General features: G+C 39.3%; 2 protein-coding genes across 2 annotated transcripts; one reads left to right on the top strand and one right to left on the bottom strand.

Moving 5' to 3' along the window:
* Positions 1–7682: 7682 nt before the first annotated feature.
* On the bottom strand, positions 7683–16643 carry alg2 (ALG2 alpha-1,3/1,6-mannosyltransferase). The gene is made up of 5 exons (XM_047361100.1): positions 16468–16643; positions 15747–15918; positions 13652–13789; positions 13291–13458; positions 7683–9594 (listed from the first exon to the last, which is right to left on the bottom strand). The coding sequence occupies exons 1-5, from the start codon at positions 16506–16508 to the stop codon at positions 8854–8856; spliced, it is 1260 nt and encodes a 419-aa protein (XP_047217056.1). The 5' UTR covers positions 16509–16643; the 3' UTR covers positions 7683–8853.
* A 236-nt stretch (positions 16644–16879) lies between these two features.
* On the top strand, positions 16880–22606 carry sec61b (SEC61 translocon subunit beta). The gene is made up of 4 exons (XM_047361101.1): positions 16880–17037; positions 17849–17946; positions 21299–21403; positions 22109–22606. The coding sequence occupies exons 1-4, from the start codon at positions 17035–17037 to the stop codon at positions 22194–22196; spliced, it is 294 nt and encodes a 97-aa protein (XP_047217057.1). The 5' UTR covers positions 16880–17034; the 3' UTR covers positions 22197–22606.
* The last annotated feature ends 38342 nt before the right edge of the window (positions 22607–60948 follow it).

Below are 60948 nucleotides of genomic sequence, written 5' to 3'. Positions count from 1 at the left end.
TCCTCTCATTATCTGCTTCGTTTAGCCTATGATTAACTCACAATCACAAGGCGTGATTAAAAGTCATGGTAAAAATATTCTGTACATGTTTAATTTTCCACTAACAAGGAGGTTAGCTCCTAAACTGCCAACAAAACAGATATATGACTATAACACGCGCACACACACATACACACACACACACGCGCAAGCACACACACCCGCTCGCACACACACACACACACACACACACTTCCATATACATCTGTTCTTTGCCTGAAAACCCAGACCTAAACTCTTCATATCTCCCCACCACACCTCGTGCTGCGTGGAATTAGAAAACCATCCCTGCAGTCTCATTAATTAATTAAACACCATGTGCCAGTGGCACCTGGGTGCCGGTTATCACTGCCACTCAGGCACACTGTGATCTTAATAACCACCTCACCACAGGGCAGTCAGAGTGGAGGAAGGGCTAAAGAGACGGTCAACAACTTTAATGTAAAGATGTCTTTAGAGCGTGAGGAAACAACTTCAGACCACATCTTTATGTCTCATAGGTAAAGCAAAACACATAGTGAGTGATACCTGGTTAATGCTGTGTGTTTTTATTTGTGTATCCCCCTTGTTGTTATGAGTTCCTCGCATATGGCCTCCATTAGCACCCTAAGTCACTGCAGCACTGCTTTCCTCATGATTTGTTCCAAGTACCTCCATACCCACAGACACACAGCAAGAACATGCACACATATGGGCTTTATATACTGACCAATAAGCATCTTGCATTATTAACATCAGTTTACATTAATATAATTTTAATGCATCCTTGTTTACTAAATTATGTCAGCATTTGTAATTCAAACAGTGCTTTAAAAACGCATTAAGATAAAACATTTGTGAGAGAAAATATTCTCCAGGTAGCTTCATGGTAAACATCCTCTTTGATGGCGATGGTTATTAAACGCACAAAAAAAAATTTTTGATTTAGATTTTTGTTTTTATAGTCTAATCCCCTCATGCTCTATAAAAATACAAATCATCCACTATTCCCCCCATACTGCTTGTCTGCAGCTTTTCAAATATGCCTAACTGTTTTTCCTTAGGTCTCTATTATTATGAACCACTGAGCTGAGGTCTAAAAAGTTGGGATGTGGTCTATAACATTTTGTGATCTACACTAAGAGAAAAACAGTCAGTTTTTGATCAAGGCTGAGGCAAAAAGTGAAGCATTTGCTAAATGTTTTGCAAAGGGATGGCGTTATATAAGATGCTTAATGTCTGATTTGACTCTTTCTTTGAACCTTTATCATACGTTCTCCTGTTACAGTACATAACTACTTTATGCTACAGTCATGTAATTATTATTAAAATTATCCTTATTTAGTGTTGGAATCTGATATCTTTGCAGAGATAGCTATTCTCAGAAAGGTCTGAAAACTGTAATACTATAATTACATCACAATTCATAATTTATTGCTATATTCATAATTTTTTCCATTTCTAGTAGCTGACCTCTGGGAAAAAATACAGAAAGACAATTAAACTGACAAGAAGTAAAAGGTAATGCATGGAAGGTAAACCTTCACTCCAGTTTCAAGTCTTTTTTTAAAGTTTCATGGTTTTCTTCCAAGATAATACTGTATTTAGCTCTATCAATCTCACAAAGCATCCCCACAGCACAATGCTGCCATCTCCAAGTTTTAAAGTGGCAAGTGTGCCCAGGGTCATATGCAGTATTAGTTTTGCATGTTTGGTTATATTTGAATATAGGGCTTTCTTCCACGTTTAATATTTGACAAACTGAAAGCCTCCTGAGTTACCGTGGGGCTCTTGGTCGTTTCATTGATTAATGTTTTCCTTGCTCAGGGTAGGGGCACATTGGTGTCTTGGTAGCTTTGCAATTGGGTCATACTCTTTCCTTTTTTACTTATGGACTTGCAGTGCTTTATGAAAGCCCTGAAAAGAAAAGATAATAGAATTATAGACTCTTTTTATAAGTCTGACAAAATTATATTTTATTCATGGCTTTAGAAGTTAGCTGCAGGTTAAAAATAATCAACATGTTTAAAAAAAAAAAATCAAAGTTGAAGGATTGGTTTCCCAGAATCAGTGTTTCATTTTTTAAATGAGATTGTTGTTGAGTAAAATAAAATACAGTAAAAGCACATAATAGTGTATTTTTGACCATGTTATGTTGTTATCATACCAAGTTTGTATATTCATGTGCAATATAGAATCAACTGCAGTATTGATCATATTTGTACGACAAATGACAATTGCCCACCATGACTGCTCTTTCTTGGGACCAAGACTGTATCTTGCATATTGCCTCAAAACTTCCTGTCAGTACATGCTTATAATAACCTGTCACAATAAATTCAAAAGGGGTTTTCATAATTTACCAGGCAAAAACTAAAGTATTGAACCCTTTAATGATTCCTATATGTATTAATTTGTTTATTTATTCATATTTTAGTGACGACAGCTGAATAAAAACTCATTGGGAAATGTTTTTTTTTTTCTACCTCAATCAGCAGAGTGGGGAAAAAAAAATCTTTATTTATTTTTTCAAGTCTTTTTTTCTCAACACTCCTCAAAAGGGGCTTTGAACAATAAACCAAGATTTCTTTGGTGAAGCCAGGTTTGATAATAACAATACGCTATTGCTGAATGCACTATTCATAAAGCTATAGCTGCAGAATAGTCTCAAATCCCAATTCCAGACTATTGAAGTTTAAACAGATATTTTTTTTAAATCACCATAAATGAAAGTTAAACACTTAAAAACATATTTTTGTTATTTTTGGAAACACCACTTAAAAAAGCTCACATTTTTTTCTTTTTTTATGAGGAGCTCAACATCAACTTTATTTTTAATGAGGCTCATGATGTACTACTTCGTTTTAATAGAAATTGTTTATTAACTTTACATTTTCCTAATAACCATAATATCCTATTACCTGAATGATTACCAGATAGTATCAGTCTAACTATCCTTGAACCAAATATTGGGGTGTAAAAGTTGTATTTGTACTTTCTTAGAACAAACCTCTGCTGATTATTAAATCAGAAAAACATTTCCCATATTAGCAATCAGCACCTGCCAGGCTCATATAAATTAATTGATCTGAAATATTCCGCATGGTGGATTTTGGTATTTATTTTAAATTAAACCATAGTCAGCAGTACTAATTGGACCAACAGGGACTAATAATACCTGTAGCTGTGAAAAACAAGTGGTAACACTGTTGGTTTCTTTCCTCCTCAGCTTTTGAAATTGACTGTGAAGAAACATCTAAATCAATGAAAGGACTGAAAACCTAAAGCACAACCAGTGAGACCAACAACAGACAGATATTTCTACATGCTGGTTGCTGTGGCTCACTGTGTCAGCCTCATGAAATTAATAACCACAAACAAAGCCCATTGTTATCAATAAGTAAATTATTAGACTCACTGTTACGCTTAAACATGCACAGTTAAGGCTGTCTGGTGTTAATGAAGACATTTCAGATAATACACAACTCACTCAGGTCCACAATAACTGGCAAATGCATGTCAGTCGACCAATTAGTTTCAAACCAGTAGATTGCCCAACACAACGGGTGAGATATTTTTTAATGTGCAAACTTTAATAACAATACTGCTTTGTACACCATGCATCCAGTATAAGAGGAAGCATTGTTTTAATGGCTACAATTTTAGAGGCAGAAGCTGAATAAAGTTGATTTAATGTTATTGTAGGAGTAATGTGCAACAAAATAATGCATTTGTTAAACTTTTTTCTGTTTAAATCAGTCAGAGTGTGTCAATTCAATTCATTCAATTCAAAAATACTTTATTAATCCCTAAGGAAAATAAAATGTTGTTGTAGCTCATTTTCTGCAGGTTTCTTCAAAGAGCCGTTGTAGATGCTGATGGCTGTGGGCGGGAAGGATCTCCTGTAGCAGTCTGTCTTACAGTAGATCTGAAGAAGCCTCTGACTGAAGACACTCTGTTGTTGTAGGACAGTCCCATGGAGAGGATGCTCAGGGTTCTCCATAATGTTCTTTATTTTATGAAGAATCCTTTGTTGCCCAATGATCTCCAGAGGTTCCAGAGGAGTGCCCGGAGAGGAGAGAAGTCCCTCGCTTTGATGCTGTTTCCCCAGCAGATGATGGCAGAAGAGACCACACTCTCCACAACAGACTTACAGGGGTTGGACAATGAAACTGAAACGCCTGGTTTTAGACCACAATAATTTATTAGTATGGTGTAGGGCCTCCTTTTGCAGCCAATACAGCGTCGATTCGTCTTGGGAATGACATGTACAAGTTGTTAGATAAATGTACATACATTATTCAGTTTTCATTCTACATTACTCATTTACTATCTAGATGTGCTGTTTATATTACTGATTGAGAATGGTTGTTATCTCCTTATATGCATAGAGGAATATGATGTTGCAACATGAGCACAGGATGTGAGAACAGTCTGTTTTCACATTAAGATAAACTCCCTCAGCAGTTGAAACCTCATGTAACTATGGCGTTCCTTTTCTAATAAAAGCATGAAGAGCGGAGACTGTCTTCAGAGTGTGTTTGGAGGATTGTAACTGAGACAGTCTCCGGGACACTCTCCTTGCAAGTTAAAACAAACTAACTTCTCTGTGTCTTTCTTTGTGCAGATGTTGTAATGAGTGTTGAGGTTTAAACCTAACATTTAAATGGTCCTTCGAGAGCCGGATTCCAAGATACCTGACGATCCCAGCGGGTGAGAGAGATCCAGGTAAAACTCCGTGGCCATGGTAAAAAGACCTTTTCCGGGACTGGTTCTCCCTGGCAAGCTGGGATCCAAGAGTTGACGGAACTCCAAAGATGCAGAGAAGTGTGAGTAAATCTTATGATTAAAAAGAGGGATGAATGACAAAAGAATAAAATAGTAAAACCCTGACAATTCTAGACACTATCAGGTACAAGAGAAGAATACAGTTAAATTCCGCAGGAGGGTAGACTCCCTTAGTTGAAATAGACTAATTAAATTCTACGTTAAGGACGGCGGAGTCCTCTGTTAGGAAACTAAGAAGAATACAGTTAAATTCTGCAGGATTGTGTGCACAGCAGGATTTTAATCCATGGTGGCGGAGTGTGTTACTAATGGTCTTCTTTGAGACTGTGGTCCCAACTCTCTGCAGGTCATTGACTAGGTCCTGCCGTGTTCTGGACTGATCCCTCACCTTCTTCATGATCACTGATGCCCCACGAGGTGAGATCTTGCATGGAGCCCCGGACTGAGGGAGATTGGCCGTCATCTTGAACTGCTTCCATTTTTTTTATAATTGCACCAACAGTTGTTGCCTTCTCATCAAGATGCTTGGCTATTTTCCTGCAGCCCATTCCAGCCTTGTGTAGGTCTACTATTTTATCCCTGATGGGCATTGTGGAGAGGTTGAAGCTTGTTTGATTGTGTGTGGACAGGTGACTTTTTATACAGATAACGAGTTAAACAGGTGCAGTTAATACAGGTCATGAGTGGAGAACAGGAGGGCTTTTTAAAGAAGAACTAACAGGCCTGTGAGAGCTGGGATTCTTACTGGTTGTTAGGTGATCAAAAATGTATGCAATAAAATGCAAATTAAGTACTTAAAAATCATACAATGGGATTTTCTGGATTTTGGTTTTGAAATTGAAGAGCCCCTATGATAAAAATCAAAAGACTTCACCATTCTGTGCAAGTGGGTAAACCTGCAAAATCAGCAGTGAAACAAATACCTCTTCTCCCAACTGTGGGTAAATGGACATTTTAAAAGGTTTTACAAATGCTTAAGAAAAATTAACTTTTTTTACTTCTTTTTTAGTTTTGACAACTACGTAAAAATCACAGGAAAGTGACATAAATTTCATTAAAAAAAATATACTAAAATACAGGTCCTTCTCAAAATATTAGCATATTGTGATAAAGTTCATTATTTTCCATAATGTAATGATGAAAATTTAACATTCATATATTTTAGATTCATTGCACACTAACTGAAATATTTCAGGTCTTTTATTGTCTTAATACAGATGATTTTGGCATACAGCTCATGAAAACCCAAAATTCATATCTCACACAATTAGCATATCATTAAAAGGGTCTCTAAACGAGCTATGAACCTAATCATCTGAATCTACGAGTTAACTCTAAACACCTGCAAAAGATTCCTGGGGACTTTAAAACTCCCAGCCTGTTTCATCACTCAAAACCCCAATTATGGGTAAGACTGCCGACCTGACTGCTGTCCAGAAGGCCACTATTGACACCCTCAAGCAAGAGGGTAAGACACAGAAAGACATTTCTGAATGAATAGGCTGTTCCCAGAGTGTTGTATCAAGGCACCTCAGTGGGAAGTCTGTGGGAAGGAAAAAGTGTAGCAGAAAACGCTGCACAACGAGAAGAGGCGACCGGACCCTGAGGAAGATTGTGGAGAAGGGCCGATTCCAGACCTTGGGGGACCTGCGGAAGCAGTGGACTGAGTCTGGAGTAGAAACATCCAGAGCCACCGTGCACAGGCTTGTGCAGGAAATGGGCTACAGGTGCCGCATTCCCCAGGTCAAGCCACTTTTGAACCAGAAACAGCGGCAGAAGCGCCTGACCTGGGCTACAGAGAAGCAGCACTGGACTGTTGCTCAGTGGTCCAAAGTACTTTTTTCGGATGAAAGCAAATTCTGCATGTCATTTGGAAATCAAGGTGCCAGAGTCTGGAGGAAGACTGGGGAGAAGGAAATGTCAAAATGCCAGAAGTCCAGTATCAAGTACCCACAGTCAGTGATGGTCTGGGGTGCCGTGTCAGCTGCTGGTGTTGGTCCACTGTGTTTTATCAAGGGCAGGGTCAATGCAGCTAGCTATCAGGAGATTTTGGAGCACTTCATGCTTCCATCTGCTGAAAAGCTTTATGGAGATGAAGATTTCATTTTTCAGCACGATCTGGCACCTGCTCACAGTGCCAAAATCACTGGTAAATGGTTTACTGACCATGGTAGCACTGTGCTCAACTGGCCTGCCAACTCTCCTGACCTGAACCCCATAGAGAATCTGTGGGATATTGTGAAGAGAACGTTGAGAGACTCAAGACCCAACACTCTGGATGAGCTAAAGGCCGCTATCGAAGCATCCTGGGCCTCCATAAGACCTCAGCAGTGCCACAGGCTGATTGCCTCCATGCCACGCTGCATTGAAGCAGTCATTTCTGCAAAAGGATTCCCGACCAAGTATTGAGTGCATAACTGTACATGATTATTTGAAGGTTGACGTTTTTTGTATTAAAAACACTTTTCTTTTATTGGTCGGATGAAATATGCTAATTTTGTGAGATAGGAATTTTGGGTTTTCATGAGCTGTATGCCACAATCATCCGTATTAATACAATAAAAGACCTGAAATATTTCAGTTAGTGTGCAATGAATCTAAAATATATGAATGTTAAATTTTCATCATTACATTATAGAAAATAATGAACTTTATCACAATATGCTAATTTTTTGAGAAGGACCTGTACATCTCAAATTTATTGTTTTTTCTTTGAATTCCCTTCAAAAATATGAATGAAGCGCATTCAGACACATCTCAGACTCTCCAGATGATAATCCAACAACGAATGGAAACACAAAGTTAAGAACTTCTGTGTTTTGTTGCATCTGTCCCTCGGCCATTACCAAATTGCAAAATAAAACTTTTTAGCAGGATTTTTCTTGGAATATTTTATTTACAGCAATAACAATGTATCTGAGCTTCATCGCCCACAAAATCCTTACACAAGTCAATTAAAGGCCAACAAACGCACCAGCAAAAGTGGGACTCATAAGAGATGGGGCGAAACAATGTGTCTTCTTGTTTATTAAGACTCAAGAATGTCAATAGGAGCCTTTCTATACAGTAGGAAGCCAGAGGAGGTCATTGCAGAGACACAATGACCTTCTGCTATTCTCCTCATTGATAATGACCCAGACACAGTGCCCATCAACCAGACCTCTAATAAAGCCAAACGCTCCATTTGCTAATAACCCTTTACGTAGCTGCAGGAAGGGGAACAAAGCTTTGGACGGACAGGATGGGGCAGAAAACATCCACCTTATCGATCTGAGATTGTGCACTGCCTGATGGCATGTGGTGATGACTGCGTTCCTCTTCTTCATCGTCATAAAGACACAAAAACAAAATGTGCTGTAGAAGACAAAAAAAACATACACACACACAGTGCAAAACATTTCCCGCTAACAATCAATCCTCGTTGGAGACTCATTTTCTGGGCTCTTGGTTGCCACGTTGCAGCACTTTTTCACAGTTCCAGACGTGCTTAGAGGTGGTATTTTTCCAGCAACAGGACAGGTAAACTAATTTCTCATTTCCTAATTGGTACAGGAATTCCATCCTTTTCTCGCCTCACAGCAACCTCTCATGGGGAGGGCTGATTAATTAGTACTAATAATACACACCAAGCCCAGTACTGCCCAAAAGTTTCAAACCACTCTTTAGATTTAGTTTCCAATGAGGCAGACCTTGTAATCTTCTGAACTGGTCTTGACCCATAGTTCTTCATCTTTATAAAAAGGTCTTTCACTGTTGTTTTTTTTGGACTTGTTGCATTTGTTGTTGTTGCTGTTTTTAATGCTCATTTTCTATCCCCTCATGGCCATGACACACATATTGTGTTAAGTGTTTTAACAATCAAGGATTCAATGACAGGGCAGAAAATGAGTGCAATGCTTTAAATAACACTCATCAAAAACATCATTCAGATCTGTGAAAAAAAACTCTGGCTCCTGGAAATTAAAACAAAACACAAGACTTTTGCACAGTAATACAGCTAGCAGTTGTTCAGTTTCACATTTCCACTGTTTTCCTCCTCCCGTTGCATCACTTGCTCAGCTGGACAATGTACCCATACAGCTGGTCTGAGAAGGCCTGAAGAGAGAACCTCTCCTCCACCCTCCTCTTCCCAGCTTGTCCCATGTCCCTGCGGAGGCGTGTGTCCCTGATAAGCCTCTCCATGGCCTTGGAGAAGGCTTCCGCCGTGGGCTCGCACAGGAAGCCCGTCTCCCCGTCTGCCACGCTCTCAAGGGGCCCGCCTGAGTTCACAGCGATAACTGGACAGCTGCAAAACATGGCTTCTACAGGAACTATCCCAAAATGTTCTCTGCTGGGGGTGTAAAGCACTGCAGTGGATGTTTGCAGCAGGACCACCTTCAGAGAATCAGAAGGAGAACGCATAAAGGTGACGCAGTCCTCCAGGTGGAGCTGCTCTGCCAGTTCATTCAGCTCGATGTAGTGTTGAACGTTCTCAGTAACGCGGTCGTCGTAGCCCCCAGCGATTACCAGGTGAACACCTGCTCTCTGACCCGGGATGAGGCTGCATCTTAGGACTGCCAGAGCCTCCAGAGCCAGGCCCAGGTTCTTCTTTCTCTCATATCGGTTCAGAGACAGAAACAGGTGAGATATTCCTTCAGGAAGCAGCCCCTGGAGGCCCTGTGCTTTCGTAGACAACTGATTAAAGGTATTAGTGTTGAGGGACGGATAGAGGACATCTGTGTGGACTTGGTTTAGACTGCAGAAGGTCTCTCTGAAGATGGCTGCAGTGAACTGGCTGTTCACCAAAATCTAAGTAAAGAGAAATTACAGGAAAATTAATTTCACATCTGAGTTCACTTTGACTTTGGTAGCAGTTTAGGGACTATCACCTTTCATTTTAAAGGCCTTGAACAGGTTCCTGAGCTAATAAAACAGCTTGAATATGTACAGGTCCTTCTCAAAATATTAGCATATTGTGATAAAGTTCATTATTTTCCATAATGTCATGATGAAAATTTAACATTCATATATTTTAGATTCATTGCACACTAACTGAAATATTTCAGGTCTTTTATTGTCTTAATACGGATGATTGTGGCATACAGCTCATGAAAACCCAAAATTCCTATCTCACAAAATTAGCATACTTCATCCGACCAATAAAAGAAAAGTGTTTTTAATACAAAAAACGTCAACCTTCAAATAATCATGTACAGTTATGCACTCAATACTTGGTCAGGAATCCTTTGGCAGAAATGACTGCTTCAATGCGGCGTGGCATGGAGGCAATCAGCCTGTGGCACTGCTGAGGTCTTATGGAGGCCCAGGATGCTTCGATAGCGGCCTTTAGCTCATCCAGAGTGTTGGGTCTTGAGTCTCTCAACAATCTCCTCACAATATCCCACAGATTCTCTATGGGGTTCAGGTCAGGAGAGTTGGCAGGCCAATTGAGCACAGTGATACCATGGTCAGTAAACCATTTACCAGTGGTTTTGGCACTGTGAGCAGGTGCCAGGTCGTGCTGAAAAATGAAATCTTCATCTCCATAAAGCTTTTCAGCAGATGGAAGCATGAAGTGCTCCAAAATCTCCTGATAGCTAGCTGCATTGACCCTGCCCTTGATAAAACACAGTGGACCAACACCAGCAGCTGACACGGCACCCCAGACCATCACTGACTGTCGGTACTTGACACTGGACTTCTGGCATTTTGGCATTTCCTTCTCCCCAGTCTTCCTCCAGACTCTGGCACCTTGATTTCCGAATGACATGCAGAATTTGCTTTCATCCAAAAAAAGTACTTTGGACCACTGAGCAACAGTCCAGTGCTGCTTCTCTGTAGCCCAGGTCAGGCGCTTCTGCCGCTGTTTCTGGTTCAAAAGTGGCTTGACCTGGGGAATGCGGCACCTGTAGCCCATTTCCTGCACACGCCTGTGCACGGTGGCTCTGGATGTTTCTACTCCAGACTCAGTCCACTGCTTCCGCAGGTCCCCCAAGGATCTGGAATCGGCCCTTCTCCACAATCTTCCTCAGGGTCCGGTCACCTCTTCTCGTTGTGCAGCGTTTTCTGCCACACTTTTTCCTTCCCACAGACTTCCCACTGAGGTGCCTTGATACAGCACTCTGGGAACAGCCTATTCGTTCAGAAATGTCTTTCTGTGTCTTACCCTCTTGCTTGAGGGTGTCAATAGTGGCCTTCTGGACAGCAGTCAGGTCGGCAGTCCTACCCATGATTGGGGTTTTGAGTGATGAACCAGGCTGGGAGTTTTAAAGGCCTCAGGAATCTTTTGCAGGTGTTTAGAGTTAACTCGTTGATTCAGATGATTAGGTTCATAGCTCGTTTAGAGACCCTTTTAATGATATGCTAATTTTGTGAGATAGGAATTTTGGGTTTTCATGAGCTGTATGCCAAAATCATCCGTATTAAGACAATAAAAGACATGAAATATTTCAGTTAGTGTGCAATGAATCTAAAATATATTAATGTTAAATTTTCATCATTACATTATGGAAAATAATGAACTTTATCACAATATGCTAATATTTTGAGAAGGACCTGTAGATCATCTTAAACTATACTGAACATAATCCACAAACTCTGTGGCTTTACCTGGATTTTATGTGAGAAGCCAAGGCAGTACAGAACTTTATTGTGAAGTGGAAGGAAAATTATATTGTTTTTACAGATAAAAAGTCTCATGATTGCTCTGCATTTGTGTTCACTCCCCTTCCATATTGATACTCCTAAATAATATCAAGTACAACCATTTAATTTCAGAAGTCACGCACTTAGTGAAAGAAGTCTTTGTGTTAATTACTGTCAGAATAAATCCAGCTGCTCTGTGAAGACCTCAGAGACAATTAGATAACAAACAGCATTGTGGAGACCAAGGAACACAGCAGACAGCTCAGGGAGAAAGCTGTGGACAAGTTTAAAGCCTGTCAGACACTTCTTGCCAAACAGGCTGGACTTACTCAAAGGAGCAGCCAAGAGACCAATAGTAACTCAGGAGGAGCTGGAGAGATCCACAGCTCAGGTGGAGAAAATGTCAATTTATGGAGAATTTGCAAGAAGAAAGTCATTGTTAAAAGAAAGCTATACAAGGTCTGGGTAGTTGTCTGCCATAAGCCATGCAGATGACACAGCACAGATGTAGAAGAAGGTGCTCTGGTCAAAGGAGCTTTTGACCTATATGCAAAATACTTTACAATACATGACTCTAAACACACTATCTCCCGGGTAAAACACGGGGGTGATGGTGGTGGTGGTATGCTGTGAGGTTGGGGTTGTATTCCAGCAGGGACGGGAATGCTGCTTAGAGTTCATGAAAACAAGGATGGAGCTAAATACAGTTTAAGAAACCGGGAGAAAACTTGTTCATGGCTGCAAAAGACTTGAGACAGGGGCGGAGGCTCACCTTCCCACAGAACAACGTCCCAAAAATAACAGCTAAAGCTGCAATAGATCGATTTAGATAAAAACATTCAGGTGTTAAAATGGCCCAGTCAAAGTCCAGACCTTAATCTAATGGAGAATTTGTGGCAAGACATAAAAAAAACCTGCTTTTTAGAGATCAGCTCCATGCAATCTGACTGAGTGTCAGCTTTTTTAAAAGTAGAATAAACATAGCAGGTTCTAGACTTGCTGCTATAAGTGCAGTAAAAGATATTACGAGGTAATCACTCAGAACAGCTGAACATAAATGTAGGACACCCTTTTCAGATTTTCTTAAATCTTTAGAACTTGAAAACAATCACTAATTTGCTTTCCACTTCATAAATTTGCACTACTTTGTTTTGGTATATGAAATAAAATCCCATTAAAATACACTGAGGTTTGTGGTGGTAATGTAACATGTACAAAAAGGTCAAGGGATAAGAATATAAAAAAACACACACACACACACACATCAGCTAATAAACTAAAGGTGTAAGAGTTATAACATTTCAAAATTGTCATGAAGAAACTATTTCTTTCTCATAAAAACATGTCAGTAACTCTTTAATCACTTCTGTGTACTCAATGCTGAAGACACAGGAAATACACACACTTTTTTTTGATGAAAATCTTTCTTTTTTATCTTTAAGAGAACAACCTTTTCCTTTACCTGGTAAATCATCCTGATGTTCTATTAGGCAGCAGCTTTGATAAAATGAACAGTTTTCTTGGTCTTGCATTTAGTTTGTGGCTGCAATCTCTTTATCAAATGAAGCCTCCTACTAGAAACCTTTAGGTGTCTTCTTGCAGTCTTTTTCAGCTTTGTTGGATTAGGGGATTCCAGAAATGATTGTTTGTGAGACAAAGTTTGAGAAGGAAACCATGGCTGGAACCTTCTATAGCCGAGATTAGTTTATGGGTTGTGCCTGACTATCCTAAACAGTATTTTATTAAGATTAGATCAAAAGATTGTGATAACGAACACCTTGTGTGTTTAACCAGGAGTGTTTCCAAAGGTTTCTCAGGAGTCTAAATCATTTTATTTTTGAGTTGTAGACTCTTAATTACCAGATCAGCCATGCCAGTGGTGCGTTCTTCCAACCAGTCAATAGGAGCTCTATAGAGCTTCTTTAGGGCTGATTTCCTCTGGGTCAGCAGCTGGTCCGGAAAGTGACAGTAGAACAAGACTTTCTTCCTCCGCCGGGACAACCGCAGCACCGGTATACAAACCGATACCTAGGGTCAAAAGAAACTCAATAACTAGACAATTTGTTCCAGAAAAAGTAGATAAATGTCCACTTATGTAAGGTGAAGCCGCAATGATTTGATGCAAAACAGAAGACTTCTCTGTTTTTAGCAATAAAAGGATCCCTAGAAACCTCTGAGCGAATGATCAGGCACTGATGGCTTACTCAGATTATTTACTCACCTGATCACAGAAGATGACATCATACTCTACACTGCTGAGAAAGACCAGGTAGAAGGCCACATAGATCATCCGAAGGTACGCACAAAGAGCGTGTAGGCAGCCAAACACACTGGTGGGTAACCAGTCGCCAACACATACCTTTAAGAAAATAACATTTACAGAACAATTTATGAAACGGTCTTAGACTGTCAGTGTCTTGAATGTTATTCTTCACATGTATTTTCTAGCATTTTCTTGTCATGTCGGTCAGAGGTTTACATACACCTTTCATTGCCATGAATGTCATTCCTTTTGGGTTTTTAATTATTTATTTAATCTGTTATTTTTTGATTTACAATTTTAGTGACATTTAGAAACACCATTAAAAACATCACTGTTAATATTTGATTAAATGTCCATAGATTTTTGTAGAGAAACCACTAATAATCAACAAGCTTTTGTCACAATTAAGACCAAATATTTGACCGTTCCCTTTTTTAAATCAGAAATGGTAAAGTTCAGTTAAATCGGTTGACTTCTAGGCACTACCTTTAACTTTTAGGCATAGTCCAAACATTTTAAAAGGGTTGAGAACTAGGCCAGTCCAGAAGGTTACCGTTTGTCTGCTTAATCCATTCCAAACTCAGTTGTGATGCGTTTTTGGAATCACTGTCCAGCTGGAAAACCCAACGGAGTCCAGGTTTCAACTATCGCACATTTGATCTGAGGTAAAGTAGCCTTTTTTCTTCATTATTCCACTTTGCGCAATGCTCCAGTAACAACGGCAGCTAAACAAACACCACATCATGATGCTGTCACTACCATGTTGGACGGTTCATAAAGTGGTGTTAGGTTTGACAACCTCACCTTGACTCCTTCACACATGCTTCTTGTTTCTGTGACCAGAGAGCTCAACTTCTCTCTTGTCTGAACATAAAACCTCTCCATAAGACACTTTTTAGTTGTGCTTGAAGGTGTCAAATTTGAAGCAAGTGCTTCTTTTTTGGTGAGCATTCTGTCCGTCTCTTCCAGGTAATAGCAGACCTCAGAGTTGTGCCTCTTTTCCATTCACGATTCCACCATCGCACGGCTCCACTCTACTCAACCATTGATGGCTGGAGGTGGAGCTTGAAGCCCCAACTCCAGCCATCAGCGTCATGTGCTGGGCAAAGTAAAATAAATACACGTCTTTTTTCGCACATCATGTCCTCTTAAAACAGTTAGGTTGCGGAGTCCAGATCACCCTCCCGTCCACAGCTCGCATGACGATGGCCAAAAATGCCATCAATGATTTCAAACCACCGGCATGGTTTGACCCACTCTGGCCATTGTGGTCCTTAATAATTTAAGTCACTCTTCAGTTTTTTTTTTAGCTTTTCCCAGCGATGTGGTGTGCTGTAAAATCAGTGGATTGTCATTTTCTCCGCTACTTCAGCGAACACTTTCTCATGCCGCTGAAATACGGCTGACCCCGCTCCTGGCCCATCAGTGAACAGCAGTCTGTTCAAGTCACATCTCGGCCCTACTCAGCCCTGATGGGACCTGCAATCAAATGAGGGTCAGATGATTAAAAACTTGGCCACAATCATGTGTTGGAACAGAACAATGATCCCAAACACACACCAAAACTGGTTTGGAGTAGATGAAGCAGGCTAACATTAAACTTTTGGAATGGGTCTGACCTAAACACCATTGAAAAAGTATTACCTAACTGAAAATCCAAGTAAAACAAGAACATTACCAATTCCTCCACATAGAGAGGTTAAATATTCAGCCAGAATTATTCAAGAAGCTTGTTGATGGCTACAAGAAGTGTGTGGCTGAGGTTTAACTTGCAAGGGTACATTTAACCAAACATTAATGAGAATGTATACCTAGATTTTAACATGAATGTGGAATTTTTACCATGTGTGGATTAGAGAAAATCTGTGTTAAATTTTAACCAATGTGTTTTTAAAGTGAAATGCAAGTGGTGGATTTATTTCATTCTTCCACTTTGGGAACAAAAAAAAAAAAAAAAGTAAAAAGCTCAAAAATGAACAATATTCATGTCAATGACGGGTATGAAAAGCTAACCAGCATTGTACAATACACTGTATGATGTGTTTTAACACACCACAGGAAGATCTGGGTCCCGGGTCTCAGAGAAGCAGTGTTTTGGATCATAATGGGCCGTCCAGATCTGAACACTGCATCCTTGAGACTTCAAGGCAACAGCTGCATCAACCACTAACCGCTCTGCACCTCCAATACCAAGATCTGGATGGAGAAACACCACCCGAGGCATCCTGCACATAATAACATATAAAGTGAATTTAAAGTATGCATTACATTAAAATACTGTTTCACAGTCAAAGTTTTCATTTGTACTTGCTAAAGAAATGAAAGCCCACTGTCATGGAAAATGACAACAGTCTGTTACAACTGTGTAATCAGAAGAGCAATGTACTAAATAATGATCTAAAAGGAAACCCATAAATAAAACATCAGAACATACATTGCATTCATTAAAACCAAGCCAGGAAGTCAAGAAGTAAACTTTTTACTGTCACATTGCTAAGGCTAAGTTACATCGACAACGTTTACCCACTCTACCCGGTCTGCAAACGTCTTTTATCGGTACTTTAAATAAGCTGATATTTAATTATAGGTGAAAGCAAGAGTACACACTGGCCGACAAAAAGGTTGTTTCAGTCAAAGTTGGACGTTTAAATTCTAAGCGTTGATATTGGCACTAGATCGAAACCCTTTTCTCAAACTCAAATAATATGACGAGAACTGTTACAACTAAAAGTCCAAACCACATCTAGTTAAACGTAAAATACGGCTATGTTTACCTTTCAATCTCTCCACTACCTTCTTCAGGTTTGGAAACCATCGATTGAGCTGGCTTGATCAGTAACTGCTATCACGAAGAACTGACTCCGGGCTGCCATTTTGGTTCTGACCCACGGTTTCTTTAAACCCAATCGAGGTTCCTGTTTGAGCCGCAATGGCGTTTGTTTCCTTCACTACACCATCGTAAGACACGTCTCTCTCGGAGTCAAGGCGAATCGGTCATTTGCCTTTCATAAATCAATAGCTTAACATTATACATGCTTTTTAAAAAAATAAGAAAATGATGTGTTAATGTTTTTCACCCAAAATAATAAACATTAAACTGTTTAAGTGACAGTTTTTTCTTTTTGTATCGGATCCATTTTAGTCACTCAGTCAGGCGTCTACTCGGTCCCCCTCAAAGGTCCTGAATTTAGCATTCGTGTCCCCTATTTAGACGAACGTCAGCTTTGTGGGCTCTCTTCTGAAGTTTTGATCATTATACTACAGTCTGCCTTTATTTCTGACGTGGACATCAGGTTTAAGGGAGGCTCTGGCTTTAGACCGCCATTAAAAAACATAACAAAATGGTAATTTTCTCATTTTCATCTAAAAATTTCTTTTTTCAGCTAGCTAGCCTAGTTACATTCATTTGGGGCCAGTAACCGTTTTGCATTTAGCCTGTTAGCTGTGGACGTGGCCATTCCTCTGAGATTGATACATTTTTTACTGTTACATTATTTAATTTTATTATTTACTCTAAGTATGTATAAAATCAATAATATAAGACTACGATTGCTGTTGAGAGCTACATTGTAACTACGTTTGCCACGGCCTGTGCCTAAAACTAATCTGTACCTTGTATTCTAAATGTTATGTATGCAGGTGGATGGGAATTTTCATTCTAAATAAAGACAAAAACTTGTTATCAACAACTACTATATTATCAGAACTATGCCATCTCACAAATATTGGATATCTGGAATTATTCAATTTATAATGTAGCATATAGACTTCAAAATGGTTAGGGTATAATTTATCCAGTATTTCTGTTTCAATATACATATAATCTGCCTCTGTAATAGCGTTCTGAATATTTTTTTATATTGGGACCAAATCAAATTTTTGTAAGCCTTGTTGGGGTTCATGTTTTACCTTGAATGGTTTCTAATAGGTCTGTATTATTGCTCTTCCTTTGTTTTATTCTTTTCTTAAAAAACTAATGCAATCCTGTCTTTTTAAAGTAATATTTCAAGTGGTTGTTATACACCATTTGTAACTTCCAGAGCTGTTGTCAAAAGTTATGGGCTTGTCTTTGAGTTTGTAAGACTATAATGGACAAAATAAATGGTTAGAAAGAGAATTTATTTCACCTGAATCGTGTTTGTATTTTTGTTTTAGCCTGGACCAGCAGCAAGTGCAACTAATGTTGGGGCATCTAGCCGTTCCCCCAGTAAAACGGTGGCTCCTCGGGCTGCAGGCTCTACAGTCAGGCAAAGGTACATAATCTAAACTTCAACTTGTCCTAACATTATACATTCACAGTTATAACATTCATGTCATTAATGAGTTTTCATGCAAAAAAAAAAAGAAAAAAATAGATGATTCTTTCCTTCTCTTTGTTGGAATTGGGATAATTTTAACAAAGGCTGGTATAAGGTACAATAATGCAGGTATATATTGAAAATAAAGCCATTCATTGTTGTTTAACTCTTGGTTTAAAAAAAAAAACATCTTTTGTTTGTAGACTTTGTAAGTAAAAACGGTTGAGGATGCAAATTTGTTAGTCTTGAATTTAAACAGAAGAATCACTTTTGTTATTATGTCAATATTTTCAACAGAAAACAGAAAAGCAACAATTACTCTTAATGCTGCTAAAGTAATATATTGTTTTATACAGGTATAATAGTCTTATTTAAAATGCTTAATTATTCTTACTTTTATTTTGATGCATATACAAATTTATAGAATGAACACCAACTAATAAAGAATATTGTACCTTGTGGCTTTTCTGGTCTTGATAAGAGTTAGAAAAGTAGAGCGAAATCAAGCTATCTGCAAACTCCACTCACTCAAGCGCTTTCTCTGGCACAACCCTCAAACATAGGTAGAGCTTGATACCAATGGCTAAGTCCACATTTGCCATATTGGGTGTTAAATTTATCTGTGCTTCCAGATAAAAGCTGAAGTAGAAGCTCTGAATCCCACGTTTCTTTTTGCCGCAAAGCTTCCAAGTTACTGGCTCTGATTTTAAGTTTACATTGATGGTAAATTTTATGGAGTTGCTCATTGTAGTGCAGTTGTCAAAAACAGGGCTGCATGATGCCCTATATAATCATTGGTGAGTGATTGTGATGCAGCACAGGATTGTGGGGTGTGTAAATGAAGCAGGGAAGCAATGTCAGCTCTGTAGCTATGTTTTCTATAGTGTTGAAAGGGTACCTTCGTGGCATAGATTCAACAAGGTACTGGAAACATTCCTCAGAGAGTTTGGTCCTTATTGACATGATAGCATCACACAGATGCTGCACATTTGTCGGCTGCACATCCATGATGCGAATCTCCCGTTTCACCACATCCCAAAGGTGCTCTATTGGGTTGAGATCTGGTGGCCATTTGAATACAGTGAACTCATTGTCATGTTCAAGAAACCAGTCTGAGATGGTTTGTGCTTTACGACATGGCGCGTTCTCCTGCTGGAAGTAACCATCAGAAGATGGGTACACTGTGGTCATAAAGGGATGGACATGGTCAGCAACAATACTCAGGTAGGCTGTGGCGTTGACACGATGCTCAGTTGATACTACAGTTGGGGCTCAAAGTGTGCCAAGAAAATATCCCCCACACCATTACACTTCCACCACCAGCCTGAACCGTTGACACAAGGCAGGATGGATGCATACTTTTATGTTGTTGACGCCAAATTCTGACCCTACCATCCGAATGTCACAGCAGAAATTGAGACTCGTCAGACCAGGCAACGTTTTTCCAATCTACTATTGTCCAATTTTGGTGAACCTGTGCGAATTATAGCCTCAGTTTCCTGTTCTTAGCTGATAGGAGTGGCACCCGGTGTGGTCTTCTGCTGCTGTAGCCCATCTGCCTCAAGGTTCAATGTGTTGTGTGTTCAGAGATGCTCTTCTGCATGCTGTGGTTGTAACAAGTGGTTACTTGAGTTACTGTTGCCTTTCTATCAGCTCGAACCAGTCTGGCCATTCTCCTCTGACCTCTGGCATCAACAAGGCATTTGCTCCCACAGAACTGCCGCTCACTGGATATTTTATCTTTTTCGGACCATTCTCTGTAAACCCTAGAGATGGTAGTGCATGAAAATCCCAGTAGATCAGCAGTTTCTGAAATACTCAGACCAGCCTGTCTGGCACCAACAACCATGCCACGTTTAAAGTCACTTAAATCACCTTTCTTCCCCATTCTGATGCTCGGTTTGAACTGCAGCAGATCGTCTTGACCATGTGTATATGTCTAAATGCATTGAGTTGCTGCCATGTGATTGGATGATTAGAAATTTGCGTTAATGAACAGTTGGACAGGTGTACCTAATGAAGTGGCCAGTGAGTGTATATGTAAATATTGGTTATATCTTGCCATATGCATAGCTTCCAACACTCTTTGTGACTTTTGTTATATTGGACTCAACCATCTGTGTCTGGTGTGGGCATCCAATGCAGTGATTCTTCATCCAACTGGCTGAATATATTATTACTGTGTACAACATAAATTCATGCCATGTGGAATATGATTTCCAGCAAATGTCCTATCCCAAACAGTCCTTCATTATATTAATATTGTGCACACTGATGTTTATTTTATTTATATATCGCCAGTTTACGACCGATCTCTTCAAGGCCCTTGATAAGACATATGGGTCCAATTTATGTCCAAGTGCATAGAAGTAGATATTGTGGTCATTGGTCAAATGGTGAAAAACATGGGAGCCTCATTATTTGAAAAGAATTGAACTATTATTGTTAGATTCATCCTACTCTTTTGAAACAAATTACGTTTTATATTTTCTCTTTGTGGAAATTAGAAAATTGTTTAGAGTCAAATTTGGGATTTGGGACAGTTGTCACAGTCCTGAAGCGTAGACATGTATTTGAATGTTTTGGATAATTTAACAAAGTTTTCCACCCATAACTAATTTTCAATTTGTTGGACAGTTATCTTTAGTATCATCATCATATTACACTAGGGGACTTTATTTCTTTGGAAGATACATAGACGTGTTGGTACTTTAAATTCTTATTGATCACATTTCCATATTGATTCTCGTTTTTTTTTGCAATAAAAACTGTAAGTTAAAAATTAGCATTTATTTACTTTCCAGATAATCCCCACTGACTGTGTTTTCTTAGATGCTGTAAAAAATTAGCGGGTTTTAGGTAGTTGGTTCTTGTGTCCACCCTCTCATCGATTAGAGTAGATGGATGTTGTCGCGTGGACCTAATCAGTGTGTAATCATAAGGCTCACTGTAGCTTCTCTCTCATTATTACCCATTACCACCAATCCTTTTTATTACCTCATTAACCTCTGTTTAATCTGTCCACAAGCAAAGCAGTCATGGATCAGTCTGCTTCCTAGATGTATTAAGATTAAATTTTGAATATAGTGTTTAACATGTTTTTTTTTACTGTAATGGTTTTTAAATGCCAATGATAGTAGGAGTATAATTAATATAAATAACATTTTGGTTTAGGATCAGTATTTCACAGATTTGGTTTTGTTCTCTTTTTAACTCTGGATTTCTTTCTGCCCTGAAAATGTGCTTTGAATGTTTTTAATAGTCAGTGGAATAAAGTTGTGTTTTTTTTTTATTTATGTTTCAAAAGAAAAGCTACCAGCAGCAGTACACGCAGCGGTGGCAGGACCACACAATCTGCTGGTACCGGCGGCATGTGGCGCTTCTACACTGAAGACTCACCAGGCCTCAAAGTGTGAGTACCGCTTCTAAACAGCACCCTCCATAGAAGAGTTGCACCTATGAACTCTCTGACATCTTCACATGCTTCACTTAGAGTGGATAATCTTCAGAATTTCCGACTCTTGGGATGATAAATAACAGGAAATTGGGCAGACGTGACTCTCTGCTGAAACATATGATGCTTTTGAGCTTGGGATCATGTACACATAGTTTTTTGTTCGCCCAGTGAATGCTGGGAGAACTCTAATCGTCAAACTTATGCTGATATTAGCAAAGGCATCCTGTCTCCTGGCTATAAACAGTCACGGGTGATCAATGGTGCCGTGGTTGTTATTGAGTGGGTCTCTTCAGCAGTCGAAGGAGGGCAGCTTCGCCATACAGTGGTGTATATCGAGTGCGTGTTTGTTCTTGCGTTAGACGCCAGCCCCAAAGCTTCATTAAAGGATCCACTCTGAAAGGTCAACTCAATTACAGCCTTCTGACAGGGGGGAAGGAGGCGCGGTGCAAAAAAGGGTTGGCATGGCAATGCCGCTACTTAGCAGTGCACCCCATGGCCCACCCCTCCTTGCTCTCAGAGCCTCCTTCAGAGATGAGACCACCTCCTCATTTCCAAATCTAATCAATAAAATTAGAGATGCTCACTCTGGTTCAGGCTACTGCAAGTGATGGGATTTGTGTGTTAATCTGGTTATTAATTAGTTTCTCCTTGTTTTTACAGCGGCCCTGTTCCTGTGCTGGTGATGAGCCTCTTGTTTATTGCTTCAGTCTTCATGCTTCACATCTGGGGGAAGTACACCCGGTCTTAAACCCCATCTGAAGTCTTCTGACCTTGTGTCTCGGCTGCTTAACACTTTGGACCTGGACCAAACAAGTTTCCTCCTTCGCCATCACTATGACACTCAAATTGGATTTTTGTGTCCATATTAGTACACAATCTTAATCAGACTATGGTAACCAGAATGCAGCTCCCTCTCACCAGAGTGTGTTTTTTACCCTTGATGAGGTTAGTGGGATGAAGCATTGAAGATCCACATCAGACATCTGAAATCAGCAGCAGGCATGTTTTCCTGCTTCTGCTGCATGGAGGACACTTTTGTTTTCAGGCCCCCATAAAGAATTTTCCTGATAGCCTGAACTTCATTTTTTGTTAACAGCATTTGTACAAAATTTGGTTGTAAAGTTGTACAATAAAAATTAAAAAAATATTTAAAAAAGATTGATTTTGTTGTTGAATGTTGAACATTTTGTCAAAAGGTATATTTTTAAGGGACAATTGACTCAAATTCCTAATTTGAGTCAATCAAGTTAGGAATAAAACTAGGTATTTTTTTTATGGACGGTTTATCTGGTATTTAAAGCGCATGTAATAAAACTTTTCACTATTGTTTAGGTTTGTAGCTCATGATGGTAATATCCATTTTTAGATACAATGGTATGTAATCAGGTAAAGAAAACAATGAGCACACCGCAGCCAAGAACGAAGCTGAAAGTTGCAGAAGAGTGAGGTTACGTCAGGAATGCCAAACTCAGGAGTCAATGATTAACACGGGGGCCACTCAAGACAGAAGTAGTGAACAAAGTCTGCTGCTGCAATTTGAGTTCATACTTTGAGGGTTTATATGGTGATCTAGCCAGTGAGAAGGAGGAAGTCGTGTGAAGTGTCCGAGTGCAGTAGTTTGGAGACTTAAACTGGCACCCTGCCTGTGATTGACCAATTGTGACAAATGGGAACTCCAAAAACAAAACTTCTGGCTGTATACAGGTAAGACATAATTTCTGCTTCAGTTCTGTCTAGCATTGTAACTCTGATTCTAACGGGCATCGGCCCTTCTAGTTTTCTACGCAACCGACACCAGAATACTTTATTTAGGCATGCTGGAGTTCTGCCAGCTTTACGTTTCTCTTTATAGTCAGCCCATGTTTTACCTATGAGGGTTTAACAGCAGCACAATAATGTACCTGTAGTAATCTTATTCATTGAACACCATCCGTCACATCACTCTGACTGCAAGTGGGGCTGCAGTTAGTTTTATGACATGTCTTCTACCCTAAACTACTACACCCGTTTTGGAAGGAAGAGTAGTTAAAATACAAAGATTGCAGCTGTATTTAAATTTTTTCCTCATTTGGCACCAACACTTTCGGAAAAAATAAACCTGCAGAAGGAACGTGTTTCTGACAGAAGGCACTTAAAAGTAAACTGGTGAAAAGAGCACATTTTCATACCCAATAAACTTTATTCTCACAAACAACTCCTTGGGTCTCCTTGATAGTCTGGCTTTTGACTCTGCTTAAAGCTGCAGTAGGGAGTTCTGAGAAAACTGTGGACTTAGTCTGAAAGTTTGAACAAGCCCACCTTACAGGTCCCTCCCCCTTGTTCTGCTGTGCTACAGCCCTCTTTCAACAGCAGAGCTGGCTGTAAACAGGCTAGTAAGCAGGACCACCGATGACAGCTATGGCACAACACATCAACCCCTGTATATGCTTTACATTGACTATGCCCTGTTTTTTTAAATGAAATCATCTTTATTGGTCATTGCACTTGTACATTACAATGAAATTTGTCCTCTGCATTTAACCCACCCCTTACAGGGAGCAGTGGGCTGCCATTATGCGGCGCCCGGGGAGCATTCTGGGGCTAAGGGTCTTGCTCAGGGACCCAGAGTGGCAGTCTGTGGGATACGAACCCAGCCCCTTGTGTCCCCTCCGGAATGCAAACTTCCTGTTCTAACCACTAGGCCCCCACTCCCACACACATTCATACTTTGACAACAAACTTGGTCCTAAAATCATTAGCACAGCTGCACCACACCGGCAATGTTGAAAGACGGTGCTCGCTGTGTGGGGGGGAGGGGAGGGAGCAGCGTCAAGAAAACATATTTTTTGTCCACTGCTGTTATAGACTCTACGTCATCATCCATATATGGAAGTGCTTCCTGTTTTAAAGAGTGACTGAGAGGGCTCTTATTTGGTCTGAAAGGTTTTAACATTAATTTACTTCCACTCTGAAAAAAATAGAAAGGCTGATTCTGATTTATTTGTTTCATACTTTTAAAATGTACTGGCTCAATATGTTTTCCCTTTATGCAAATTACAGTGTCTTGCTTTTTCCTTAAATTTTTAATGAAACTCACTTTCCTGGCATGCATATTTCTGGTTCAGAGGTCACAATCTCCAGCCAGAAATGCCCAAGGGTTCATGATTTTGACACCTACTGTAATTGCGAGTAGGAAAAACTTAATGAATCAAAAATATGATAATGTATAAAACGATTTCAAAGTCAATTACTGAGTTGGGGGGGTCTATGCACACTAACAGAGGAGAAAACACAACTTTGTAAAGCTGTTTGGGTACTCTTGATAGTACATCTGCTTGATCATGGGAAAAAAAAAATCACAATTGTTTTTGTCCATATGAAAAATATATTTACACATTGGGTTTTTTAACACACATACTTAACATATTTCCTTCCAAATTTATTGGACCTGGAAGAAAATAAAAAATATATTTTTTTGCAATTCACTGACTGGATGCAATCTGCTGGGTTTCCTTAGATAGAAAAACTTTTTATCCAATTTGAATAAAAAGCTAACTCCGACTGCACTGTTCAATGGTTACGATTAATTGGAATGTATGTACCTGACTGTTGTGAAGTGTCTTGAGACGACATGTGTTGTGAATTGGCACTATATAAATAAACTGAATTGAAGTAAATTGAATTAGCAAAAAATATTGTTGACGTATTTTCCAGGTCTGAATGAGTTCAGGAAAAAATGTTTCCAGACTTTTTTTTCCTCATCCATTGTCTAAATGTGGTGTCCAGCAGCCCTATGGTTTTTGCTGGTTTTAGCTATGACCGCTGTAGAAATACATACAGTAATTTAATAGTGAAGAAAATTACACATATTGACTAAAAGCTGTGGAAACTTGAGTCTTGGTATGTCATTTCTGCACTCGGTGGCACAGAATAACAAACTGATTGTGTTTCTGTTACAGAAGTTGCCAAAGATGCACAGATTAAGCTTTCCCACAGCTGATGCAGATCTGACAGCTCCAATTTTGTCCAACTCTGCTTTTTTTCTCTAAGACCATAATACATAAAGGAGGAAAACATGCTGTGGGCATTTTTTTATTAACCAGAAAAGTGCATCAAAGTATCTGCTGTTGCTCCATTTCTATGATGGAAATTCGTAGTTTTGATCAGAACCAATGAAGTGTAAAATGGCAGATTCCATTCCCTGGCTGATTAATTGGTGCATATCTAGAAATCCCTATATCATCTCCTTTGGGTCTCACATTTCTGTCTTCTTGAACCTGATTTCAGTTTTGTGATACAAGATTTGCAAATTGTTTTCTGCGAAAGATGAACAGATCAAGCTTATACTGGCCAACATCAATTTCCAGCTTTCTTTTTCTGACACATCAGTGTTCTTTTTTTAATTCACCAATATAAATGGCATTAATCAAAAGAAAAACTGTTTATTACATTTTGAATACGCTCAAAATAAAAAGCACATTGGAGAACACGATTGTTGATGTGTTTATAAACCTAAAAAGGGGAGAAAATCCTCTTTTTCAGTATTTGGCATAAAATTAGTACATCTGAGAAGGTAGAATAACAGAGATGTTAAGCAATGTTTAAATGCTAAGATGGAAAATGTTCTTCTGTCTTCACAGCATCTAATATACACTCACCGGCCACTTTATTAGGTACAACTTGCCAGTATTGGGTTGGAACCCCCTTTTGTCTTCAGAACTGTCTTATTTCTTCATAACATTGATTCAGCAAGGATTTGGAAACCATCCTTAGCGATTTGGGTCCATATTGACCTGATGGCATAATGCAGGTGCTACAGATTTGTCATCTGGACATCCATGATGCGAATCTCACATTCCACCACATGTCAAAGGTTCTATGTTTGATTAAGTTCGGGTTACTCTGGAGGTCATTGGAATTCCATGAACTAATTTTTCCATGTTTAAGAAACCAGTTTGAAATGATTTGAGCTTTGTGTCATGGTGCATTATCCTGCTGGAAGTAGCTACTAGAAGATGTGTAAACTGTGATCATGAAGGGCCTGAAGTGGTCCGCAACGACAGGCTGCAGCATTTAAATGGTGATCATTTGGCTCTAAGGGGTCCAGAGTGTGCCAGGAAAACATACCCAAAACCATTGCATTGCCTTCAGGAACCTGAACTGTTCACACAAGATTTCATGGACCTATGTTTTCATGTTGTTCAATTCTGACCTTATCATCTAAAGCTGGCACACCATCAGATCAGGAGAAGTTTTTCCCTGTCTGTCACTGGTCCAATTGTGCTGAGCATGTTTTGTTAGAAGACAGTGTGGTGTTCTGCTGTTGTAGCTCATCATCTTTAAGGTTTATTACGGTGTGTGTTCAGAGATGATATTCACATAACCTGCTGTTGGTTGTAAAGAGAAGTAATTCAATTCAGTTTTATTTATATAGCGCCAATTCACAACACATGTCGTCTCAAGGCACTTCGCCTTGAGGGGTTTGGAATGGTGCGGGGTTGTTGGGGAGGATAGAATAAACTACTGAATGTTAGAGTTTGGCCATTTTAGAATAGGCTATGTGTAGGGGCACTAAGTAAAATAAACTGATAAAGTTTGTCCATCTAGAGCCCACTGGTGGCCATTGTTATACTAAAAACCACAAGGATTGGGGTTACCTCTCTCTGTCAGACTGATTATAACCATTGGAAAAGAGAAGGGGTCGCACAGGTAGAAGAAATGGAGGGTGTGTTTGCACCTCAACCATCACTGAGCCAGTTTAGTCTAAACCTGACTCCCCCTTACTCCATCCAACATGGAGGGAGGAAGGCTGAGGTAAAAATAATTGGAGAGTGTTGTTTCCTGTTGCATTGTTTGAAAGGTGGGTAACTTTAAAATGGGCTACGTCAATTCAATCGAATCATACAGATTTGAAGTCATTTCAATTAATCCTAACCATTGAACAGTGCAGTGAGATTCAGTTATTTTTTGAAATTGGTTGAAAAGTTTTTCTATCTAAGGAAATCCAGCAGATTGCATCCAGTCACAGACTTGTAGCGTTCACTCCTCCCAGATGAGCATGTAGAGACAGTGGACAGTCCCTGGCGTTGACTTTGCAGCAATCCCTCATACTGAGCATGCATGTAGCGACAGTGGAGAGGAAAAACTCCCTTTCAACAGGAAGAAACCTCCAGCAGAACCAGGCTCAGTGTGAGCGGCCATCTGCCACAACCGACTGGGCGTTTGAGAGAACAGAGCAGAGACACAAAAAGAACACAGAAGCACTGATCCATAGGAAGGAAAAGTAAATGTTAATGGATGTAGCTCCTTTAGTGGTTTCATCTAGAAAGAATGAACAGATAAACTCTGAGCCAGTTTTCAAGTTTAGAGTATGAGACAGCACATACCTTTAGTCACAGTAAAAGCTCAGACAGCAGCTATGTCTAGGAGAAAAATAGGGGGAAACACTGAAAGACAGGACCATGTGTATCATTGGTAGAAGGTGAGCATTAAGTTGTTGGTAGCAGAAGCTTGGAGGACGCCCCTCTCCAGAAAGGTGTCACAGGTAGATACAGAGTCAGGTCAGGTGTAGCTTCTAGGAAGAGAAAAGAGAGAGAACATACAATTAGAAGCTGAAATAACAGCAAATATTGCAAAATTTGAGAGTAGTGTGAGAATGTAGCGAAGAGAGTGAAAGTGGTCATTATGTCCTCCAGCAGCCTAAGCCTATAGCAGCATAACTACAGAGATAGCTCAGGATAACCTAAGCCACTCTAACTATAAGCTTTATCAAAAAGGAAAGTTTTAAGCCTAGCCTTAAAAGTAGACCGGGTGTCTGCCTCACGGACTAAAACTGGGAGCTGGTTCCACAGGAGAGGAGCTGATAACTAAAGGATCTGCCTCCCATTCTACTTGTAGAGACTCTAGGAACCACCAGTAAACCTGCAGTCTGAGAACGAAGTGCTCTGTTAGGAACATATGGAACAATCAGATCTCTGATGTATGATGGAGCTAGATCATTAAGGGCTTTATATGTGAGGAGGAGAATTTTAAATTCTATTCTGGATTTAACAGGGAGCCAATGAAGGGAAGCTAAAGTAGGGGAAATATGATCTCTCTTTTTAATTTTCATCAGAACTCTTACTGCAGCATTTTGAATCAGCTGAAGGCTTTTAACTGCATTTTGTGGACATCCTGATAGTAAAGAATTACAATAGTCCAGCCTTGAAGTAACAAATGCATGGACTAGTTTTTCAGCGTCACTCCTGGATAGGATATTTCTAATTTTGGCAATGTTTCGGAGATGAAAGAAGGAAATCCTAGAAACCTGTTTAATATGGGGTTTAAATTACATGTCCTGGTCAAAAATAACACCAAGGTTTTTTACTTTATTATCAGAGGTCAATTTATTGCCATCCAGGTTAAGTGATTGACTAAGCAGTTTCTTTTTGAAAGACTCCGGTCCAAAGACGACAACTTCTGTCTTGTCTGAATTGAGAAGCAGAAAATTTAAAGTCATCCAAGTTTTTATGTCTTCAAGACATGCTTGTAGTCTATCTAACTGGTTGGGCTCATCAGGATTTATGAAGTGAAGCTGAGTATCATCCTATGCTGCCTGATAATTTTACCTATTGGAATCATATATAGTGAAGAGAATTTGGCCCAAGTACTGAACCCTGTGGTACTCCACAATTAACCCTGGAGTTTGAAGATGATTCATTATTTACATGAACAAACTGGAATCTGTCAGACAGAAAAGATTTAAACCAGCCTAGCACTGTTCCCCTGATCCCTACAGCATATTCCAACTTTTCAAAGAAAATAATGTGATCAACTGCATCAAATGCAGCACTGAGATCTAACAGGACAAGTACAGACATAAGTTCATTATCTGAGGCCATAAGAATATCATTAGTGACTTTCAGCAGAGCTGTTTCAGTGTTATGATGAGCTCTGAAGCCTGACTGAAACTCTTCAAACAGGTCATTGCTGTGTAAATGCTCACACATTTGATTAGCAACTATTTTCTCAAGAATTTTAGATAAGAATGGAAGATTGGATATAGGTCTGTAATTTATTAAATCATCTTGATCAAGCGAAGGTTTCTTAAGTAAAGGTTTAGTTACAGCTACCTTAAAAGCCTGTGGTACATATGTGTTTTTTAATGTGCTTATGTATAAGAACAAGTCAGAGATATCACAGTAAAGAGAAATTAGATCAATCGATAGAGCCTTCACACACCAAACAATCCACCGAGTGCAACAGTGAAAACAGGAAGTGACGAATACGCTTTACCACACCTCACGTCCACCAGCCAGAGTTGCCAGTCAGGTAATGGGTGGTTTTCTCATGACGTCGCGTTCACGTGACTACACTTTGCGATCGCCATCTTGGGTGGCAGCTCCAGCCTGTTTTCATTATTTTAGCGTGATCAGTGAAGCAAAACTCCAGACCATTCAATTTAACAGTAGGGAAAACTTGCTTAATTGTGGGTTGTGCTGCGAGTGGTGGTCAAGACCAACGTTCATTCTACCGTCTGCCAGCTGTGATAGAAAATCAGTGTGAGAAAAAAAAAACACTGACAGCATCGACTACTGTGGTTGAATCGGATATCCAGGGCGGATTTGGATGGCTTGACCTCACTCACGCCCGAGTGTCCAGTGTACATTTTGTGACAGGTAAATAAATAATGTTCGTCTACAATTAATATAATAATATTTTGGAAAGTAGTCTGCCAAGACCGTGAGCCGATCAGTTGATTATGAGCTGGGTGGCAGCACTCAGCGCTGTGACCTACTTCAGTAAGCTGCACTCTCATGCCTTGAACATAGATGTAGGTTGCAATTTACCTTTACCGTTATGCTGTAAATGTATTATCTAGTAATATAACTACTATGTAATTATCAATTAAAAGACAATATTGGAGACACCCAAGATGGTTTTAAAAAGTAGTGACAAAAAATGTAAAAATATAGCAATAGATGCTAAAAGACAGAACAGGAAAGTATTTCACTAATACTCAAAACAGCATCAATTGGTATTTATTTCTTGAACATTTTAGTGGATTTGTGGCTTTTGTTTTCTCAGATTCTACACAGAAAAGGGGACCAGGAGACATGGTGGAGGCGTTCAGTAAATACGCCAGGATTTGAGCCCAAAACAAAAGCACTAAGGACAGTCCAATTAGTCTTTATATTTCAATATTTATTTTATATTCATCTGAAAATAGCCTGCCAGACCAATGTGACCAGATGATTTAATTCAAGTGTTTCCTCCATAGTGTGTTTTAGAGGTAGTGTTCCACTCTTCAGTTTGGTTCATCTGAGTGTTGTCTATTCTTTCCTGAGGGAGGCGCTGCAGACCATTTTACTAAAGCGCCCTGACTCAGCAGATAGATTCAGTAAAAAATTGTCAGCACTGAAGCCTGGCTACGAATTCATGTGCAGTGTGTGGGATTTTATTTTATTTTTATTATTGAATACTGTACAGTATGAACTCTTTCTACATCCACGCTGATCTGCAGAACTTAGTCATTTTAGTGTGCGCTATAATTTACTGCTTAAGTGAAGTAAAAATATATATTTTATTTATCCATTTAAGCCTGTGCTAAGTGGAACCTTCATAGTTTATTTTCTGATTGTGCTGCTGTTGAGGTGCTTTGGTCCAACCTGCACCACCAGGTTATCTGTGTTGAACATGAAACCGCCAGCTGGCTCCTGTTTGTGTGCTCCTGTACATTGTGTTAAACGTAGCATTGCCATCCTGTTCACTAATTCATCCTGTTGCTATGGCCCTGCTTGGCTCCCGTCGTTCGTGGCATCCCTGTCCCTGTCGTCCACACAAACACACACACTGAGATATGCTTACAGACTCCATGGCCCAATTCACGGTGGCACAACACGGCAGTGAGCCAGAATAATTCAACAAAACTATTAAATATGAAGGAGCCGCAGCAGAGCTGTCCCTCGGCAATCAGGAGTCAAACAAGCTTAGGAAGCCTGCGGAGAGCTGCGGCCTTCCCCGCTGCTGCAACCTGTAGTGTTAAACTCCTCCTGATATCATCTGTACCTGTCAACTCACTATTTCCTTAAGGGGCAAAACAGGACAGTTTCCTCTATTGTCTCACACAGCACGTTTTACAGGGTTCTCATAGTTACAACAACAAACTTATATTTCATTAGAATTTTATCAGATGAACCATTATGAAGTAGTAAGAATGTTGTTGTTTTTTTACGATAAAATTATGAATAGTGAGACATGCAGTAGTGTTCAGCTTCCCTAAAGACTGTACTTTTTAGAACCATCTTCTGCTGCAGCTACAGCTGCAGATCTACAACCTAAAAGTATTGCCCTTTTTTTTTCAGAACTGCATTGTATCCATCCTTCATCTTCCTATCAACTCTGACCAGCTTTCTTCTTCCCGCTGCTACGTCCTCTGGCTGGTCTAGGGGACTAACATAGGTCTAGATAGTGAATGAGAAGACAAGATGGCCTTTAGGAGGTTTGTTTTTCTGCCATGTTTTAACTCTCTTCTGTACAGACTGATATTTAGCTTCAGGGAGAGCTCATGCCAACACAACAAACAAAACAACTCTAAGGAAAATAAAAACTGAACTTACCTAAACTCATAAAACAAAATATACATATGTAAAAAATAACTGACTTAACAAGCACATAAGCAGGACTGAGATTAAGCAAAATTATCATGTGGCTGATGAAAAACATCCCCACAGCATGAGGCAGCCACCACCATGTTTCACCATGGGGGTAATGTGTTCAGAGTAATGTGCAGAGTGAAGTTTTCTGCCTCAAATATCATTTTGTAAGTCAGCCTAAAAATTCAATTTTGGTTTTATCTGCCCATATCACCTTCTTTCCCATATTAGCTATGTTCCCAACATGGTTTTTGGCAAATTGGGCTTCAAATGGCTTTCTTTTAACAATGGCTTACTCCTGGACACTTTTCCATAAATGCCAGTTTTGTGGGGTGAGCAGCTAATGGTTGTGTTGCCAACAGATTCTCCCACCTGCACTGTGGATCTGTACAGCTCCTCCACTGGACTTTTGGCTGCTTCTGCTCTCTTTGCCAGGTTAATTGATTGATTGATTGATTGATTGATTGATTGATTGATTGATTGATTGATTGATTGATTGATTGATTGGATGATTGCACCGATGGGTGGTAGGAAGGAACGAACTAAATTTTCAATAAATAATCGATCATGCAACAACAACCATGTTCGTCTATATGAATCCCCCTGAATGAATACATGTTGAGCTGACGTTTCACTTGTGGAAAGAAGGAGAGGAGTGTGACACAGGAGGAGGAAGAGGAAAAAGGTGAAGACTTTCTTTGCAGCACACCTGCTTCGTGTCTTTTTTCACCAAAAACCCACATCCTGTGAGAAAACCACAAACTTTAACAAGGGATGGTCCCTGACATAGAAAAAGGTGAACAGGTGTGGCTAGTCCTATCTGACACATGACGGTAAAATGCAGGAATTTTAGAGGCCTCCTAAGTGCCAGTGTTGCTCTCAAGACTTGAGACTTCCTTTCAAAGGCTGATCAGATCAGAACATCTGTTCTGCAGATGAGTGCAGATGCCTACTGTTGCATGCAATTATGTCAAGTATATGTGCAAATTGTTATCTTACAGATCACCTGGTTGGTAAATCATGGAATGGACCGACATGCGGCTGGAATTGATCCATGTTTGCTGACCGAGTGAGTTCTGAGGGATGTCCAAAAACAGAAACCTTTATACAGATCTGTCAGCAGATGAATTTTCAGATTGTTTTTCACATCTCCTTTTAGCTGTTTTGCTGGAATACGTTTAGAAAGAAAAAAGGATTGGGGCTACATTTGGAGGAGAAAGGGGAAAGCCTCTAAGCCTGACAACACCATCCCAACTGTGAAGTACGAGGGGGCATCATCATGTTGCTGGGACATTTTGCTATAGGATGAAAGGTTTGTAAGAGCAAGGCGGTCTACAATCCTGACTCAGTTATACCAGTTCTGTCAGGAGGAATGGGCTAGAATTCCAGATTTGATGTAACTTATACAGTGTAGAACATAATTCTATAAAAATACTCACAAAATGTATGTCAACTTCTGAATTTGAAGAAAGTAGTAAAATAAAAGCTAAAAAGAAGTCAACTGCTCATTATTCTGTCGTTTAACAAAAATAAATAATTTTTGATCACACAGGCGGACCTAAAACAGGAAATGTTCAGTCACATTTGATGTCAGACAGTGAGAAAAAAGGTCTCTAAGCTATATCTTCCTACAACAACACACAAGTGGACAATTTTTAATTATGATGCCTATAGATTACACTACATTTATATTTACACATACATATAATTTGTCCAGTTGCTGTGATCATACGACTTGCAGCCAGGCAGTAAGTTGTTATCCAGTGGTTATCACCTCTCAACCATCAGCAGCCTCTCAGCAACTCAGACTTAACTGCTGAGAGGCGAGAATTTGCTCAGTGTAAAGTAATCCGACTCCATATTCTGTTATCCAGGCCACATGTTTGCTGTCATATGAATTGGATGTAGGTCAACCGGATCATCGCCAAGTGGGAATTTGTAAATGTGTGTACAGCATGTGCTCGCAGGATGCTTCCTGGTCGTTCTGGATGAGGATTCTCTGTCAGACAGAAATAGGAGAGTCAGTAAGAGTCTGCACCATTCAGGAACTCACCTCTCACAAATGCTACATTGGCTCCCCTTCTATTTGGTGTATGCAGCATATAAGAGCCAGAAGTTAAATTAAAGTTAATAAATATTAAGGTTTGGTTTATTTTAAGACTAAAGTAGCTCCCCAGTAACCTAACAATCCTTATTTCCTTGTCTGCACTTTAAGGTACAGACGTTTCTAGTACTTGACCAGTTTCAAAAGCACCATCACTGAAAATAATGAATGGACAGATCAAACAGCTGTCCACATTTACAAATCAAGACTTAGAAACATTTCTAAGACCTCCAGTTATTTCAATCCGTCATTTTCATTGCTTAAACACATCAATGTCAACAAACTTGAAACATCCATAAAAATCATTTGAAAGGGGAAAATTATTATGACATGGTTTGTAAACCTAACAGGGTGCAGATGTCATTGTATACCTTGAAATTGTAACTGATAATAAAATTCAACATTGATTGAAAAGAAAAAGTTGTGAAGGAAAGTAAAATGTGAACAAATATGGAACTAAGGGATATTGGCACAGTACATATAAATATACAATGTTCGGACTGAATAATAAGACATTGTAGTTCAGCTATTCTGTGTTTTTGTTCAGCTGTGGGTGTTTACAGATGCTTGCATTCGTATGCTTTGAAACTTTTCACATTATGTCATGCAACGGACTGCAATGCGTTGTCCTTGGATTCAACGTGAAAGACCAACACAAATTATTGCCTAACTGTGAAGTGGAAGGTCATTGGTAATCAAAATCTTTTACAAATAAAACTGAAAACTGAGGCAATCACTTGTATTTATCCCCTCTGAGTCGGTCCTTTGCAAGTCACTGTACATCCAGTAGTTATCTTAATTAGTTGTTTTTTTTTACGAAAGCGTGTAAAAATTTAAACTGTTGTTTTATGCACTCATCAGTCTAGGAAATATTTCTCTCGTGAACATTTACAATGTTAAAAGTACTTGATTTTTATCCAAGTTGCTTTGCTGACTAATGTTTTTTTTATTTTTTTACTTTATTTACTAATTAGGTAAATTTTGATGGCAACTGGTTGCATTGGATTTGGATGGAGTATCAGAGGTATAAAGTTGCAATTGCACACCAAACCTTTCAGATTTGTATTTGTAAAAGAAATCTGTAGCATTTTCCTTTCACTTCTCAACTGTGCATTACTTTGTGTGGGCCTATGACATAAAATCCCGATATAATGCATTGAAGTTTGTTGTTGTTGTGACTAAATGTGAAAAACGTAGGGTAAGAAACACAGAAAGAATGCAAAAATGAGACAACAGATTGTCTAAAAATAGACAAGAAAATTTAAAAAGGGAACTTGAGATTACTTTATGATACAGCCTCAACTGCCAAGGTTAAAAGCACAATGGAAAAGGAGTCAATTACACAGACACTTAAAAGAAAAAGAGGTAGAAAGACAAAAAAGCGTAAGACAAAAAGAGAGGCAACATCTGAGTCGTTGAGAGGGAGTTATGAATAACTGCAGGAAGATGGAAACAAGCAGAGACGGTCGACGGTGAGAGAAAACCAGAAGAAAATGAACAGGTCTGTTGTGATGCATGAAAGGAATTTAAAAGTATGGAACAATGTGGAGGCTCAGCTGAACACACAGATGAAAGCTGAAGAAAACTTTAAAGACACAGAGGAGGAAATGCCTGTCTTTGTGATAAGAAGACAGTGAGCAGACACCAGCTGTTTAATTATACATACTATACTATAGCTTATTTGCAAAACTGTTCTGCAACATACCAAATTCAGTTTTGAAGTTGTTTTGAGTTAACGGAACTTGGGGGTTGGGGGGATGTTCAATGAGGCGAATCCCAAAACGCAGTACAAACTGATCCCTGCTGCTGTTTCACACACTTCCTCTCCTATCAGGCTGCGTCAGGCCTAGCGATACCCCATGTGATTGCCACAGGAACACAGGCCACGCCAGCTGGGCTGTGATGTAATGAACATGTGTCCAGTCCCCCCTTACAGACCCTGCTCCTTTCACTCAACATGTCAGACCACTGGGGACAGCGTGGTCACCAGACCAATTTAAGGAGAGAATGAACCCACCAAGCTCAGGATCTCCGGTGTCAGCCTTGTGCTTTCTAATATTAAAGACCCCTGGCCTGGGTGTGAGTGTGTATGCGAGTTGTTTATGAGCGGTGCATTTATAGTCAATTTTCCACTCCTTGTGCAGTGCTGCAGGCCAGGGAATAAGGAGAGAGGTGATGTGAAGGGGGAGTAAGGGAAAGGGTGAATCTAGGGATCACCTGGCTCTTGTAATAATAAAAACTCTGGGTTATTTAAACATTTGTAAATTTCCCTCAGGGTAGGGACTTAAAAACAATGCTTATCTTTGTTGCTACTATAGTCCAAAACAGTGTTATGTATCTGAGCCAACATTTGCAGCAGGCACATCTAATTATGACATACTTCCAAGTGGGAAGCTTGTGTGCATACTAAAGATGCATGGATTAGGAGTATTTATAGTGTGTCTGTCTCAGATTCACACAAACAGACATGTAGGCTGCAGACTATTGTTTTAATGGTTTGTGATTGCAGATTGTTTTCTGAATGAAGATGAGAGTGGCAACATTATCAATAAAGAATGAATGAAAAGAATGAAAAACATCCCTTTCTGCTTGTTACCCGTTACGAAACAAAAATATATTGCAATGTATTTATTACATGCTACATTTCCATAAATGGGAACTAGTGATTTTATTGTTCTATATGCTGGAATATATACAGGTCCTTCTCAAAATATTAGCATATTGTGATAAAGTTCATTATTTTCCATAATGTCATGATGAAAATTTAACATTCATATATTTTAGATTCATTGCACACTAACAGAAATATTTCAGGTCTTTTATTGTCTTAATACAGATGATTTTGGCATACAGCTCATGAAAACCCAAAATTCCTATCTCACAAAATTAGCATATTTCATCCGACCAATAAAAGAAAAGTGTTTTTAATACAAAAAACGTCAACCTTCAAATAATCATGTACAGTTATGCACTCAATACTTGGTCGGGAATCCTTTTGCAGAAATGACTGCTTCAATGCGGCGTGGCATGGAGGCAATCAGCCTGTGGCACTGCTGAGGTCTTATGGAGGCCCAGGATGCTTTAGCTCATCCAGAGTGTTGGGTCTTGAGTCTCTCAACGTTCTCTTCACAATATCCCACAGATTCTCTATGGGGTTCAGGTCAGGAGAGTTGGCAGGCCAATTGAGCACAGTGATACCATGGTCAGTAAACCATTTACCAGTGGTTTTGGCACTGTGAGCAGGTGCCAGGTTGTGCTGAAAAATGAAATCTTCATCTCCATAAAGCTTTTCAGCAAATGGAAGCATGAAGTGCTCCAAAATCTCCTGATAGCTAGCTGCATTGACCCTGCCCTTGATAAAACACAGTGGACCAACACCAGCAGCTGACACGGCAGCCCAGACCATCACTGACTGTGGGTACTTGACACTGGACTTCTGGCATTTTAGCATTTCCTTCTCCCCAGTCTTCCTCCAGACTCTGGCACCTTGATTTCCGAATGACATGCAGAATTTGTTTTCATCCGAAAAAAGTACTTTGGACCACTGAGCAACAGTCCAGTGGTGCTTCTCTGTAGCCCAGGTCAGGCGCTTCTGCCGCTGTTTCTGGTTCAAAAGTGGTTTGACCTGGGGAATGCGGCACCTGTAGCCCATTTCCTGCACACGCCTGTGCACGGTGGCTCTGGATGTTTCTACTCCAGACTCAGTCCACTGATTCCACAGGTCCCCCAAGGTCTGGAATCGGCCCTTCTCCACAATCTTCCTCAGGGTCCGGTCACCTCTTCTCGTTGTGCAGCGTTTTCTGCCACACTTTTTCCTTCCCACAGACTTCCCACTGAGGTGCCTTGATACAGCACTCTGGGAACAGCCTATTCGTTCAGAAATTTCTTTCTGTGTCTTACCCTCTTGCTTGAGGGTGTCAATAGTGGCCTTCTGGACAGCAGTCAGGTCGGCAGTCTTACCCATAATTGGGGTTTTGAGTGATGAACCAGGCTGGGAGTTTTAAAGGCCTCAGGAATCTTTTGCAGGTGTTTAGAGTTAACTCGTTGATTCAGATGATTATGTTCATAGCTCGTTTAGAGACCCTTTTAATGATATGCTAATTTTGTGAGATAGGAATTTTGGGTTTTCATGAGCTGTATGCCAAAATCATCTGTATTAAGACAATAAAAGACCTGAAATATTTCAGTTAGTGTGCAATGAATCTAAAATATATGAATGTTCAATTTTCATCATGACATTATGGAAAATAATGAACTTTATCACAATATGCTAATATTTTGAGAAGGACCTGTACATGAACCATGTATGGCTATATATTAAAAAAATAAATATTGCAATGAAGACAATATCTGAGCTACATTTTTACATGCAATAATTTGAAACCGTAAGTCACTCAATTTTTACATGAGTTGACATGAGCAGTTACCTCTTTAAATTGAGTTAGTAAAAATATATATCACAAAAGAAGGTTGCTTAATTAAAGTTATTTTGGCAACATGGTAGGAGGTAAACCTTTTACATTTATACCATTCCTTGTGCAAATGAAAATATATTTCTATAAATATTTTGTGTCACCACATGAAACTGATATTTCTGTCTTTTATATTGAATAATATATTTTTTGAATATAATACGTTGAATAATCCATAAGGAATTGACACTTTTCATATATTGTAAAATACATAATAGTATATTTGGTTACATCTTGTAATTTTATATTCAATAATGTACTTCATAATATATGTAAATTATTGGTGATATTTTACAGGTTACTGTATGTAGTGTGTGTGTGTGTGTGTGTGTGTGTGTGTGTGTGTCTCTGTGCATTCTGGTATTAGGGTGTATTATATAATCTAAATGCTTTGTGGGCACATCAACTGAATGGGTTTTTCATATGCTGCATACCCCCACCAGTTTGTTTCTGACCACGACCAACACTGTTTTATATGTGGATGAATCCCATAATTCCATAACTGTTTGAGTCCTACAAGTGTTCCTTGCATTTCAATGGGCCCATGGGATGCAAACCAATGTGGATGAAAATGATGTCATATGAACCACTTACAAACCCTGATTTTATGCATAAGTTTCCCACAAACTATGTCAGCAAGGCTCAGGACTTTCATTTATTGTGTTGTGGGACAGGCAGCAGCTGTCCTGACACATTGCGCTAAACAACATAAATATATATCCAGTGTTACATTTTCAAGCTGTCACAATTATCTGATCATTCTCTCACAGCTCCCTACCTGCTGTATCTCCCAGCAGGGAGTTCCCTTGTAATGCTCCCACAGTAATCAGGATAAGTACTTCAGGGCTTGCAGACATTTGAGCCCTGGCATGTCAATGCTAATGGCTAATATAATAGCCTCGTTCTCAAGTCATAATTTACAGGTAGCTTCAGGGTGAGGTGTGGGATTGTTGGGATCTGCTGTCACAGAAAAAAAATATATATTCCTCTGTTTACCCGTATTTACGCTATTTTTGCTGCTTTCTCTGGTGATTTGGATTCCTCAGTATGTTGACACATACATGTTTATTAGAAACATACAACTAGCCCCTTAAATATCATTACAATTCCATATGTTTACTTAAAAAAACAGTAGATTTCTCCCTTCTGCCTTGCAAACAATAGGAGCTTTCCACAAAACCTGTCACCATGGACCCCTTGAAAAATGGAAAATTTGCACACACATGCGGCTAATGATGGCTTTCCAAGTGTCTCAGGCCTGTCGTCACACGGTAATCCTTCTGTTGCTTGACTAACCGCAGAGCTAAGCTGGTTTCTCCTTAGATTCAGGCTTGAGAGACTTTATTCAACTTAACTGAAGTGGTCTTAAACATTCCAGTCATCATTCATGAAAAGAGTGAATTTTCTGGTAGAGCACATGAGTTAAAATGAGCAAACTACAAAAGCCATACGGGGCAAAAAAATAAATGTGAAATAGAAATGTGTACATTTTAAAACATGTTGAAGTAATTTTTCATCTGCTTCCAAGGAGTCAGACCTTCTACAATATTTTAAAGTAAAGCTCTTTTAAAGTTTTTATTTGGTCTTTGACTGCTTTTTCACTCACTTTCAGTTATAACATTATATTTCTGGTCCAATTAAAATCTTTGTCTTATAAAATGCATTGAGATGACAATATGGTGAATACAATAAACTGAAATGAATGAATGAAAAGGAACACAAATGAGAACCAAACCTTAACATCTAATGATCATACACTCGGTGTACTGTATGTATATAATTGAGACTGCATATATAATTTTGACCCTGCATGAAATACAAAACCAGTTCATATAAACATGTAAACTCATTGATGATTAAAAAAAAACTGCAATTGGTTTTTATTTAAATCATAAAAAATCCCACATTATTTTGACCAATGTTGTGTGCATGAAAACCTCAAATGACAACTGTAAGGAACCAGCAGTATCCTGCTGTAGATGGTCTAAATACAATTTAAAAAGAGTCCATGTTGTGGACTGCTTCCTGCTCCCCCCACTTCACCTGCTCTGGGCTCCTGTTTGTCCCTAATTCCCATCAACTGATTGCATGAGTACATGGATGAAAGGAAGAACAGGTGGAAGAAGCACAAAGATACAATTGACTAAGGGAGAAAAACAGCCGCCTTGCTCATTTCTCTCACATAGATTTGACACAGTGAATGGCTGATGAGCAGGGACAGACTAAACGCAAACATGGCAACAGAAACATATGTGTGTGTCTAAACTGGCTATGAACGCTGGACTTTAACTGTTGCGTTATATATTATTAAGAAGCTGCAAAATACAGGAAAACACTGGAGCTGTTCTTGTTTAGCAGACAACTGCTTATTATTTCATGAGGCTTTTTCATATTGATGAATCTGCTGTGTGTTGGTGGTGTGTATTCAAAAGAGAAAAAAACTTTGATTTAACTTTCAGGAACTATACGATAACCTTTAAAATACTTCCAGTTAAAATCCTTAGAGAATCAGTGTTAGGGATTTTGTGCCATCTAGTTCTGATTCTGCATATTTCAGTTGAACGTATTTAATATTTAAATAATTTAAATATAATTTAAAAAAACTTTCCAATACTACAGTGGAAGTACCTACCAAAGGAAAGCAAGATTTTTAGAATGTACAAGTAAATTATCAAGCCATGATGCACATAAGAATGAGGCTGTTTTCATTTTTAATGATCAATAATCATCTGATGGCTTAACTCACTGTCTGATTAATTTAGCTAACAACTGTCTGACCATTTGGGAGCACTCGGATCATTAAAATTTCATTACCAAATGGTGAGTTGATCCTAAAATATGAAAAAAGAAATAAAACAAGGCAGTGGTGTCACAGAAAAGTAACATACCCTGTCATGACACAGCAAAACACTGTGTATCGCACACCCTTGACCCCAGTATACATGCACTTTATCAGAAGGGCCTCAAAACCAACACAAACACTTCAAAGATGTGAGAGTACTTTTTTATTTCAGAAGATCACCCTCATTTCCTCTTGCTAAAGTCCACATAAGTGTTCTTTCACATATTTGTCAAAATGTCAGCAATCATGACACTTAATGTATTGCAATGAAAAAAACACTCCCTGAAGACCCAAAACTAGCAATATGGCATAGCCTTTAGGTACCTCGCTGAGCTCGTAAACCAGGGGTGGTCATCTCAAACCAGATAATTTCTTTTGAAAAAGGCCAGATCCAAACAGAAGTAGACGTTCTTTAGGCCAAAAACCAACCTCAGTGTTTCCTATGCCTATAGATTTCTATGTCATCCCTTAAAGTGTTTTTATTTTTTTAAACAAAATATTTGCTTAATATGTGACAAATACAAAAACTATTTTTCTATGTGTTAACCTACGCCAGTAATTCTGAAATGTCCCATCTTCTGATCCACAATGTAACAGTGGAAGAGACTCATGACCCATCATTAAGGCGAAGTATAAAAGTATTAATACAAAGATAGCTAAAGAGATTCACACTGACAACACACACAGCACCAGCAGCCAAAATACTGTTTTTACCTATTTGTAAGTACTGTTCTTTATTTCTTCTGTCATTCATGGCATAACCATCCTTCACTGTTGTCATTTTTGTTATTAATTTTTATTTGTGAAGATCTCAAGACTCCACATTTGCTAATTCTAATTGTAGTTTAGGAAATAAGATTTCAATTGTAATGTGGAGTTAGATTGTTAAATTTAAGCCATTTTACAGAACATGTCTATCTGGCACACAATACAATTACTAACACAAGGACTTTAACATGTAAATTGCGATTTAGTATTTACAGAAACATTATGCATTAAAAACTAGCACATTTAATTGCACTGTGGAATACAAATACATCAGCTGTCTAAAATAGTGTTAAAATGGAGCACAGAATGATCTGTGAGCAATGAGAGCATTGAAAGTAAACTCAGAGCCCCAACTTTTAAAATCTAAAGCCAGAAGGATTTTATGGTGACATGAGACACCCTGACAAGGTAAGAGAAAAGAAAAACATGACCAAAAATACATTGATTTAAAATTTATTTATGCCTTTTTGCAGCATTTAGAGTGGTGGGTGAAATATGTTATAGAAAATACATTAATATGTAGAGTATTATCTAAGAGGCAGTGACTGTACTCAATGTTAAACGGCTTACATGCAAAGCTCTCTATGGGGAACGTTTCTTTTTACAGTTTCTTAACCAACACAGGTTTTTTTTATGGCCAGCTGGAAGATTTAAGGGAGAAGAAAAAAATGGAAACAAAATGGAAAAGATCTTAAAATATTAAGGATTGTTTACTTGATATGAAGATTAAACTACAACCAGAACCAAGTTTTGTCAGGTTGGGGATGACAGAGCAGCAGCATCATTGTCAAGTGTCATGCAGTTCAAGGCACATGTGAGAATGTAAGAGTGATAAAGAGATAAGTTGGACACTTCTGAATATAGAACTACATGGTAGAAACTCTGATCTTTAAAATAGAGAAATATTGAACTTTTTTACAACAAATTGCCATGATTTATGAAATGAAATTCTGAATGTAACTGCATGTGTGTCTTGGTTGTACAACAAACAGCATGAAAGCAAAGTCAGAACAATGTGGTTTAGACTAAGCAAAGGAAGATATTGTTGTACAACCCTTATAATAAAAATTGTTTATCAATTTATTAATTCAGTCAATAACCAAAATGTTCTCCTTTAGCAACCTGTTTTGAACTTTAACAATCAAAAACACTTTCTAAAACTACACATGCGTCCATTTTTTTTTTGATGCAATATGCTTAACCAACTTTTCTTCCCTAAATAAAAAAAGTAACTGAAATAACTTGTGGCCCCAGATCTTCCTTAAGGTCCACTTGTTTCCACTTTTTAAGCTTAACTTTGACATCTCTCAGTGAGACATCTCAGACTGGATTAATCAGATTTGCCGAGTTATGTACAGAGATGCACACATGCGAAAGTGTATATGTTTGTGTGCATAGCTTGAAATCATAGCATCTCATTGGATGTCATGTCTAATATAATCATATGGCAGCTGAAGCTCTATTATTCATGAGATCAATGCTGGGATTCAATCAGGCCTGATATTGTTCAGCCTACCAACCCTCCTTTAAATCTTTCTCTCCATCTCCCCATCCAATCTTTTCCTCTCTGGAGATTATTTTCTTCTCCCTGTTGTCCCTTGAGTTTGACTCATGAAGGCTGTGAACATGAAAAGTGAGAGTCTTCACCTCAAGGGATGACAGTTTGTTAAAAACAGTGAGGTGCCTCTAACACATTTCTAGCAGGTCTTTAAAACCAGGGGAAACAGTTGAAGGAAAAGGTGTAAATAGTGAAAAGAATCTAGGTTATCTAATGTGAGGTTGCAGGGATGAGTGAGCCTTACGTTTTAAAGAAGGACCAGGCAAGAGTGAAATTTGGATCCCGTTATTCCCTGAGTCACTCATTTAACATTTTGTGGTACGCACACAGTCAAAACTCACACCAAGTTCAATCACAACACACAGACACGATTAAAAGAAAGCACATCCTCTTTCTGAAATTTTATGTATCATAATAAAAATTGTGAAGGATTTAAAAATTTACAAAACACATTCCAACATGTCAATATATAACAAACAAAAGCCAGAATGGAAAATAAAATTATGGAATTACACGAAATACACATAAAAACAGATAATACCTACACAGCACTAATTTAAAACATCCTCAAAAGCAAATCCTTACATTACATTCAAAATACATTTAGACTGACCACTTAATTTTGGAATTGCCATCAAAACACAGCATTGCTATGGCTCTTTATTAACAATGTTTCTTCACAAACAGTGAAACACAAACAACTAAGGAGACCATGCCTTGTAAAAATATTCTATCCCCATGAACTCTTCAACACTTTTCAGATTGATACAAATTCTTTGCCTGGACTTTGACTAGGCCCTTCTAATATAAATATTGACTTTCAACCCAACTGAGATTTGATTTTACTTAATTTTGTACTGGTATTGTTTTAATCTGTTTTTGCATTCTTTTATTGTGTTTTGTAATAAGTTTCTTAATTTATTATTGTGTGCTTAGTTTTCCTATTTTATCCTTTATTGTTATTTATTGCTTTTTTATGTTCAGCACTTTGTTTCAGCTGTGGCTGGTGTTAAAGTGCTCTGTAAATAAAGTTGATGATGATGATGATGAGGAGGATAATGATAATGATGATGATGATGATGATGATGATGATATTCTTTGGTATAACCCATTACATTGTAGCCCTGGCTGTATGTTTACAGTCACTGTCATGTTAAAAGGTGAACCCCTGACCCAGTCTTCCCAGTCTCAAGTGTATTTTATAAGTTTTCTTTGAGTATTGCTCTATATTTAGCTCCATCTATCTTCTAACAAACTCTGTTCAGCTACTCTGTTGGTGCTGTAAGAAAGCTTTCCCACAGAATGATGCTGCCACCTCCTTGTTTCACCAAACAAAATGTGTTCTTGCTGATGGGCAGTGTGAGTTATCTGCCACACTTAACATTTTACATGTATGCCAATTTTTTAATTTTGGTTTTCTCTGAGCATGGCACCTTCTTCAACGTGTTTGCCGGGCCCCTTACATGGCTTGTGGCAAACTGCAATCAGTACTTCTTTTGGCTTTCTTTTAACAATAGCTTTCTTCTTGCCACACTTCTATAAAGACCAGGTTTTGTGAGGGTGCAACTAATAGTTATCCTATCAACAGGCTCTTCCACCTGAACTGTGTCTCTCTCCTTCATAGCTACAACACTCCTCTAAGCTGCTTGTCTGAACAATGCACTCCTTATAGGGCCTTGTCATTTTTAGTGCACAGCCATGTCTCAATATGTTTGTAGTTGAGCCATACTCTATTTTCAGATGATGTATTGAACAGTGTTCCATGAGGTATTTACAGCTTGCAATGTTGTTTTATAACCCAATCCTGCTCTAAACTTCTTCATGATGTTATCTTTGCCTGTCCACTAATGTTGTTACAAACCTCTGAGGCCTACACAGAACAACTGGATTCATAATCACATAAAATTACACACAGTTGGACAGTATACTTATTGGATAACAATTGGCTGCACTAGATTTTATTTAGGGGTATCAGAGTGAATGTGATTAAATACAAATGCATCAAATAAGATTTAAATAAAAATCTAGCATGACAAAATGTGTAAAGGTCCTGGAAAATTAATATATATTGAAGCCTGTAGATTCAGACACTGATGGTTAGATTCATTGGATGGTGTTTCTCAGATTTAAAAACCTCAGTCTTTTTCTTCAAAATGATGCCAACCAGTGGCCATGGTCACTTTGGGCATACACTTCAATTGTAGTTTCATCAGACCAAAGCACATGTCTCCAAAAATGTATGGCTTTGTCACTGGGTACATTTGCAAAACGTAATCTAGCTTTTATGCTGCTTTTTGACTAATTGCTTCTTCTTCTCTGAGAAGCATTTCAGCCATTGTCAGTACAAGACTTATTTCACTGTGGATAATAACACTCTCTTCCCAGCTTCAACCAGCATCTTCTCAAGGTCTCTTGCTTTTGTTCTGGGGTTGATACACACATTTTACACCAAAGCATGTTTATCTTGGGCTCAAAGAACCCGTCTTCTACCTGGACAAAATGATGGCTTGACATTCCCATGGTTCTTATACTTGCACATAATTGTGGCATCTGAAAATTGTGCCCAAGAATACACCAGACTTGTGAAGGTCCACAATTCTCTTCCTGATATCTTGGCTTATTTCTTTAGATTTTTCCATGATGACACACAAGGAAGCAGTGTGATTGAGTTGTTGCCTTAAAAGACATGAACAGGTGTCCATCCAGTTGACTCCAATGTTATGAATTAACCTTTCAGAAGCTTACAAATCCATGACATCATCACCTGGGCTTTCCCAAATTTTTTAAAAGCATCAAAGTTTAGTTTATGTAAACATTGACATTTGAAGAAAAAAAATCTAAAAAGTTTCCTTCAGTGTTTTGGCACCTGGGAAAGAGATTTTTTATGATTCCCATCTGACCTAATACAGAAAAAATAGAGTCTGCTTTTATGTAACCATGTGTATTTTTATACAGCATATACTATATGTTTTTATTGAACTGTATATATTTAGGCACATAATTTAAGATGTAAATAATCAAATGTACTAACCATAGTGTAGCTGCTCCTTGGTTTTATATGGTCTAATTGAATTATGAAATTACAAATCAAGGTCTACAAAAAGCTGCTGATTCATGACATTTTGCAATAGTAAACAACTGCCTGTTTTCTGTGTCTGTACATTTTCATATAGTTTGTTATCAAAACCAGTAAGAAGCCCATTCTGCTGGTCATAACAACTGAAGATTTTCCTGCTGCTAGAGTGCAATATTCCCTCAGGAATTGCAGTTTGTGAACTGCTAAGTTTGTACTCTGCTGACTGGTTATCCTGATAAGTGTTCACAGATTTGTTTTTTTTTTTACTATCTGTACCAAGGGTTCTGATGAGAACTGTCCAGCCCAGAAGTCATGGGAACCTCATCTTCCACAGAGTGGCATCAACGTGTCTCTGTGTGACTTGTGTTGAGCTGTGACGTCCCTGCATTGGAGCATGTACGCTGATCTGAGCTTCCTGTGTGGAGACGTCTGGATGGTTATGATGTCAGCACACAGGCCGTGGTCAGTGAAGATAGGCTAAGGCTTGGGAATGCTGCAGCAGCTGGAATAAAGTCCCACGGGAGAGCTGAGAAAAGAACCTCCAGCCTCATCCCAAAAGACTTTGGCAAGAAACAGAGAAGGGACAACCCTGAGAGCAGCATGTTATCAGCCAACTTATTGTGATGAAGCTCTCTTTTTTTGTTGTTCACAGTCACTAATATCTTCTCGAATATGTGTGGCTGATTATGCAAAGCATTGCGCACAGGAAGCAGTGGTGACGCTCTCACACCACCCACCATAGATATTACAATGGAAATCCAAAGCAAGTAAGCAACTGTACTCGCCCTCCACCACATACACGGAAAGCTACCAAAACCCCTTGCTGTGGTTATACTGGCCAACTGGTACATGCATTCACTCACAGGGGTGCAACAAAGGCTGACTCAGGACACATTGAGGATGTGTGTGTTTGTGGACACTGAGCGATGGTGGCAAAGCAAAGAGTTGTAGACACACCCGGGCATGCTTCTCTCCTGACATGTTTAAGGACAAATGTTAATTTACTTCACTGACGTTAACAACTTGTTGAGTAAACACATGAGCAAACTTACCCAGCGCCGCCACATACGACACCAACACTCGGGTTGGGTCCGACAAGCAACGTCGAGCCCAACAAACAGCACCAGTTCAAGGTTCAGAGCAGCAACCACACATACATCACACGCCTGTATTATGGTTTAACGGCCCCTTGATTGTCAACATGCCTCATCATCATGATCAACAGAGAAAGAAACACGCAGCACAGAAAACAAAACAAAGAACAATTTGTAAAGAAACTTTCAAGCAAGATGACAGACCTGAAATCTAATGCTTATATCGATAGATAGAATTTTTAATACAAAATTAGTACATTTTAATCAATAATAGCTAAAATTATTCAAACCTCTTCTCAGATTCAGTGACAACTCAATTTCCCAACACAGCGGTCAAACAAACCTTTGAAATACTTAAGTAAAATAAGCTTTTATGATTCTGCATAGGGTTTAGGTCTGATCCCTGGAATAACCCTTCCAAAACCTCTTTTTTTTTATTTCTTTAAAAAATGTCTTGTCCTCTTTAGTTGCATTTTGTAGATATCCATCTAAGTCTAAGGCCAAGTTTTTTTGCAGCTAGTCTAAATTTAAAACTGAAATGATTAGATTTGCAGAAGGCAATCAGTCAGAGATCGGCTCGCCATCCCATTTTTATTAAATACATCAAAAATAAGGCTTCCCACTGATTTTGGTCTTTTTAAATTATGAATATGAATATATTATTTAATACTTAATATTAATACTTTAATATTTTATTAAATAATATTTCGGTCTGTGAAGGATTGTCCTGTGAATACCAGCCGATAAGGCGGTGGTATTAGGACAAAATTGATTGACATTATTGAACAGCAAAACTCTGCACACACATGCAATGAATTCACACAATTTCTTAAAATACAAGCATTTATTAACAAAAATAAGTCAACTCAAAGTCAAAAATTTTTTAATCAACAAACTCTTTACTATGCTAAAACAATCCAACTAAACTACCAAGCAGAATTAAAGAATAGGGAAGACTAATGGGCTATGTACAATATGAACAAGTTGATTAAAGATGGTTGAAACCATGACTGAAAAAGTGATGCAACATTACCATGCAGTGTTTATGTTTGAGAACCAAGGATTATCTTGAAGAATCTGGAAGTGAAGTTAAGTTAGTCTTGGAACTAACTTAATAATTGGTATATCTGATCTTGCATTCACAATGCAAGATCAGATAAAATAGTTTACTAGATTGAAAACTAACAACCTTTCTGGGTAAATGATCTTTAGCAGGCAAGCACATGTTCTTAGCTGTTAGCGATTGAAGCTAACAAAAGAAATTTGTAGCTTATCATCATGATCAAACACATACCTTTAAAATACCATTAATAAATGGGTTACAATGCATAAGAATGAAGGGCGCATTATGGCCGATCTTCTGTGCTTAAAATCCCCCTTTAAATAAAGTTTGTCTTAACTTTAAAAAAACAAAAACACAAACACAGAACACACAAACTGAGCATGTGTGCTGAGCAGATAATCTGCTAGCACTAAGATGGCTGAGTTTTCAACACAAACAAAACCAAACGTCATAAAACGAAAAATGTTTACATTATTTCATTCTAAACTACTTCTCTCTGCCCAAAACACAACCTCTTACGTGAACCGTGCTGAGGAAAGGTTGTCCAGGGCGACGAAGTTGAAGGAAGCATTCACAGTGAACAAGGGTTAACTGCAGCTAACCTCCGTAGCTGTGAGGTGGGGCAGCTCGTTCTGTTGGGCCGGCCAAACTACACGTTACAACTGTAACCACGGTGATGCAGTCCCGTTGTCCTTCCTTCAGACCGGGAAAAACTGCTCCACTCTGCGTTGTAGAGACAGGGTCTCTGCTGGGAACTCTCTGGAACACAGTTTGCTTCTGTAGACCTCAGAGAGAAAAGTCAAGCAACGCTTGCACCTTAATTATCCCCGTTCATGAATGAGTACCGGATACACAAACAGCAATTCATGTAGGTCAATGCGATTTATTTTGAAAGTTCCAGAAAAGTTCTTACTGGCCCTTCATGTTGTACCCATGGCTGTGGTCCAACAGGTCTATAAACACATTAACTAACAGTGAATACGTTTAATGCACTTTTTTCCACAAAAAGTCAAAATGCTTGCTATGATGCATACATTGGAAACTTTTGGTAATGCATTCATTTTCTGTTGCATTCCAAGCTATAATCCCTATCAAAGGAACCTGCAGCACATTCATTGTTATAGTCCTAAAAAATAGAATAAAATAGAAAATTCAGTAATTTTTTGGGCAGCTCACCAAGTCAAATAATGTTTTTACTTTTGGTATTTTAGGTACAAATTTGAATATCTTTTGAAAAGATTGGATTGATAAATTGCAATGAATATTGCAATTCTGTGAGCAAAGTTGCAGTAGGAAAAGCCTGCTCAGATCTAATTTATTGTAGGCAACACTGTTTCAAGTGCAATGCATTCATATTCATTGTGAGAAGTAAAGCAATTGATGGACACAACTAATATAGATTTTAAAGACTGAGATCCTGACACACCAGGAGAGTGGTACTGACCTTTAATTGCAATACTATTGTTGAGTACTGGGATTATCGGTTATCAGTAATCCACTATTTCCTGACTCTTTTCCTTCATCACAATGTCCTTACCACTCTTTAAGTCCTAAAGTTGGGGCATCAAGGGCAGGGAACGTCCACCCAACAGGCGAGATATATTGTGAAAATGCAGAACTTACATGCAGATATTGCATCCAAGCAGTCCCTTGGGACAGTGATATTGCAGATATAGGTACTGCAATGACAAATGCAATTGGACATATTGTGCAGCTCTACAGGTGACACAGTGACATTGAAATGAAAAAGAAGAGTGAGGAAAATGTGGGTTTATCACTAATGAATTCCTTGTTGGAAGACTTGGTAATAAAATCTATAGCATGCTTTCCTTAATTGTGTGCAGCCAGATGAAAAAAAATCTGATTTGGGGTTTAATATAACTGATAGTTTGGTTGTTTAAATTACAGAAATTGGAATTAATCATCTGCTTTAATGATTTGGGGCGACTACGGGCAGGTTGCTGGCAAATTACTGTTAGAGTTAGAAAGTCTTTGCAAATTATAACAAATAGTTTTGATTCATGATTTCAAATGTTAATTTTTCAGTTTTCATAGTTTTGGTGTTGTGACTTTTTCAAGCATGAAAAGGATCTGTTCATCAGGAGATGATTTGAACTGGATTATTCAAAATTCTTAACTACCAAGCGAAATAAACTGATACACAGTGTAGGACGTGTAGAAAATGGATGTAGTTTGGGACAAAACCCAGGGAGCAAATAAGATCGGAGCCATTTTCAAGCTAAACATATTGTTATTCTTAAGGTCTACAAATAACACAAACTTCTTGTTTTCCGTTAAAGGTTTAGAGAATCCTTCCAAATATAGATATTTTAAGCTCTAGTAATATATTTTGCATCGTCTAAAAAGGTAAAATAATTTTTTATGTAAAAATAGGTCAGCAAAACAACAAAAAAACCCTGGGTCACAATAAAGAATTGTACTGCAGTCAGCGGTAGGGAGATCACAAAATGATGATTATGAAAACGTATATTGAACAAAAAGTTCTTAACAAAATCGCTCACAAAGTACACAATATATTTCACAATGGTGTACAGAAAACCTAACTTGAGCGTAATGTTTTGATCAGCAGACACCAAGCTGTGCCCCCAAGCTGGCACAAACTGAGCCAAACATTGAGCTCAGGAGGATGTCACCATATGAGAGCGTGTCTGAGCACAGTGTGGAGTCTTCGTGTGTGTACAGAAAAATTCAAGGAATTCTTTTTATTTGCGTGGTTCCTTTCAAATAAATGTGATCAACTACGTAGTTGGGTTTATTAGTTGTTATGCAAGTAATATTTGGGCCAGGGGGGTGAGTAGGGGAGGGGGCAATCTTTTGGGTCAGACATCTAAAAGGGAGCTAACAACATGTTTACATGAATGCAGAAAAAAAACACCCACAGTGTGTATAGTTTAACCCTTAAGTACAGTTTCCTTTTTCTCTCTCTTGTCAAATTGGCATGCTGCTACTGAACAAGAAACGTGTTTGAACAGAATTTATTATGAGGATTTTCAGGAAAAAAAATGGTAACCTCCTTCGGCACAAAGCCTCTAGCATATAGTAAAATAAAATGTTAAATTTAAGTGTAGTAATTCTAAACTACAGTAGAGAAAAAGTATTTGCCTTACAGATTTGTTCTATTCTGTTTTTGTCACAATTCTACTCCCAGAAAAATAAATAATTTGTTTTTTATTATTGATCCAATTTATGAGGTGGAAAAAGCTGTCCAAACTATCCTGGCCTATGTGAAAACAAACTTTTCCCCCCTGTTAAATCTTGGGTTTACTGTGAATTACCACATTAGGATTTAAAAGCACTAGGTGCCATCAGTTCTGTCATTTTCCACTCAGTCTGTGCATACAGAACAGAAAGCAACAGAAAACTCTGAGATCCAAAAGAGTGAAGAGCACCCACCCCACCTCTGTCACGTATTGGTATGTCCCTATAGTCTGTTTTTGTATGTATCTGGCTGCATGGTGTACCCATCAAAACAAGGTTACATGGACTCTAAGTAGAGCTGAGGACGAGGGGCTGATGATTCAATAGGATTCAACTCTTTTCCATTGCTACAAAAAGTCAGATAATTTACGAACGACGCATTGCTGCTTTATTAAAGTTGCGTAAGCCATGCTTTTAAAGCTAGGCCTTGAATTTTTTTAAATGCCTGTACAAAATGCAGCTGCATGTCTGGCTTGGACTCTGGCTGAGATGTTATATTAGACATTACACCAGTAAATGGTACCAGGATGTGCAGATCATTTCAAAAGACATGAAACAAACAACTTGTAAAACTTTCATTAAAACATTTTAAAAGAGTCTGAGAACAAACTGCACAAAACCCCCTAAATTTTAGATAAAGAAATAAACAGAACCAAAAACACACTATGTGAAAAAACATGCCTCATCATGCTTGTATGTAATATCCTTTTGCTTTTATCTTTTGTTTAACTCTACTGAATTCCAGAGAAACTACAGTTATGCAAGAGCACTGCAGCTTTTCAGGAATAAATGATCTAAACCCTTTTTTATCTCACCTGCTCTTCCTGCCTTCCTGCCCTTTTTTCTTTAAATACAGAGACAAGTCATGACAGAAACTTTAGTCCCTCTTCTCTTCTTTCAGCTTAGGAACGGACCAATGAAAGAGCAGGAAAGAAACACAGTGAATGGAGAAAAGGGGAATGTCCTAAACCTGAATGGCAGAGTGTGAAGGGCTGAGGGTGGCTGGAGCGAAGCGAGGCTGGGGCTTACAGAGGAACATGCTAGAGGATAAGGTGTGTTCCCTTTGGCAGCATGGCATGGAGTCTGTCCACCAGTGCCATTTGATGCCTGAGCTTGTGACGGTGCAACAGTGTGTGGCAGACACTGAGAAAAGATTTGGCAGCTATAAATAGGCCGTGTGTTGAAGAGGCGCATTGTAAATATAGTGCTTTGGCATAGTGTCACTTTACAACCCCCTCCCTCCCCACCCACTCGCTCTAGGTCTCAGCCCCGGTCCGGACTTTTCTTAACAGTTTCATTATGCCTGAGTGCGTCATGAACGCTGGAAAAAAAGATGAGAAGAAAAGGAAGAGGAAAGAAAGGAAGGAGGGGGGTGGGCAGCAGTGTTATGGGACAGATTACACCCCAGCCCTGTGTGTGTGTGTGTGTGTGTGTGTGTGTGTGTGTGTATGTGTGTGTGTGTGTGTGATGTAATGTAATGTAATGTAAGTTAGGCCAGGCTTCCCCAGGTACTCCGGTGTCTCCAGGTTTGGGAAGCTTCCAAAGATCAAGAAAATAGACAGATGTAGAAGAAGTGATCCTGTGTGTCTTCCTTTTTCTCCTTTTAGTCTCCTCCTGCAACTCCTTTTTCTTGCCCTACAAATTCAACTCTCCTCATTCTATTTCTGTCCTTCCCCTTGTTTCCTCTCCTCAAAATTTCCATTTTAAAGCTCCACTTTTTTATCCCTCAGTACAAAAGTCCATTGTATATTTGTAAGGAATACTTGTACCATAAGCATACGTTTATTATTCATATCCTATATTTAGAGATGATTAAGAGGGAAAGACACATCAGTATTCAAACAAAACTGAAACAATACCAAATATTTTTCTGAAATTTTAGGGTATCAATCCCATGTTTTGAGTATTCTTCAACAACAACTACAGTTTCATTCTAAATTTATTTACCATCCAAAAGTGTATTTATTTCAGTAACTCAATTTAAACATTAAAATTCATATATTATCCAGATTCATTATGCACAGTTCCACATATTTTAAACTTGCTAGTATTTCAATATATTTTGATGATTAAGGATTTCTATTGAAAACCCAGAATTTAGTTCAAAGCTGAAATATCACATAAAACCAATAAAAATGTCTCCTTAGCCCAGGTAAGACGATTTTGACATTGTCTCAGGTTAAGAGGTTTCTTAATGCAAGGAATGCAACAGTGGTAGCCCTTATCCTAGCTCTCCCTGTGTGTTGGGGATCTTTAAGCATGGACTCCACACCTTGTGTGTCAGGTGCAGGTGAACTGAATAATGTTAATTGACAGACAGGAGAGAACAAAACGTGGCTGGAGCAAAACAGAGACTCTTGAATACAAACTTAAACACAACTAGTAAACCATGAAACTAAAGCATAACCAGATCCTAACTTGACAAAACATTTACAAGAACACAAAACTAAAGCATGGCCAGGAAAAAACAAAACAAAAGAATGATTCAAAACCTCTCAAGAATAATAATAAGAACCCAAAAACACCTACAAATCATGACAGAACCCCCCCCCCCCCCCCTCGTCTCTGGGTTCAGAGGCCAGGATGAGGACTAATTTCTCTTCGAACCACTCAGGAACAGGGTCAGGTGGCGGTTCATCATCAAACCCCTCGTCTCCGGTTTCAGAGGCCAGGATGAGGACTAATCTCTCCTTGAACCCCTGGAAGGCCTTCAGACCAGGAGCAGGAGCTAAGGGGTCGCCGAGACCCTCAGGGGTGACAGCAGGAGCTGAGGCATCGCTGAGACCCTCAGTGGCGAGAGCAGGAGCTGAGGCGTCGCCGAGACCCTCAGTGGCGAGAGCAGAAGCTGAGGCGTTGCCGAGATCCTCAGTGGCGTAAGCAGGGGCTAAGGCGTCGCCAAGACCCTCAGTGGCATGGGCAGGGGCTGAGGCGTCACCGAGACCCTCAGTGGCTTGAGCAGGGGCTGAGGCATCACCGGGACCCTCAGTGGCGTGAGCAGGGGTTGAGGTGTCACCAGGACCCTCAGTGGCTTGAGCAGGGGCTGAGGCGTTGCCGATACCCTCAGTGGCTTGCGCAGGAAGTGAGGCGTCGGCGGGACCCTCAGTGGTGTGGGCAGGAGCTGCAGGAGCTGCAGGAGCTGCAGGAGCTGCAGGAGCTGCAGGAGCTGCAGGAGCTGCAGGAGCTGCAGGAGCTGCAGGAGCTGCAGGAGCTGCAGGAGCTGCAGGAGCTGCAGGAACTGCAGGAGCTGCAGCAGCGGCGCTCTGGGGACCTGGCGTGGGCCTAGCTGCAGCAGCGGTGCTCTGGGGACCTGGGGTGGGCTGGACTGCACCAGTGTTCTGAGGACCTGGCAAGCCTGGACTGCAGCAGCGCTCTGAAGACCTGGCGTGGGCTGGACTGCAGCAGTGCTCTGAAGACCTGCCATGGGCTGCTCAGTAGCAGCTCCTTGGAGACCTGGCGTGGGCTGCTCAATAGGAGCTCACTGGAGACCTGGCGTGGGCTGCTCAGTAGCAGCTCCCTGGAGACCTGGCTTGGACTGAGCTGCAGCACCGCTCTGAAGAGCTGATGAGGATGGAGGTGGGCGGCAGTAAAACTGCCTTACTGCTGTCTCATAATCCATGTGCCTGATTATCTCCTTAAGCTCAGGAGAGGAATACAGGAGACTGGTCCTTCTGCAGCTCTTGATTTGGCGAGCAAAAAACCTTAACCGCTCCTCCAGCTCGTCTGGTGTTGCCTCAAAACACCGGGCTGGAGCACGCGAAGACCGCTGTGGAAGATGAAGACGTGGGATTATTCGCTGCAGCCCTCACGTCACCTGGCAGGAAAACGACCGCTCCAGATGTCACAGCGGCCATGGGACACTCCTCCTCGCCGGTTGAAAAACAGGAAGGTGCACCGCGCCGAACGTTTCTTGCGGCGGGAGGAGGATGCCGGCTTTGCTGCCGGATCAGGGAGCGCAACCAGAGGAGCAGGCGGAGAATGGCATTGAATGCTCCATCTGCTCCAGCAGCAGTGGAGGGGGCAGAACCTCCAGATCGGCCGGCAGATGTCTCATCGTCTCCTCCATCTGCTGCTGAACCCAGCGATCACTGGCGCTCTCCTGCTTACAGTCTGCGAGGTCCAATTTTGGCGGAAACATTCTGTCAGGTTTGGTGTAATGGAGGAACCCGGAATGCAGACGAGCAGGCAGCATGATGGTAAGTGAAATGGTTTAATAACTGAAACTTACTTCAGCAGGTGGTGGCAAAAAACAGACATGGACAGGCAGGCAAGTTTCCGCGAGGAATGAACAGAACAGAGGTGTATCTATGGAGCAAGAACCAGGTGAAACGAGGAGACTGAATGCTAGGTGCAGGTAAACCAAATAACATTAATTGACAGACAGGAGAGAACAAAACGTGGCTGGAACAAAACAGACACTCTTGAATACAAACTTAAACACAACTAGTAAACCATGAAACTAAAGCATGACCAGGAAAATAACGAAAGCATGATTCTCAAGAATAATAATAAGAACCCAAAAACTCCTACAAATCCTGACATTGTGAATCTCCCCCAAGATATTTAATGGTCTTTGCTTCACAATCCTCTTAAGGCTGTAGTTACCCCTGTTTCTTGTGCACTATTTTCTATCAAAGTCTTTCCTTCCACTTAACCTTCCATCAATATGCTTGCATACAGCAAATCTTTAGTTCAATGACGTTTTGTGGCTTACTCTCCTTTCTTGGGCGTGGTGCTGGTGGTGTAGGGGGTTAAGCACGCAACCCATTTACGGAGGCCTCAGTCTTCGACGCAGGCTGTTGACGTTTACTGCATGCCCTTCTCCCTCTCTCTCCACACTGTTTCCTATCTACTTACTTTCTAAAAATGTAAAAAAAATAAAGGCCACCTGTGCCCCAAAACAAACATTTAAACATTCTTTTTTTTTTACTGTTCCCATATCAAAATTCACATTTTCAAATTTTCTGTACACCTGTAAGCCATTATCATTTCCTCTGTGTAATGAATCTATATAATATCTGAGTGTTTTTTGTGAAACTACTATTAGAACAGAGGCTGCAAAATGGAAGATGGCAGTCAGGAAGACATTTTTATGTTCAGATTACATTCCTCAGGGTCCTCAGTTCATGATTTAATTATTTAATCAAATTCTATACGTTTTAAGTCATTATCCACCTGTCTTTACTTTCTCGTTTCCCTTTTCTTTCTTCTATCCAGTTAAGGAAGCATTCGGCTGGGTGTGGATATTTTATTTTCCACAGACAAACAGTGTCCACGTAATATGTGAGTGACTCGCTCCTATCGCAAATAAAATCTTTCCTAATACATCACATCATGACGTCTTTTGGCATTAAAATATCTGCTTAGCCAGCATTCAGGGGAAGCTGTGATGTATTTTTCTGTAGATGTGCGCTCTCTTTCACATCTGGCAAACAATCTCTAACAGCTTTTTCTGCTTGTTTGCTCCTTTTCAGTTTTAACAAGCAACTTCTTTATGGGACAAAACTCAGATTCTGCCTGTTTTGCTCTCTGTGTCGCATACATAAACATACTCACACACACTATGACGCAACAGCCAGTGGTCATGTTCCCAAGGTCCTGTTCTCAGAGAAGTCTGACTGGAGGCCTTTGTCTGAGTTCACTTTAAAAATAAAACTGGGGCAGGATTACAATGTACACGCACACTCACTCTGCATGAACTAAGCCTGACCTGAGGTGGAAAATGAACCAACTGCCAGCTCATGATGCTGTGTAAAGTGAAGTGAGAGTGTGCACGTATGCGCACTGCCATACTGTATTCAAGTGTGCATGATTCCACTCAGCCTCCTCCTGACGTTCTAATTACCAGCTTGTGTAACACCCAGATGTGGTTGCGTGCGCGAGTTGCGGCCTTGCACTGGATCGCATCACCTGTCATTTCACAGAGGCACATGGCAACGCAATCCTCCTAAAAACTGAGAGGCCCACATTAAACTCGTCAAACTCTTGATAACATCTGAAAAGATGAAGAGACCTCCTGATCTTACCATATTACCTGAGTGTAAAATATAAAATATTCAACCCTGAGATCAAGTTTAGAAGTAAAAAAAACATAATGCAAAATCTTCAAATTACTAAAATGTAACATGTTAAGAAAAAACTGAAAAACTGACAAAAATTTGAAGTATATCAAAGTTTAAACAAGACCACTCCAGACAAAACCTAAGACAAGACGGATATGAGTCCAGAACTCTGGAAAAGACCATGTTTTCCACAACCTAAGTTCATGCAAGAACTACTACCTTTCAACCTGATAAATCAAAACCTGAAGCTCCTTTAAGGAAATGAAACATGCTGAATCCTCCAGGGCAAAGAGAAGGGAAACCTGCTGCTTGTTGACAGGTCACAGTTCAGACGCCACCATCTGTAAGAGCATTTTGAAACTTAACGACATAAACGGTCTTTTCTGCAACAGGTACTGGCATCAAGATGATGTTATCTTTCTTTTAGCTAAGGCCCTCTCTGTTTCAGCTGGGAATCCCAATCCACATTCCTGCACATATTAAAAAGATGTTGCTCCATATGTAAGTGGTAACCTGTGCAAGGCCACCGTGTTTTCAGACATGGGCCAGAATGGGCCTCGAAGAAATGAAAGACAAAACATGGATGGTCCCGAATAAAGGCTGGAATAAAAAAAAACTGGGTAGATACTGTAGTTGTCAACTTTTGGTGTTTCCCCAGTACAAAAATCATGAGATTGTTGGTGAAAGAAAAGGGGCTAGCATGTTATAACTTTTTTTTCAAAGTGCAGCAATTTCTGTGGAAACGTAGATGAAGACCATCACATTTTCATCCAAGTTTCCACAGTTTTTCTGTCGATTAATAATAATGTTAAAGAGGTAGGAAGTAGTCCTCCTTCTTCATTCTTCTATCTAGTGGAAGCAAAACATTAGTACCATTGGCTGCAAAACCCAATTAACCATGAAATGATTCTCCAAAAGGCATTTGCCTTTTCCTCTGAGATTGACTGTTTTGGTCAGTTGGCAGAAACTTGGACACAACTATGTTTTCTATCAGGAAAAATCCAAACTAGTGTTGAAATGGATTGATCAGGGAACTTTAAGCTTCTGGCAAGGCCATCCCAAAGCTCTGACCTCAACACTTTTGAAAATTTGTGGACTATGCCTAAAAGATCAGGCCAGGAAACCAATTAATTGAAATTAAATTAACCCACTCTGCAATGAATTGTCATCAAATATTCAGGCAGAATTGTACCACGAGCTTGGAACTCTCCAAAGAACATTTCTCCACATATAAGTGGAGTTGCATATTAATATTTATGCATGTATGTATAAGTTTGACCATGTGTGGATTAGAAAAAAAGCCCCAATACATTTTATTGCTCTGGAGAAGGGACAATGCAAATAAATCACAGAAAGCCCAAAATTAACACAATACATATGCATATTACAGGTTTTGTATACTTGTTCATCATCTGGCCAATGTTCATTCAAATTAACCGCAGAGATACTTCCGTGCACCCTCAGTGGTATTGAAAACCCCTCACTGTGCCATGGTTTACCAGTTGAGAAACCCAAGACTCACTTAATCAGCTTTGTCTACTTACTCCAGGATCCCCTTTCCCTCTCCATTAACTTGTACTCCAAAAACAGCTCGGCCACAGCTGAATCACTGCCATCCAAAAGGTTTCAAGGGTAAATGTTGCCAACCAGTACAGATGATATCCACTGAGAGTTCTCACAGCTCTGCAAGCAAAGCTTCACCACAAGGCCCCAGAGGGTTAGATTAATGATGAAAGACAGACCATGTCAAGTATGATTAATTTTCTACTCTTTTTGGTTTCATCTAAATTGATTGCATTTTTTTTATATGTAAGACAAATTCAATTTTATCACTTCTCAACCCTGTAAAGACACATAGATTATTTATGATATGAATATTTCCTCTTTCATAACGTTGGTACTTTCCTTAAAACCCCACAGTATTTACCACCATACTTGTCCTCTGTTCTGTGGTGGAACACTGGAGTCTAAGATAGCTTTACATACCTTCTGAGAAGTAAAAAAAATCATTATTTTAAAAGAGTAACTGAAAATACAATATAAAAAACTGATCCTTTTAAAAATAACTTTGAAGAATCATACAAGAATAAATAACTTAAAATATATCAAAAAACTGTGGCAAAAATATGTGTATCAGTTGTGATACTTTGGGTGTTCAGGAATGTTTTATAGGTTAGTGCATCAGTTTTAAGCCATACAATCTGTCTTCTGTCAGTTGGGAAAATAGAATAAATACATGAGCATAAAAGTCTAATGTATTCATTTTGGTTAAAACCAAAATTGTTCATACCCCTGGCAGATTTAGTTTTAAAATTATTTCCATTCAAACGAGACGTTTCTGAGAGGGAACAATGCAGTCATCTCTCAAAAGATAATTAAACAATGAAAAAGTGGTATTAGTTTTGGAAAAAAAAATTATTTTTGCTTTTATTTACATAACAAAATAGGCACGCGGAGAATTATTGATAGCCTTTGAATAATCAGAGGAGAAATCCTTTTTCACATTAAGTAATCATTAAGTAACACATTAAGTAACTCTTCTTAAAATTGCTGACCGGCTTTTTGCTGGTCAGCAATTTCAGCAACCCTAAGTGTTGGAAATTGGAAGGCATCCTAGCCACCACCCTAATCT

This window comes from Girardinichthys multiradiatus, chromosome 3, assembly GCF_021462225.1.
Source record: "Girardinichthys multiradiatus isolate DD_20200921_A chromosome 3, DD_fGirMul_XY1, whole genome shotgun sequence".
Taxonomy (NCBI): domain Eukaryota; kingdom Metazoa; phylum Chordata; class Actinopteri; order Cyprinodontiformes; family Goodeidae; genus Girardinichthys; species Girardinichthys multiradiatus.
This window is presented reverse-complemented; position numbering and strand designations above follow the sequence as displayed.

Bases quoted from the DNA above. Each gene is read 5' to 3' on its own strand.
- alg2 (XM_047361100.1), bottom strand. From the start codon at position 16,508: ATGGTTTCCAAACCTGAAGAAGGTAGTGGAGAGATTGAAAG. The intron at 15,919-16,467 runs GTAAACATAGCC...TATTATGTGCAG, and splicing joins GGTAGTGGAGAGATTGAAAG to GATGCCTCGGGTGGTGTTTC. The intron at 9,595-13,290 runs GTAATTAAGAGT...CTCTTTACTTAG, and splicing joins CCACTGGCATGGCTGATCTG to ATTTTGGTGAACAGCCAGTT.
- sec61b (XM_047361101.1), top strand. The intron at 17,947-21,298 runs GTACATAATCTA...ATGTTTCAAAAG, and splicing joins GGCTCTACAGTCAGGCAAAG to AAAAGCTACCAGCAGCAGTA. The intron at 21,404-22,108 runs GTGAGTACCGCT...TTGTTTTTACAG, and splicing joins GACTCACCAGGCCTCAAAGT to CGGCCCTGTTCCTGTGCTGG.